The 62,166-nt window shown below is 36.2% G+C and overlaps 3 protein-coding genes and 1 pseudogene across 6 annotated transcripts; all 4 read right to left on the reverse strand.

Moving 5' to 3' along the window:
* Positions 1–4,643: 4,643 nt before the first annotated feature.
* LOC142614304 (putative pentatricopeptide repeat-containing protein At5g08310, mitochondrial) lies at positions 4,644–18,661 on the reverse strand. 4 transcript variants are annotated; one of them, XM_075786895.1, is made up of 8 exons: positions 15,637–18,661; positions 15,060–15,188; positions 14,655–14,801; positions 6,577–6,664; positions 5,930–6,025; positions 5,768–5,844; positions 5,186–5,386; positions 4,644–4,985 (listed from the first exon to the last, which is right to left on the reverse strand). In XM_075786895.1, the coding sequence occupies exon 1, from the start codon at positions 18,348–18,350 to the stop codon at positions 15,813–15,815; it is 2,538 nt and encodes an 845-aa protein (XP_075643010.1). In that variant the 5' UTR covers positions 18,351–18,661; the 3' UTR covers positions 4,644–4,985; positions 5,186–5,386; positions 5,768–5,844; positions 5,930–6,025; positions 6,577–6,664; positions 14,655–14,801; positions 15,060–15,188; positions 15,637–15,812. The 4 variants fall into 4 exon arrangements, with proteins under 4 accessions (XP_075643010.1, XP_075643008.1, XP_075643006.1 ...); XM_075786893.1 differs by having other exon boundaries at positions 4,644–4,703; positions 4,820–5,386; XM_075786891.1 differs by having other exon boundaries at positions 4,644–5,386.
* Positions 4,683–6,670, reverse strand: LOC142612266 (L-arabinokinase-like). Its single transcript, XM_075784380.1, has 6 exons — positions 6,539–6,670; positions 5,930–6,025; positions 5,768–5,844; positions 5,186–5,356; positions 4,820–4,985; positions 4,683–4,703 (listed from the first exon to the last, which is right to left on the reverse strand). Exons 1-6 carry the CDS (start codon positions 6,668–6,670, stop codon positions 4,683–4,685), a joined length of 663 nt encoding a protein of 220 aa, XP_075640495.1.
* An 8,915-nt stretch (positions 18,662–27,576) lies between the features above and the next one.
* On the reverse strand, positions 27,577–33,419 carry LOC142611809 (lysine-specific histone demethylase 1 homolog 2-like; annotated as a pseudogene).
* An 8,609-nt stretch (positions 33,420–42,028) lies between these two features.
* On the reverse strand, positions 42,029–58,261 carry LOC142613248 (L-arabinokinase-like). Its single transcript, XM_075785497.1, has 29 exons — positions 58,045–58,261; positions 57,754–57,861; positions 57,262–57,330; positions 57,077–57,160; positions 56,870–56,946; positions 56,177–56,243; positions 55,389–55,446; positions 55,197–55,264; positions 55,053–55,115; positions 54,347–54,400; positions 54,130–54,229; positions 53,937–54,046; positions 53,734–53,853; positions 53,214–53,270; positions 51,972–52,144; positions 51,720–51,882; positions 51,106–51,189; positions 49,513–49,638; positions 49,116–49,246; positions 48,964–49,045; positions 48,124–48,211; positions 47,720–47,763; positions 47,505–47,600; positions 47,343–47,419; positions 46,700–46,900; positions 46,326–46,491; positions 44,542–44,613; positions 42,766–42,969; positions 42,029–42,359 (listed from the first exon to the last, which is right to left on the reverse strand). The coding sequence occupies exons 1-29, from the start codon at positions 58,150–58,152 to the stop codon at positions 42,240–42,242; spliced, it is 2,970 nt and encodes a 989-aa protein (XP_075641612.1). The 5' UTR covers positions 58,153–58,261; the 3' UTR covers positions 42,029–42,239.
* Between the last annotated feature and the right edge of the window lie 3,905 nt (positions 58,262–62,166).

The following is a 62,166-nucleotide window of genomic DNA, read 5'->3' on the forward strand; positions in this document are numbered from 1 at the left end:
ATTCTAGTGAGTAAAATCTTTGGTATTTGATGAATAAGCAAATGAATAATTGAAGAAATTGAGAGGGAGCCTCTCTTTGCTTTAGCTGGCCAGGAGATATTCGTCATTCGACTCATTCCCTTATCAGTTACCACTTACCACTACTAAGTTGGCTTTGTCATAGATCTGTCCACAGTATGCAGAATGCATGACTTTCGCTTATTATATGCTAGAGGAACAACTTTTTTTTTTCCATTATAGTGTGAGCGTCATAAATACTTTGCACTCATGGCCTACAAGATTTTTATTTTTATAAATAATACTAGAAATAAAAGCCTAGATAGTTAAATTCAAACAATTATCTACTAAAATCATACATACCGAGTGCAATGAATGTGGATTGGAGGGCAGATTAGAGCTAGTTAAAGAGCATGTGAACGCAAAACTAATACACTAAAAAACAAAAACAAAAAAACGGGTACAACCTTCATTTAAAGGATGCCATATACATATTTTATTCTTTTCCAGGATTCAGACGCATTGATGCAGACACAATAGGTGTCTAATGTACCACTTTGTACAACTCTTCAAAGCACTCTAATTTTTCAGACAGTCAATCAATTCATCTCAGAAGCAAAATTGGCGGTAAAAATTAAAAATGATAATTTTATTATTGTTATTATTATGCTGGAATGTGTTTATTGCCATACTCCCCAGATGTCCTGATCAGAGTCAATCATAATAAACCCTTAAAAAAATACTTAAATGTTGCCTAGAGACCTGATCTATTTCTAGTCTAGACCAGAATTGCTTCCCTTAATTATTTTATCCCACAAAGCTGACATTAGTTTGGCTTGTTGGGGACGAGGCGTATTTTCAAAAATCCAAAACTTCCCAAAGCCTGGTGATGAGCATAACCCGTCGCTTTTTTGTATCTTTGCTAAATCTGGAAATCAAACAGCATAGAGCTCATTGTTTCAGCCCAATATGGCTCATCTATAAACAACAATTAAATAACTAAATCACCATATAATCAGCGATATAATGGACTATGAACAACACATAAAAAAGCCACACAAAAGGTTAGAGAAAAGGATCTTTTTTTTCCTATGTAAATAGTGGAGTGGAGTTCAACCACAGATACTGAACCACAAAGGGTGCCAGTGCCACTAAGCTATCACTCGAAACCCCATAAAAGGTTAGAGAGAAGGATAATTCACTCTCAATCAACAAGGCCAGCTATAAAGTAAGAGAAACATGCTAGGGACGAGATCTTTTCAACCAACAAGCAGTATCTTCGTATGTGTGTAGCACCTAAGTGACCTGAAGGGTAACTTTCTCTTTTAAGGAAAAAAAAAAAGAACAAAATTACCTCAAGAATTTGTTCACTGCTTCGTAGACTGTTCCTGCCAACTGCACAAACAGTTCCACCGGAAGTAATTTTCGCTCCATATATTGTCCCCTCTGGATTTAGATAATTTACCATGCTGTATTTCCTGGACTAACTGTACAAGCCTATCTGTCCCATCCGAGCCAAGCCACAAACACTGTAGCTGAAGTGACACTGAACCATTTCATTCCTTTTATTCTATTTCAACACAGAAAAAAAATCAATAAGAAAATCAGAACTCCGCAATTTCACTAAGTTTTCTAAGATTATTATTATTATTTTTTCGTAAGTTCTTTTTTTTTTTTTTTAATTGGTTAGTTACACACACATCATATAAATCTTGAACCCATGACCTCATCTTCTACCTAACACTTATAAGGCAGGAGATGTCAATTGAACTAGAGCTTATTGACAGTAGGTTTTCTAAGATATCCAAACATTTATACAAAAGAAGATCAAGACAAAATTATCAAACTCATAATACCTCCTTTAAAGATATGATAAAACAACATGCTGGTGTTAGAAGCATAATGATAAATAAATCACCAAATATGGATCTGATCCTGAACAGAACAGAGACAGGATGAGACCTTCCAACATCCTACAACTCATTTGATATAACATAGTTCAGGTTTCATTGGGTTAGCAAGGTTAGGCTAATCAACCCTCCAACCCCATTTCAAGCCAAAAGATTTATGAAGTCCTAACATTTCTCTCTCTCTCTCTCTCTCTCTCTCTCTCTCTCTCTCAGAGGCTAGAATAACATTTATTTCTCTTCTCACAGAACTATTGATTTTCTTAATTTTTGAAGGTTGGAAGTCACCATGATGGTCAAATGGGCTGGCTTGACTTTCAAGTTTAAACTCAAACCAAGGCAAACTCAACTTGCCTATGGAATCAGTGAGCATATGCTGCTCCCCCAAACCTTGTGTTGATTGTCATATATCAGACCAGAACATAGATTCTACATATCCAGGCTACAACTTAAACAATTTGTTGTTGTACCATTTTTTCACAAGTAATATTGAAGAGGAGCTGTGCACACATAACGTACTCCCAAGTAATTACAAAGAGTGAAAGTCGTAATCCAAAAGAAAGAGAATTAATGAAATCTACAATGGAGCCAAAATATTGCATCATTCAAACAATGTTTTTATTTAAAAAAAAAAAAAATCAGCTGCATAACCGAGACATGCTCAAATCATCAGTCCTTGGACCTATTTCCAGCATTATTATTATTATTATTATTATTATTTTGATTGGTAAGCTACGCACTCATTCAATGGATATTAACCCCATGACCCAACTCTCTACCTAGCACTTGTAAGGTGGTGCCAATTGAGCTAGAGCTCATTGGGCTATTTCAATAATTTAAATTGCCATCACTTCTAGTAGTCAACCAATTATGTACGATAAAAATGACGTGATTATTTTTATGTGTATAAAGTTTAATTTTTTTAAGGATTACAAAGTTGGACCTCTGAAGTCCACTAGAACAGTTTACCTATTCTAGGTAGTTTTGTTCGTGAATTATTAAAAGCGTACTCACTACTCTCCAAACAATCAATTCCAGGATTCAAGTTTATCTAAGCATTTAATGAGTTACTTTTTTGTTTATTTCACGTAAAATTCCTCAGATCCATTAATAAAACACTCGTTCATACAAGGAATAGAAGGGGCTGAGTTTTATGGGTATAAATGCTCCATTAATTTGATTCCCCGGATGTCACTAGTCTCCCTTGCATTATTTCCGTCAATGAGGCTGCCTTTATATACATGCAGCAGTAGATTTCAAAAACCAAGCTTAACAATTTATCAAAACTAGAAATTTGTATATACCAGATACAATAGCTCACCAAGAGCCGTAAGTTACTCATCTGAAGTTGCCGATGTTAGAAGTGCTTTAAAGGCCTGTGAGTAAAGTAATTAAGCAAAGTAACTCAGCTGACATGTAATAATATAATCAACAGTTAAGTCATACAAGGTATCTGCTCCACATGATCTCTCAAGTCTTTTATGTCTTAAAGCGATTAAGTCCACAAAATGTGCTTAAAAAAGAAACCATAGTACAAATTTAAATGAAGAATATAATCCACGGACAGACACATGTAATATCAGTCAAAGTTATCACTACTTAGATTAAGCACATATGAGGCTGATCAGCACCAATGAGAGCACTGAGCTGTGGCCATCCTGTCTGGCTAAAAAAAACAATTTGATATATTAACCACAATTCAAGCGGAGATTGCTCCTCAGTAAGAATATCTCCTACGAGCTTCAGCTACAGTAATTTTCCAATAAAGTTATGTACAATGATGAGTTTTTTTACCTTAGAAAAACAATTAAGGAAGAGGAAAGCAACAAAAGAGGTAAATAGAAAGGAATGGAAAAATTACAATTTGATGTAGCATTTAGAAACCGAACAAATGATTATATGAGAAATCCAACTTCAAAGAAAAAAAGGATGGTAATATATATATATAAAGCTAAATTCTGGACCATGTAACACTCTCATAGATATACAAGAGCATTCAAATAAATTATTCATATTAAGAAACAAAGGGTGGTAAAAAAACATTTTAAAAAGCCCAAAAAAATTGATAAAGTACCGATTCTCCCCAAAGCTAAAACTTTTAGAAAATGATAAATTTAATTATTCAACATAATTCTCACAAAAATATAGATATTTTTCATTGCAAAGTTCAAATTCAAATATATGCAAAAATTCAAGGGGGTTAAAAATAATTACAACTTACTTTAAAAAGTTTTAAAGGATTGACACATATCAGGAACATTGCAATTATATGTATAACAGCCACACTTTATTGACTGTACTGTCGAGCAGAAGGTCAAACTTAAAAGTTACAATCACAAGACATCAAATCAACAATTGCAACCAAACCAGAAACTACCCATTGCACTTGACACTAGTGGTAACGGAATAAAGTGAGATTAGGGGATGTCAAAATTTTGAACTTTCACATGAGCATGCACACACCTGTGCATATGTGACAAACAGAGTTAAAGTAAAGCACAATTAACCTCAAATAATTGGAAAAAAAATAAAAATGAATTATACCACAATAGGTATTATTATTAAATCCTCTTTTGGATTGACAACACCATGAATCTCTAAATTAAAGTTCCTTTTCCATGAAGTAACATCTATATCAATCCGGTACTGATATTCTCCCTTTTGGATAAGTTTTGGCCTCAAGGAGAGGGGAACAGGGAGATTCAAACTAATGACCCCTGCTTCATGAGACATGATCTCTAACCAACTGTGCTAACCCTTGGGGTTCAATATTGACATTCATGATGCAACTTCAATTCTCTAAATATCAAACAAACAGTTAAAAACAATTACTAACCTTGACATGGAAATTTTCATATATAGGATGTTTAGCAGGTGCTCTACTATCAAACAAACAGTTAAAAACAATTACTAACGTTGACACGGAAATTTTCATATACAGGATGTTTAGCAGGTGCTCTAACTCCATAAGTACGCTTGGGATCAATAACTGTGACAGGATCGTGGTGATCAGCATATTGCTTCAAAAATGTCTCACCAAGCATGGACTCTGGAAGCACCTTTGCATAAAGAGCCTCATATCTGTGATTGATGTTTAAAAATCAAGAACCATGATTATCCCTGATTACCGGAGAACTGAAGGTGCCAATAAAAACTTGTGCAGAAAGAGGGGGGGAGACAGGCCACTAAACCTCAGAAATTAAATAATTCATTTAATCTCTTCACTAAGATTTGATAAAGAATTAGAGTCACAAGAAGGAAAGCTTTCTAAAGGACAATACCCGTGAGGTGAAAGGTTACATAAGTAATCTAATGAAGCTTCATCTTCCAATAGTTCAACACCAACATCATCCAAATCGTCAAGGTTTAGCCCATCACCATTAGGTAATGACCAAGACAAGATCGAAGATGCAGTAGACTTTATCATCTTTCGACCCACATAGGTACCAACTCTGATGGATCAGTAGTCTGCACCACCCATGCTGCCACCAAAATACCCTCAAACTTTGCATTCAAAAACTTTCAAAAAAAAAAAAGGAGAATGAAAGAGCATAAATAAATTATGATTATACAGGATAGCAACTGCTGCACCAAGATAAAGGGATTAAGATATTAAATTCATTTGATAATGTTTACATGAAAGCACAATTAATCATCATGATAATGAATATATGGATACAGGATGGAAGGTGAAGAAGAATGATCTAGGATAGTATGAAAGAAAAGGAAGATTACAACCATAGGATTATATTTGCAATCTCAACTCAGCAAACTCATCCGTAAAAATTAAAAAAACACGCATGATAAACTTATGTCAACACAAATCAGGAGAATGGAGATAAACATATTAAAGGACCATTTACCTGTGTCTTATTCCTGAATCAATTCCCCAAAATTGGATGTGGGAGGGAATTTGTACAAGCCCAACTATCTCAGCAGGCTGCATAGATTCAATTTTAGACATCAATTTTTTATCTGTAAAACAACCATAGTAGAGTAGCTTTCTACAGAACTAATATGCGTACCTGGCACACCATTGCAAGAAGTTTGTTGGCTTCACCACATGCTGAAGTCATCTGGTCCATCACACCACATGGAGCTCCAACAAAGTGATTCTCAACCTAATAAACAAAATTAAATAACAAATGAAGTAGCATAACATGCTCAAGGTACATAAAAATTAAATAATCTATGATTAAGGGAAGAATATCAATCTGAAGGTTCTGCTAAAGAGTCAGACCTTTTGGCAGAGCAAAGCAAGATCTCGTGGCAAAGCGTAGAAGAAGAATTAAGGTTTTTTTTTTTTTTTTGTTAATAGCAAAGAAGAAGAATTAAGTTGATTAAGCATTTCCCTAAAATTTCTGGGTACTTCAAATTAAATTTCAAAGACTTGAATGTTCAAGATATTAATTGTTGTCTATTTGATGTGGGCTTTTGAGACCTCTTAATTACAGACGAGTACAATTTTATTTGTCTTTATAAGTAGATTTAGTGTTTGATGTTTTACTCAACTACAACTAAACCCATTCTTATTATCTAAGGCATATGTAGGGATGTACCACATACAAGATATATATAGAATTTTTTTTTATAAGTAAATAAAAAGATGTCAAAAGATTGAGTCCTAAAAAGACAGTTCTCAAAGTTTGGAATATTTGATATATAAAATTACCATGAGCAGCAGCTATGGCAGCCATGCTAGCAACCTCCACAGAAGCAGAAGATGATACACCTTTGCCTTCTGGGACAGCAGAAGAAACCTGCATGTTCATAGTATTGAGACAATAGTAATGGACTTCATAGGTACTTAACTTCAAAGCTGATGAAATACATTGAACACTAATAAATTCACAACGTCAACCTCATATAAAAGAACATATTCATAAGCATAAAAGACTAGGAAAAGTTTCGTACCAAAAAAAAAAAAAAACTAGGAAAAGAAACTGCATTGGTTTTTGGAATAACTAAGTATTAGTAGCAGCCACATAATTAAAATATCATGAGAAACAAAGAAGTGATCCACAGTAGAGAGAATATTGAAGTATATATTAGAAAAGCAAGATCGTGCAGAATGGCTTTATACCAAAGTAAGCATGATACAAACTCAACTGAATCTTATCAAGATAATAAAGCAAAGTAAGTGGATTGGTAGCCTAAAATATATAATGGTCAAATTTTTGGAATGTAACATCAAAAGCCAAGTTTAAAGCCTAAGAATAAAATAATTCTACACAAAGCAAGGTACCAGAAAAGGTGTATCATAATCAAAGCAGCAAGCCAGAAATGAGCTAACTCAAAATTTAATGAAGGCAAGGAAACAACTAAGAAAGGCCAACATGACAAATGGAATATATATATATATATATATATATATATATATATATATATATATATATATATAAGTCTTCATGGTCTTTGAAAACAGCTTTCAAAACAGACTACCATGTTAAGACCATAGAACAAGTCTATGGAATCAACAAAGAGTACGAAACGTGCTACTTGTTATCCCCTTCAGCTATCCAGAAGCACAAAGACAAAGGACATAACTTCCTACACATAGGATTAGTCCAAGTTGGAGTGAAACCACTCACCAGAAGAGGTTTGAACAGCTCAATCCTCATGGCCCTTAGAGATGCTCGTCACATTAGATTCGACGACAGCCTCCTAGGAACCATAGAAACCAATCTTAGTAACGGACCCATACATTTTAACTGTTTCCCAGATTTTAGCATCTTTCTCCATGACAGCACAGTTATCAAAGCCCTCACACTCAATATCAAGACCCATGGAACCCTCATGACACAGGGAACCAGTCAGATCGCCTTGATATACAGAGTTTACTACAAGTGCATGAGAACGAACATGAATGTTGGAGCACTTGATAGGAGACAAAAGGGTGAGACAACCCTCATCCAGACCACTGACCCTAGCGCCAAGATTAGGATTCCTAGAACCCTCAAATGGTCTGAAATCACTTTCCCAGCCAATTGGACTTTAGAGAATGAGAACCATACTCTACAGATCCAAAACCCAGCCCAGAATCCAGATCTAGAATTTGTCCAACAACTAGCCGACGGCAAGGTTAGGTTAAGTTTCGACAGATCTAGGCTTAGCACTCCTCTAGATTATGAGTGTAGGCAACCTCTGGACACATCCCGGTTTAGATCTCCAACCGATCTACATCAGCCCCATAGGCAATCACCTATCTACCTTAGAGATAGACCTGCATCCCAGTGTAGCTCAACCAGACCTTTAGGATCACCTTTCCCAAGGTCTAGAAGAGACTTAGGTGTCCAACTTCAGGGAGTTAGAACCAATTCCCAACTCACCACACCTTGCTACACAGCCAAACAGGATTCGATTGTCAATGAGGAAGACGATCGTGAGCAATCCCCCCCATCCCCATCTGGAACTGATATGGAACAGCCTCCAGATCAGCAAGAAGAATCTCTGAATATCTTGGTGTTAAACAGAGAATTCGTTCCTGATCTAGAAGAATTAGGTAAGGAGTTTAGTTCTGAGGAAAACAGGACTAAAAGAGAAGCCTACAAAGCCAATTATACCAGGGATAAAAAAGAAAAAGTATTTGAAGCATGGACGGCATTCATGAGGGAAATATCCCGTAATGTCCCCTTTTTCATATACTTCGAAAGGTATTTTGGCCAGCACAAGTAGTTTTGTGTCCTCACTAGAACCTGGACCATAGAAGGACCCAATGCAACCAAGGATGTTGTTAGGTCTAGCCATCCACCCCTAGAAGCCATAACCTTCAACCATCGCAAGACGGAGATAATAGCCTCTCCCTTCAAAGCCACCACCGATAGACACCAACCAGTTGACAAGGTTATTGAGCAGAACAACTATACCAACCAGTGTCTAAATGTCATAGGAAAACAACTTGACAGAATAGAAGATAGGATCGATAACAAGGTCATCCTCCAGCCAGGAAGCTCTAGTAAGCCGACCCAAGCCCTTGAAAAGCCTTTAGTCAAGTTACCCACAGCTAGACACACCAGCCTTAGTTATCCTAAGGATAAGACAGCCTTAGAAATAGTCACCCAGAAGCTGGATGAACTTGTGAAGAAGGAACCTTCATCAGTTAACGTTCTAGACATCCAATCAACCTCTAGCAGTTCTAGCTAAGCCTCTGACCAGGAGTTTGAACAATTAGAAAACCAGTTTCAGGATTTGGAAGTAAAACGGCTTTACCATCCCGATCCAACCAGCTCAACCAAAAATTGGTATCCTAGACCTTCACCCCCTGACCTCCGGTATGAGGAAAGGAATGTTAGTAATCAATTCTCAGTATCTTCTGGTAGACTCTGTGAATGGAACATAAATGGTTTATCAGAATAGGAAATCCTAAACAAAATCCAGCATATGACTATGGTAGCCAACAACTACCTGGACGAAGGCCGTCCCCATAAAGAAGTCATTGAAATGATGGCATTAGGATTTACAGGCAAACTCCAGCAATGGTGGAACAATTGCCTTACTGAAGTGTCTAAAGAAGACATCAAGTACGCCATCCAGAAAGATGAGGAAGGAAACCCCATCATCAATGAAATTGAACAAGGAATTCCTGATGGAGTCAATACCCTGATTTATACAATCATGAAACACTTCATAGGAAAACCCAGCAATATCACAACTAGGATTTATGAGCAGCTGAGTAACCTTAGGTGTAAAACCCTAGGAGATTACAAGTGGTATGAAGACGTCTTTACCACTAGGGTCATGCACAGGAGAGATTGTAATTCTCCATTTTGGAAGGAGAAATTTATTAATGGTTTACCAACCCTCTTCAGCCAGAAGGTTAAGGAAACCCTTTGCAGCCCCTTAGGTGTCATTGACTATGATAACCTAACCTATGGAGACATCTCTAGCACCATTCGAAGTGAAGGAATGAAGATGTGCAGGGATCTCAAAATCCAAAGCCATATCAACAAGAACAAAGCCAAGTACGAAATAGGACATTTCTGTACACAGTATGGCTTACCCTCAGTCAAACCTTCCAAAAGGAAATCCAAGCACAAAGGAAAGGAATCCTTTGAAAAATCCTATAAGAAGAAAGCAACCAAGTATTATAGAAAACAGAAGTACAGGACTAATGATTTCTATAAGAAAGGAAAATCCAAGGAACCCATTCCACAAGCATCAGGCAAATGCTACAACTGTGGAAAGAAAGGTCATTTCAAGAATGAGTGTAGAGCTAAAGCCAAATCCCTTATAAATACCCTCATTAGTGACTAACCCAGCAAAAATGAGATCTTCAAGTTACTAGAACTTGACCGCTCAGACAGCGAGTCATTCAACAGTGCTAGTGACAGTGAGCTTAGGCAGATTTACAAGTCATCCTCTGATTCCTCTAGTACCAGTACCTCTAGTGGCCCGGATGAACCCACACCATGCAAAGATGGTTGTTGTAGGAACAAAACCATCAATGTGTTGAACAGGCAAGAAGAGCTTCTTTTAGACCTCATAGAGGCTATAGAAGATCCTGTCATCAAAGCTCAAAAGCTTACCCTTTTCCACCAAACCTTAGTCAAGGAAACCAGCAAGCCTGCCCTTAAAATCCAGCAACCTAAGGTAGACTTAGAGCAAATCTACAATAGGTTTACCCTGTCCAAGAAGGAAGTTACGGTCAACGACCTTCAAAGAGAAATTAAGGAAACCAAATCAGAAGTTAAAACCCTAAAGCAAGAATTAACCATTCTTAGGGTCGATTATGATCTCCTTAATCGAAGAATCCAACTTTTGGAAAACACTTCTAATCAAAGCAATGAGGAAGGTCCCTCAGATGATGAAGTTGACCAAACAGTTAACCCTACAGCTGACCTTATCCAGGAACCTAGCAAAGAGTTGTTCTTAGATACCATCAGTAGGATTAACTTCCATAAATGGCATTCCAAAGTCAGGATTGTCATCAGCAAAGATTTTGAATTTGAGGTCATTGCCTTAATTGATTCAGGTGCTGATCTTAATTGCATTCAAGAATGAATCATTCCCTCAAGATACTTCAAAAAGTCTAAGGAGAGATTAACATCCGCAAGTGGCGGAAGAATGCAAATTGATTTCAATATCCCACAGGCTGAGGTTTGCCAAGGCGGCATATCCTATATGACAAAATTTGTCCTTGTCAAGAACATGACAGATAGAGTCATCCTAGGAAACCCTTTCTTGTGTTTATTGTACCCTTTCATCACAGACACTGAAGGAATCACAGCCCATCCTTTTGATCAGTCTGTCAAATTTGAGTTTATGAGAAGCCCAGAACCTTGGGAGGTTTGCTCCCTCCAGAAAGCTTCCATATCAAAAACTCTCAGTACTATCACCATTCTCCCATCTCATAATCAAGCCCAGCATCTTGATTCAGCCAAAACAATTGATCACCCCTTTGACTCCAATCAATTGTCATCATGCATTCATCATGAAAATATTTGCATCTCTGCATCCATCAGTTTTAAAAGCAAAAGGGTTTTTAACAATTATTTGAAAATCTCAAATGATCCAAACCTTTCTTCGCAGGATAAAGAAAAAGCAATATTTAATACCACTAGTGAGTGGAAAATGACTTCTTCAGCAAAGAAGAAGGGCAAGGGGAAAGTACCCGCAAGGGACTATCCTCAAGACAAAAGACTACCAGCGGGACAGTCTTTTGTAAAGCATGAAGGCGCATCCTCTACCAGCCATAGAGGAGCAATATCCCTTCAGGAAATTGTCCCTACAAAGGTGACATATTCCAGTGGTAATATGGCTATTATCCTACAGGAAGTTTTATTCAGGAAATACCATTTCAAAAATGGAGCCTATACAAATTTGCCAGCCTCCATTAAATTTATCCTTGATAACCTACAGATGGCCTTTACCCAAAGCAGCAATAAACTTTTCCAAAAAACCCTCAAAGCACTAGAAATCCACCTAGTAAACCTTGAGGCAGGAAACCTATCATTCCCTAGTCAACTCTTTGGCAAAGAGGATATCCATTCCATGGATAAAAAGACTATCATGGGCACCAACTATGCTAGACTCAGTCTTAAGACTCAGTCTACCTTAAGAAGTGTTGTTGCCAACTTACTTCCTGAGATACAAACCAGTATTTTAGGATCCAAGGCAATGTTCGAATCTTCTGATGAATGGTTTGAGCATTTCAAGGTGTTGATCACCACTCCTTATCCATATGCAAATTTAGGAGATACAGGTGATAACCCAGTGCAGAATGAGTGGGAGAAGCATTTTGGGAACAGTCTCAGAGTATATGAGCAACATCTTCCTTTTCTAGGACTCCTCATAAACTTTGAAGTAGAACCTGACAAGGACCCCAGCTGGTTATCAAAAATGTTCGAATATGGCTTCATAAAAATGATCAAACTATCAAGCCATAACCAGATCAGCCAGTTTCCCCAAATCATCCAACAGGTTGTGAAACAAGTCAAAAGTCCTTTTGTTTCTATCAGATGCTGGAGCACAATCCCACAATGGGAAAGAAACAACTGGATGACAGTCCAACCATCCACTCATCTAGTCCTCATTAATGGCCATACCCATCAAGGGCCCTGGTATGAAGGAGATTCTCACTTATCATATAGTTTTCCCTACACTCTTGCAGAATGCTGGAAAAAACATTCCACCAATGAAATCCTTGATACTGTGCAAGATTTATGGAGAGACTACCATCATGTTGGTAACACAGGAAGAATTTCCGTTTTCACCAACAAACCATACTCCACTGCTATTCCAAATCTCCACAGGGTTGACTACATGAATCTCAACCGGTTCATCACAAAGGAACCAGTTTATGAGCCATTGATATATTGTGGACTTTGCAACCATTATGCCAGTTATCACGAGCACAATTTTGATGACAATTCCCCATGGGATCCTTATGATGGGTATCCATCAGATGCTCCTGATACTAACTAAAGCATCCTGACCCAGCAGTTCAGGATAAGATAGCAATCCGGTTACTATTCAAAATCAGCACCAGCCACTGATATGAACAGTACCCGCATCATGAACAGTACCAGCACCCAGCAGATTCCCCGACAGGTTACTATTTCAACAGTGACCGAATCCAGAAAAGCAAGGGGACAAATCACTGTAGCATGAACAGTGAAAGTTTTACTGTTCACCGACATAATCATCCGGAGTTCCTGTTGCTTTCGGTGGAAACAACTTTCACCTCAGTAAAAGCAATTTACTCTCCGTAATTTCAGCAGTCTTCAGCCAGCATCCAAGGCTCCATCCAGCCTATATAAAGAAGCCAAGACTCCAGTCTTCAGCAGGTCCAATTGTATCAGCAACAATTGATTAGCAACCTCAGAGGTCCAATTTTGTGAGAAAACAAGGTCCAGCCTTGAGAGCACCAGCAACTCCAAAATTCCCTCCTCTTCCAGCAAAGAGTATCAACAACCCAGTTTTATAATCCAGTGACTCAGTCAAATACCTCATTCGGTATTAGTCATTTGTAACCATATAGCCTCAGTCGGCTTTCATTTGTATTACTTTCCGCACACTGGCCTCAGTCGGCCTTATCTTGTAACTTACCCCCCTTTTGGTATCAGAGCCAAGTTTGGCCCGGTCGAGTTGTAAGTTACTGTTTATCATTTAATCAAGTTGGTCGGCACTGCCGCCATAGTTATCAGATTATTTTGGCATTATAATTATTTTGAATTATTTTATGGATATATCTCCCATACCCCATATTTTGTTTTACATCTATTTCATGATAACTCTACCATTCCCTTTTATTTATTTCTTCGTCTGCTATTACTTCATCATTTTCTATTACATCTGCAAATGGTAGGCTGAGCCTCCTTCTAACCATTCTATTTGTTATTCTGTGATTATTTGTTCAGATTAACCTTTGCTTCTCTGTTATCCCGATTCTTCCTATTTTTGTGTTTAGCCCTAAAAGTTTGTTGCAAATTTATATACCTGTGAGATTTGTTACCAAAATCTGTGGTGTTCTCTGTTCTTTAAAGAGGCCGAAAATCTTCCTAGGTTTGGTTTGGTCAGCCCGTTGTAGCCGAGAGAAGGCGTGTTAGGGTGGTCCCCATTTTTGGAGGAGAGTCCGGCGGAAAGGAGTTCACAGATCAGGTGTCTATCCCATAGTTGTATACTTGTGCTTCAGATCTAAATGTTAGATCCAGAAGTTTGAGGATAAAAGTGACTAGGTTGTAATCGTTGGTTTAAACTTGTAACCCCAGAATCATGAATAGGTTGTTTAGAAGTTACTCTTCTACCAACAGTAGATGTTCCCAACCCACATCCATTCCTGATATCCCAGCAGATGTAGAAGCAATTAATTCGGAGTCTTATGAGCTATCCGATCTAGATCTAGACATAGGAGATTGGAATATCCCTAAAGTTTCCACCAGCCAATTACCGGAAGTTCTCCGTGGCCAGAGTTCTCACGCTCCGGACGAGGAGTAAGGAACGGCTCTTGTATGGCCGGCGCTCGATGGCGTGTAATTGTGCGGTACCAGGTTTGATCCTCACCTCGGCATGTCATGCCCTAAAGGCGGTGCTGAGGGCGGCCCAGGCGGGGTTCGTTTACGCCCATAACGGTATTGCGATTAAATGCGGCGCCCTTAAGTGGGTATGCTGTCCTGCGTAAGTCGCGTTGAGCCTTTTGGTATCAGAGCCAATATATTGGCGTTGAGCCAATATATATTAATATATTAATATATATATTAATATATATATATATATATATATATTAATATCAAGTATCCTATATCCACTCACATATTGGGCACTTTTAAGGACACAAAAAAAATTAGCAAAGTATTCCTTTGCTTTTTCATATGATATTGGCTGGTCTCCGTCCATAAAATCAGAGAAATCCATATCAAAGGTTAGTCCACGATTGCTCAGTTCTGAACCATATGATACCTGATTTGGCCAAAATGTGGAGATAACACATATTTTAATAGAATCAGATACATATAATAAACCCATGTAAACATATTTTTTCTGTGACAAAAAACACACTTTAAGTCATAAGCTCCACGCCTATTGTGACTAAATTTCAATCACTCAAAAAAGAAAAAATTAAATCCCTCCTCACTATCCCAAGGAAGAAGAAAAGTCAACCAACTTCTATAAATGAAAAAACTGGAAAAAAGATAATGTCTATTTAAAGACTCATACTACAATTTCCAGAACAGGTGTCAATCCTTGTCCTTTGGCTTGCTGCCAAGCCAGGGCATGCTTCCAAAGCCTATGTTTACTTGGATGATTCATTTGCATAGCAACATGGCAGGCTTCTCTTATTGGCATCTACAAGAGAGCAGACAAAAAGAAAAAGTTAGGGGCAGAGGAAGAGGGAAGGGGAACATGTCATGAAGGAACTTCAAAAAAAATAATAGAAAACAATAGCACCAGTTCTTTGACATTAGACAAACTTATTAACGGAATTGTATTTGATTCTATAAATTTTTCATAAAAAGATTCATAAATGACTTTTGCATCCAACTAATGGATTGAATTTGATTGAAAACATCTTCAGTTTACATTGAACAATAAATGATCCATGTCCTATATTTACATCCACATGTAGAACTGTTTTCATTTAAATTCTATCCGACTAAAGGATTAATAAATTAAGGATACTAAATCATTTCATATTCAGTGTTCTTTATATAATTCAAATCAATAATAATGAAAAAGAATGACAGGATTTTCCCAAGACAAACATGAGTCACTTGGTGATGTGAGAGTCACAAACCCCAAAGGTAGGTCGATTATACAGAGCCTTCCCTGCCGAAAATAATTCACCATCCAAATTTAAGCTGAGAAGGACATATTGCTTTCTTTAACCTGAGCACCCCAGTTCTATACTAAAAATTTCCTTGAGCATATCTGTGCTATCTTAGTGACTCCTAATCAATCAATAAGTTCATGTCAACCTTCATCTTTGACGTCTGAACAGCATATTTTAGGAATTCTACCCTCTGCAATAAGATTTCTAACTCTTGAAGAAGTCCTGGCATCTTCCGACAACTTAAGTACTGCATCTCTAACAATAAGGCAGTTCTTATCCAGTGGATCTGGAAAGTTTCCTTTCCCAGCCATCTCCTTTAAAATTTCAAAAGCCAAGGGTAGGTTAAGATTACATAGAAAACTACTCATTAGTGCTACATAGACAAAGGTGTCAGGTTCCATTTCCTTCTCTTGCATCTGGTGAAGATATACAAGTGCCGTGTCAGGCCTACCACACTTACAAAGACCATGAATGAGGGCCATAAAAGCGATATTGTTTGGAGAACACCCTTCTCTTCCCATTTCATTCCAAAGCACCAGTGCGTCATCAGGTCTTCCAGCATTGCATAACCCATTCATCAAAGTAGTGTAAGTAATCACATTAGGCTTTCTATCTTCCACAAACATCCGGGAAAGGAACAGCATGGCCTGATCAACATCACCATTTTTGCACCATCCATCTACAAGCAGATTGTAGGTAATGACTGAGGGGACAAGCCCCTTGACCTCCATCTCATGCAGAATATCTTCGGCTTCGGAAACTCTCTTTGCCTTACAGAGCCCACTTATCAATATGTTGTATGCAACCACATCAGGACAATAGCCACGAGAACAAATGTCCTGGAATAACTCCAAAGCTCGATCCACTTCTTGAGTTTTGATTAAACCATCTATGGCTGCAGAATAGGGAATTATATCAAGGAGGAAACCTTCTTGAACCATGCTAGCAAGAAATTTGCAAGCTTCTACTGCTCTCCCATGTTTGCATAGCCCTTTTACAAGCAAGGTAGAATGTTTTGTATATGGTTCATATCCACAAACACGCATCTCTTTCACCAGATCAAGAGCTGCGACAACATCTTCCCTTCTACATAGGCACCCAAATATAGAGTTGTAGGTAAAACGGGTTGGTTCAAATCTTGACAGCTTCATCTCTCTGAAAAGCTCATAACTTTCTTCCAATCTATTTGAATTGCACAGACCATCAATTAAATTTTTATAAATCATTATATTTGGTGCACAACCAATTTGCTTCATATGCTGGAAAATGTTAAGTGCTGAGTCCAACTTACCAGTCCTGAGTAGACCATCAATAACAATACTAAAAGAAGTGGTGTCAGGGCAAATGGCTTTCTTAACCCTTGGGAGTTTATGTTCCACAACATCAGCATCATATTGATCCCCCATCATTGCCCTGAGCAAGAGAAAAGCTATATCGATTGAGTTGTTATTAACAAGAGCATTCAGAACAGAATTGTAAAGCAAACTCATAGCTTCCTCGTCAATATCTTCTTGCATTTCCTCAAGTAATTGGAACATTTTGTTCTCTTCAGAGAAAGATGTCATAAGCTTTGTAAGTACTTGAACATCGGGATGAATTCCCAACTGCTTCATTTCTGAAAACAAATGTAAGGCTTTCTCCAGCTCCTTAATTTTACAGAGTCCTCCTATGAGCACATCATATAGTGAAACATCAGGATAGTAACCTGATTGCTGCATTTTATCAAACAATTGAAGGGCCTTATCCACTCTGGATTCCTTTACAAACCCATGAATCAGAACGCGAAAAGTCTTCTCATTCAGCATAATATTATGGTCTTCCATTCTCTCAATCAATTCAAAGGCCTTATCTACCTCACCCCACTTGCTAAAAGACAAAACTAAGATAGAGAATACGTGCATGTCGACCCACTCCCGCTCATTCATATCATTGAAAATGCTCAGAGCTTCTTCAAACTTGCCAGCATTGCAATAGACTTGTAACACCGGGGTCAACGTGTATTTACTGAATTTCCAACCATAATCGTGCATCTCTTTCATTCGCATTTCAATTAAATCAACTGAATTAGACTTAGATAAAGCCTCTAACAAACAATTATAGCTATAGTCATTGGGAACGCAAAGACCCATCATTCTAGCTTGATCAAACAATACGTTAGCTTCATCAAACAGTCCTACACTGCCCAAACACCTTACTAGATATCCCAGAGCTCCTGGAGACATGGAACAACGCAAATTTACAATATCCATGGCTATGGCTCTCAGTGGGGCAATTTGTCGAGCACGTGATAGGATTGAGGCCATGGCATTATAAGTATAACAATTGTGCTTATAACCACGTTGATTTGAGGCCCAAGTAAAGAACATGTGAGCTATTTTCCAACTCTTGAGGCAATTTAGCACACTTTCAACGACTTGGGTGGTGAGTCTTGGTGAAAGGCTATCGAGTTCTGGGTTGTGTGGGGAAAATGGTTTCTTGGTGAAGATGGAAATGAAGCCATTTGTAATGCTGGTGAGGTCAGAATGAAAAGATGAGTCATAAATATTAGCATGAGTTTTGGTGCAAATGGGTCTGTGAGTGTGAGAGAGGTTCTTGGTGAAGAGAAGTGAAAGCAGAGCACAAGGTCTAATGGATTTACGAAGATTATTACGTGCTTCTGTGATTTTTGGTAGTGCCATAGCTTTTCATACAAATGGAAAAAACCCAAAGGCTCGGGAATCCGATTTTCTTTCTTAAGACCCAAAACCCCAAAGGATCGGATTTCTGAAAATCTGATTGAGAGAGAGAGAGTGAGAACCCGAAGTGGAGAAGTACAGTCCGGGCCGATTTCCCTCGCCTGTGACCTTCGCCGCCGCCGCCTGAAGCCTTCGCCGATGGGTTCCCGTTGCTTCACCGCCTGGGTTGCTTCGTTGTGGGTCTCTCGGTTTGCTTGGTTTTGTTGATTCGTTGTTTCTCTCTGGTGGTTGTGTTTGATTGTTGGAGATGAAGAGTTTTTGTAAATGGGTTTGGAAGAATTTTTTTTTTGCATTTAACATTATTTTTGCAATATTTTAGTTAGTTGTCATGTTTGCAAAATTAGGCAAAAATAGCAAAATAACTCTCAGTTTCTAATTATATAGTTAGCAGGCCCGGTTTCCAAACTATATCATTTACTAACATCTCGATTCTCAGAGGCTTGATTTTAGGCCTAAAATTCGAGTCTTTGAGACTCGGTTTTTGAGTGTGATGTGGCGTTTTCTCCAGGTGGCATCCACCTGGAAATCGAGTCTTAGACACTCGATTTTTAAACCGAGTATTAGAGACTTGATTCTTGCCACGTAAACGCCACTTAGATCTCGAGTTTTAAAGACTCGATTTCCATTTTAGGAAACCGAGTCTCATAAACTCGATTTTTAAGTGGGGTCTTTCCCCAGCCTTGGGTCCCATCTGTCACTTTCATGTCCATCTGGTTGTCTGGTTTGGTCTGAAATGTTCAGTCTGGTCTGGAATCTTCAGTAGTGTAATGGTGGAGTCTTCAGTAATGTAATGGTTTCTGAGAGTAGGTAAGTATCACGTGAATTTTCAGAAAAAGAAAGCACGCGTATGTCTTCAGAAAATAGGTCTCCAGTAGGTCTCTCAGGAATCTTTAAAAAAAAAAACTGTACAGGAAAGCAAACATTGCTCCTCTCTCACACATTCAGCAAAACCATCTCATCATACACATTCAGCAAACATTGCTCCTCTCTCAACTCTCACACAAACATTGCTCCTCTCTTCACTCTCATACAATCCTAGTAGCATATTTGCACATCCTCATGTCAGGTAATGTTCTCCTCACTCTTACCTATATATATATATATATATATATATATATATTTACATATTTACATACATACATACATACATATATATATATTTACATACATACATATATATTTATATAAATATATATATATATTTACATACATACATATATATATTTATATTTATATTTATATATATATATATATATATCTATTTTAGAAAGTGAGGAGAAAGATATATATATATATATATATATATTTTTTATTCATGACCTAGGAAGTCTTTTTGCTAGCTTTCGGTGAATTTATCTCCATAATTTGTATTAAATTTGAGTTTGTATATCACATATGGTATATTTAACTGTATATTAATGCCTTGATTTTGAAATTAGATGATATGTCTAATTTTGATTACTCATGATCAAATTGCACTCATTCATTTGCACATCCTCATAACTTTTGTTGTTTGGTTTGATATTTTTATTTATATTTTTGTTAGAACTGAGTCGAAATTTTGTAATGGGGGTGAGTTTTGTCTTTAATTTTTTTATTTGTTTGAGTACGAAATGATAATGATTGAGTGTGTTTGTATGTGATGTGGGGTGAGTATATGCAATTGTGGGGTGAGAAGTTGTAATTTTTGTACTTTGAGTATATATTCAAGGTTTTGTAATTGATGTTAAATAAAAGAGATAAAATATGTCACTAACATATTATACTTTACTCTTTAATAGGTTCACAATCTCTGAAGAATATTGATATAAATGTATACTATGGTGGACCCCTTGACAATCCTGGAGAGATTGACGGATTCTCATTTAGAGGGTTGGGTATTGAATGCTACTACATGATGATACGTCGTAAGTTGAAGACGTTGGATGATTTGAAGAGGAAAATAATGCACTCATTGAGTTTGAACCCTGCTTGGTATGACATCAAGATTATTTATCATTACCCACAAGAAGTCCTTCATGAACGGATAAATTACGGGTATATGGCGATCAAAGAAGACAAACATGTAAAGATGATGTTTAATAGGATCCAAAAAATGCCCCAAGTAAATGCTGCTGAGTTGTACGTAAGTTCGGAGCCGCTTGTAGAAGTTGATACTGAGGTGGTGCAACAAACAACTACGGCTTTACAATTTACAACCCTAGATGATGGATGTACTACAATGGGAGGGTATACAATGGGAGGTTATACGCTCCTATCTCAAGATCATGTTGCCAATACTAGTGAACCCCTCCATCCTCAAGAGACACATTTAGAGGAGGAAGACGAAGACAAAGATCATGCCGCGAATGATGGTGAAAATATTGATGACGTGGATGAATACGAAGAGAGGATTGAGCGAGGCGACTTTGAGAACGATATTGATGACCATGAAGTCGTTCCCAATTTTGAAGAGGAAAATATGGAGTACCATGATGAAGGTGATGCAGACGATGATATTGGCATCCAGCATGATACAAATACGACCACTGCCTACAGAGCTCCTGCCGACTCATTTTATGCAAATACTTGGGAAAATATGGTTGATCCTTCGCGTCTTCAGATACCATTTGTTTCTACTTGGGAAGATGGGATGCATTTTCATAAAGGGTTGACTTTTGCAAATAAAGAGGCGGTAAAGCGTGCATTGGTAATATACGCAGCAAATGATAATAGAAATTTTATAATCCGGAGGTCGACCAAAAATAAATTGTGCGCTGCATGCGTTGATGACAATTGCAAGTGGTACGTTGGGGCATTCATGAAGGTTAAACTTAATGGTCTATGGATGGTCACGTCTTATGTGGGTCCACACACTTGTATACCCTTTGGCCTGCGAAGAGACGGTAAAATGATGGATTCTAATTTTGTTGCATCAGAAATTGTGGAAAAATTACGACAAAATCACACTGCTCGTATACAAGATCTCTGGGACATCATACATACTAAGTATAAACATGAGCTTTCTTACTATAAAGTATGGGACGCAAAACAAAAGGCAATTGCTAAGATATTTGGGGATTGGGAGGAGTCTTACCAAAGGTTGCGAAAGTTGTTGTTGGCATACTTGGATCAGGATTCGGGTACCCAGTACAACTATCACACCATACCTAGGTCATACGAGAATTCTGCGTTACTGCGCTATGTATATTGGGCATTTGCTCCATGCATTGCTTCATTCCAATATTGCAGGCCAGTGATCAGTATTGATGGGACTCATTTGTATGGTAAATACAAAGGGGTTTTGATGATTGCAATGGCAACCGATGCCAACCAAAAGGTTTTGCCTCTTGCCTTTGCTGTTGTGGACAAAGAGTCAGAGGCTAGTTGGGGGTGGTTTTTAGAGTGTCTTAGGGCTTCGATTGAGCATGTTATACCTGCCAACGGCATTTGCATTATTTCTGACTGACATAAAGGTATCAAAAATGTCATTCGACAGTGGCCTAGACGGAGAGACGGAACAAAACAGGTATATCACCGATATTGCCTTCGACATGTTGCTAGCAACTTCAACAGACGCTTTGATGACCTGATTCTGAAGGCATTGGCCTTGAAAGCTGGATATGCATCCCATGAAGCTAAATTTGAATCCATAATGCAAATCATTAAGGAGACCGAGATTAATTTACTGAGGGGTGTAGACCCTACTGATCGCCATGTTGCACGCTGTATGCCATACACATATTTAATCAGTGAGGATTTGGACAAATGGACCCAGTCACATGATGGTGGAAGACGTTATAGGGCAATGAAAACCAATATCTCTGAGTGCTTTAATGGGGTACTTAAAGGTGCCCGCAGTTTGCCCATTGCGACAATGGTTAAGTTCACTTGGTCCAAACTTGTTGCATATTTCCACGATCGACGTAAAAAAATTACGAAAGATATCTCTCGAGATAAGGTGTGGAGTGATTATGCAATGGAGATCTATAACAAAAATGCGTAGAAAACCGCAGGTCACACTGTGAGGAATTTTAATCATGAAACTGGTGTATATCAAGTGCTTACCCCGTACAACGACCATAGAGGTGGAGGGGGAAACCACAGTCATGAAGTGCACGTATTTGATAGAATATGTGGTTGCAGAAAGTGGCAAAACTTGAAGATCCCTTGTTCACACGCAATTAAAGTTCTTCAAGCTCTGCACCTCGACGCGATTAGCTATATTGACCCATGTTACAGTTTAAACAACGCCATTCACACATATTCACATAATTTTGTGGTGCCAAAGTCAGAGTCATTGTGGAGGGACGTTCGCGGACCACGATGGGTGCCTGACCCACAGCTGTTGCGGGCCAAAGGTCCTGTGGCCTCAAGAATAAGGAATGAAATGGATGGGGTACGGCGAGAACGGGGAAGCCGGAGGGAAGATCCGAACTTGAGGGAGATTCAACCGAGGCAGCGATGTGGAGTGTGTCATCAAGAGGGGCATAACCGTAGAAGCTGTCCCAATTCCCATGGGGCTTCGACAAGTGGTAGTGCTACAAACTAGGCAAGTGCCCTCACTGTTTTTATATAATATGCTATGATTGTCATTTGGTTTTTGTTCTTCGCATTTGGAAACTAATGATTGTATTTTCATGTTTGTCAGGCGAGCGGAGACTCTATTGAAGTTTTGGCAATGTACGTGGAACTTGTGGTTATCTTCTGTATGGAGAAGTGCTGAATGTTGTGGTTATCTACAAGTGTTATTTTTTTTATTGTTCAATGTTGTTGTCGAATGTAGACTATGTTCATTTTTAGTTAGTTGTTATTTTCTGTTTTTTGTTTATTGCTGAATGTTGTTGTAATTGAACTATTTGCTATCCATTGTACTCGTTACATTAGTTGCGTTGTACAGCTTTTGCCTAGCTAGCTTTTGCGTTGTAGGGGAAGGGATAATTCTGGTTTACTGTTGTACTGTTGCAGGAGTAGCTGCAAAAAAAATGAAAACAAAATCCCAGTGTAAATCGAGTCTTTGAAACTCGATTTACATTGGGTTGCCTAAATTCCCTCAACGGACCGTTTCCACAGCAAATTTACAAAGCCACTTAAAATCGAGTCTTTGAAACTCGATTTTGAATGGAAATAAAGTTTCAAACGCTCAATTTTGACGGGGTAAAAAACCACTAAAAATCGAGCCTTTGAAACTCGATTTTCATTGAAAATAAAGTTTCAAAGGCTCGATTTTGATGGGATATTTTTTGTACTAAAAATCGAGCCTTTGAAACTCGATTTTTAATGGAAATAAGTTTCAAAGGCTTGATTTTCACGTTTTTTTTTAGTTGGGTAAAATCGAGTCTCAAGGGCTCGATTTTGACAGGATATTATTTTTAAAAAAACCACTTAAAATCGAGTCTTTGAAACTTGATTTTCAATGGAAATAAAATTTCAAAGGCTCGATTTTGACGGAATTTTTTTAAAAAAAGGCCACTAAAAATCAAGCCGTTGGAACTCGATTTAAAATTGGAAATAAACTTTTCAACGATCTCATATTTTAAAAAAATCACTGAAAATTGAGCCTTTAAAACCTGAATTCTTTTGGAAATATTCACAAGGAAGCGAGCCTTTGAAACTGGACTTCCACTCCAAAAATCAAGTTTCAACTGTTCGATTTCTAAGATTTTTCACTAATTTCAGATAAATAACAAAACTATCAAAAAAAACTAAAATACAAGGTGTGCAATTGAGCAACTTCTGGAATTAAATAGTTTAGTTTGAAAGACATAAAGAAATTTCCTCTTATACATGGCTTATCAACATAAGAAATTAGATTTTTGTATAAATAAAAGCATGCATTGGACAACAGCAGAAGTTAAGTACTTGAATTGGATTGAAGATTGATGTAACTGAAGAAGTTACAACATAAAATCTAAAATATCTGACCATTAATATAATTCCAGACTTTACATTTGCAATTAGAATACCTATACATACAATGTGATCCATTAGGGACTATTGCACCAATACAACAACAAGATCACATTTATTTTATACGTACACCAATACATTTTATGATAGCAAAAAAAAACTATTAATCAATAACTCTTTGCAGATGCCTCAAGCCAGTTAACCACAAAATCAACTCCATATATTGAAAGTGGTTCAAGTCTCCAACGACTATATGTCCATAAACTCACATCATAACCCACACCGCCAGATAAAATCAATCATTGGGTAGAAATGTTGTTGATTTCGTCCTCTTTTGGATATTTATATGGTGGCCGGTTTTCAAGTTCTGCTTCAGCAACAGCGACATTCTCTTTAGCTTAATGATTCTTTCTTGACGAGATTCTTCTTGCTCCTTAAGTCTTCCATGTCGTTAAATTTTTCCCTCGTACCTACACCCCCTATACAACATGCTTAAATGAAACTCCAAACCTGAGAATAAATACAATTGTGTGACAAGAAACGTACAACTACAAAGTGCACCACAGAAGCTTCTTATTTGACAAAAAGTATAGCTGACTGTTCAAAAGTTATAAGATAGAAAACTTACTTTAACATACATTGTCCTCAATTTCGCCAGTGAAGGTAAAACCAGGCCAACGCAAGCATGGAACAGGCAAAAAATATAAGATGTGTAATCCAATTTCCTGCAGATTAGAATTGAATAGTGAAAATGTTCCAGCATCTAACACCAGAGTCACAATAGAGTAGCCATTTCTCATAATTCCATAAATATAAGATGTGTACCTAATAATCATAAGCTACTATGTCAGACACTTGGCTGTGAAATTCAAGAGAAAGATAGTCTCTAGCTTCTTTCAATGACAGTATCACTCTTGAAATCCTAAATCCTTAGGTTTACATTCATTTACATTTTCTATAGGGGGTGCAAGTACGAGGGAAAAATATAAAGAAATGGAAGACCTAAGGAAGCAAGAAGAATCTCGTCAAGAAAGAATCATTAAAGCTAAAGAGAATCCCGCTGCTACTAAAGCAGAACTTGAAAACCGGCCACCATATGAACCTCCAAAAATTGACAAAATCAGCAACATTTCTACCCAATCATTGATTTTATTTGGCGGTGTGGGTTATGATGTGAGTTTATGGACATATAGTCGTTGGAGACTTGAACCACTTTCAACATATGGAGTTGATTTTGTGGTTAACTGTCTGGAGGCATCTTCAAAGAGTTATGGTCTCTTGGCTGCGGGTGGTTTTCAAAGTTCATTAGGGATGGAGGGACAACTCCAGCTTCAAATCTGCATTTGCTATTGTCCTACAAAAATGAAGAGTGCCGACTCATTTTTAAATCTAACATGAAGCACTAAACAAGGCAATTAATCATATTCCATTGGCTATATTAGTTAGGTAAAATTGATAGCAATAAGGCAATCACTTTCAGATTTTTTTTATGTAATCCAATTTCTAGTGACGTAAACTCCTTTTTAAGCCACTAAGATGCATATATCATCTCCAATGGTAATGTGAGGATAATTTTTTTTTTTTTTTTTAACAATGTTTCTTGGTATTGTAACTCCCTCCAAAATCACAGTTTACATTTTTCAGGCACTTTCTACCCCGCATGCATTTACCCACAAACAAACCCGCCATACATCTTAATTCAAACATGTGAAGACGCATGTACATCCCAATAAGAAAATGAACTTCGCTAATTCAATCATGAAGCTAACCTCCACTGACTAGCCTATTGACGGTAGAAGTCCAACCCCAAAGTTTTGGCACTTGCCATGGGAAACCACGCCAGAGCTCTACCTGAGTTTTTTCTTAATATATAGAAAAGAACTTCATAATGAATAATTGGCATGTTTTATTTAATCATAAGTTACCGTCAAAATCCCTATAATTCATGTGAGGAAAAATTCAATCTATAAACATTAAAAAAAAATGGCCAGCTTTCAATAAAAAGTGATAGCAATAAACAAAGATTTCACCGAAGACACAATTTGTACAAGGTGCAATTAACATAACACAATATTTTACTAATCAGTGGTTTTACAGTGCAAAAGATGGAAAAGATCAACTTTAATTGCTTCTATAATCTATTTGTTTTTATTTTTATTTTATTACTTTCTTGTGCATACTTTCAGCAAAATAATAATAGATAAGTTGTTTTCAAACAAATAGTTAGAGCGTTTGAATATAGCTTTTTGCAAAATTTTCTATTTGCTTGTTCTACGTAAGTTGGTTGAAATATAGTTATACCAAAAGAGTGTTCAATTTTCCTCCCTAAAACAAAACAAAATGTAAAAAAATTTCAGGCACAACAACAATTAATATATCAAAAACTTTTTTTGTTTCCCATAAAAATAGTGTCAAACCTTTCCTAACCATATTGGATTATTAACAATTGCCCTAATGGTACTCGTTACCATGACCCTTAAAAAATTATGGAGCACAATGATTGGCATGTGAATTAAAAATAGCTAGTGAAACAAATTTGTCCCTCACCCCATGCCGCTTCAATCTCAAACATCCCCAAACCCCCAACACTGAAAGAAAACCTCATCGCCATAGTTGGGAAGATTGTCTCAACCGACAACCCCAACCTAGCAATACAGTGATAAACAACAACCTCCGTCCTTGTGTATTTTTATATAATCACTGAGTTAGGGTCGTCGTTTGAGGCAATCGACTATAGCGTAGCAGTTTCCATTTCAGCTTTAGAGACTATGATAATTTGAATCCACAGAAGCAAGTTATTTTTTGCCACGTGTTTTTAATTTTAAAAACATATTAATTTTGTCAAAGTCATATACCACATCAAGACTGTGTTACGCCATATAAGACAAACAATTTGACTTCAGCACAAAAAGTGAACTTCCGAAAATTTTAGAGACAAAAAAAAAATATGAAAGATTAGGGACAAAAATGGTATTTTATAATTATTTATTTATTAAAAAATTATTATATTATATTATTGCCATATTATGGACAGTAAAACAAACTTAATTAATCAATAAATCTCACTTACTTTATAAAATAGCTAGTTTGGGTGCAACATGTTGCCCCTTAGTGTTAAATCCAAATAGACCTCTAATTTAACATGTACTTAAACGTAGAGTAGCTATTTAATAAGCGAATATTTATGTACTATAGTTTCAAAGAACTTCTGTACTAAAGGCAATATCCAGTCTCAAAAAATTGGCCAAATATTTGTTATGAACAGAATAATCGAAATTCATACTTCAGAAAACTAGTATTAATCTGCATACCAAGGAACCAAATACAAACATAGTCCCTCATCATCATGTTTTCTTTGGTTACCAAATTAGTACCAAGTAACCAACATAGGTGAAAATAGTAAAAATTGAAAAAACACCATACCACTACTTGAGAGAACTTATTAATACTTGAAATAAAAAATATTTCCAATGGTCACCGGAAAGCGGCTGCGAGGAGTTAATGATATGATGAAGATCCGTATCCATAAGTTCGTGAACCAAATACACGTCCTTCAAGCTCGTCCTGTGAATTGGCATCATAACATGAATCTCGCAATTTCATTTTCATGGTGAATATGTGTAAGAAGCTTCAACTCCCTTAGTGTCCTCAACGCATCAATGCGATTCTCAAACTCTTCCACCATCTTCTTGATTGCAACTTTCTCATTGGTTTCCCTATTGATGGAAGAGCGTGCAACATGCTGCCCCTCTACCTATGGACTACCAAAAAAAATTTATAAAAATTTAGACTAAACTACACTTTTGGCTTTATAGTGTGCACATCACCACTTAACACATCAATAACACAAAATTGGTCCCCCCCCCCCCCCCCCAACTTAATATATTGGGTTACGGATCAATATATTGGAAAAATACAAAAATCTATGAGAAAAATCGAAGTATTAAATAAATAATTAATAATCAAATATCAATCAATCCTCACGAAAAAAAATTAAAATAGTGGTTGACATCTCAAATATTCACGAGATATTATTTTTGTCATACTGATTATCACTTATCCAACACTATATCAAGGATATTTTTAAAAATAGAAATGTTCATAATAATGATTAACTAATAACAATAATATTTGCAGATAATAATAATAATAGTACTTGACAAATGAGTACTACCAACAACCAACAACTCTGTTTCTAAAACAAATGAATAAAAAAAAGTAGATTGTCATGAACCAGTGACCTACAATATAATTCCAGACTTAAGTGCTTCATCTTTTGCCAAGTTTACAAGTGCTATGACCAAAACTAAAAATTAATAATAATAAATAAATAAATAAGATTTTTCAGAGTATAGAGAGGTATCTCAAATTGCGGGAGCACACCAAAAATGGATTTAAAAAGCTGAAATGCTGTTTCATTAATGGAGAAACTTGGGTCAGCTTTGGGTTTGTTTTTTTGATTATCTGGGTCTTGGGGTCTGGGGCACAGGAAATGAAAGAAAGGAAAAGACCACTTAAAAGATCAGCCACAGGACTAGTTGTGCAAGCCTCTTTGCTAGTTGTAACAATGATGAGAATCAAAGCCTATGTTAATCCATGGTCTCAAGACAGAAACTTCGTAGGAAAGAACTAAAAAGCATCACAAGACTACAAGTCAATGTCTATGATTTCGTTTTCATATTGGTCCTCCTATCCATTTTTGTTAATAATTTTACCATGTATAATATGTTTTTGCCTACAACAATGAAATTCCTGCATTCCACGTCATTTTAAAGCTAGTAACAAGAAAGGGCACAATAATTATAACCACCAAGAGAAGTCCTTTAAATATGCAGTACAATTAGGTCATAGTAGCATATACTCATGTAACTTGTTTGGCATGTGAATTATTAAGCATGTCTGCAAGGTCATCTGATCACCATGTAACAGGTTGAAGGAGGTTCCTCAAAACCTATTTGGAGAAAAACATTGTGCCAAAAACACATACAGCAGAACTTCTTTTTATGCCTAGAAACAGAACTGTGCTCTCTAATGGAACAGATTATAACCAACAGTTTCCATAAATTTTTTAAAAAACTACACTCTGGATTTGACTTCAGATGCTACCCAAGTTTGTTAAGACTCTAGTATTCAGGTGACTGAAAACTCTGTTTCAGCAAGACTGATGATGACCATGTCTAAATTATTGTTGCTCAATAAGCAGCACACTATAAATAAATAGATCATAAATGTATGATAACTATGATGAATTTTTTTTTTTTATAAGTGTATTCCTAAGATGATGTATCAGGAGAAATAATTATTTGGGACAATCGCTTTGTGATGATAGATATGTCAGGCAATCAATCAATGTATTTAAGCTTACATCTTTTGGCTTCAAGCTCGTTCATGACAACCTTCATGCCCATCCTTGAATTAACTGCTTCAACGATCTCATTGACAGGAACTGTGAAATTGAGTACATATTGCAAAAGTTCAGGTTCAGCAGTCTAAAGGAAATCATCGTCATACAGTGGCAAAGGAGATACATACCTCAAGGACAAGTGCTTTTCCAATGACCTGTTCCAAGGGAAGTACACTAAGTCAAAGCTGACTTGGGACTCAAACCTTCAGATTTTCACAAAGATCAAAATAGAATTAAGCTACTCCTGAGGTAAGAAAACATGAAACATTACATTAACAAGACACAGGCCCAGCAGGAACCCCACCCTCTTCTTCCAACAAATGCTTGCCGCTCAGCTGAGCAACTTCTTTATTTCAACCAGGGGGCAAATCCTTATGCCTACTTCAACAGGCTCCCCACACCATACATCCTCCCAAAATTTCACATAGCACTATCACCCATGTCGGCACATCATACCATAGAATTTTACAAAAAGCCAAACAACCACTTCTAACACATACTAACAACATTTTTTCCTTATAGAAAATGCAGAAACATTGTATGAGAAAAAACAATATCATATATAATAAATAAAATTTATAATTTCTCAACTATTTACTCGTTTTCATTTCTAATATGTTATATCATTTTATAGAATTTATATATATGTAATTTTGTATAAACTATTAAAGAGTGTTCAGGAATAGCTATTCCCATCTCTTAAGGAATAATTATTTTTTAGGAATAGCTTTTAAGAAAATTTTATAGAATTTATGGAATATGAAAATTAGTTGTAAATGGTTTACATAAGTTGTTTAAGAAACCCTACTTAAAGCTTAAGAGGTTGCTTACCCAATTGCTAAGGCACCTGACCACTGTAGCAAGAAGCCTAGAACTGCTGATGTGAGAATAGCCAATGTATTGTTAAAATTCCAATCAAAGGAGAGGGCACCAGGGGAATCTAACAGCAAATCACTACTAGGTCCAACAGTCCTCTGCGTGAGTTTCCTCAGATTATTTTGGCGGCCCCTGGTGGCTCGATAAATGCGTGAAGCTTCTCTTAAGCCACTTAAGAAGGCACCATGCATGCTGGCTGGATATTGCCTATTTGTGGCCTCACCAGCAAAGAACAGCTGATTACCCAAGCTTTCTGCAAGTATATCATAATCACTTCCAGATGACTGTACTCTAACATGAGAGTACGAACCATAGGAAAGGGGATCACTGCCCCACCTTTTACATATTGTTTGTATTGGATTAGGTACATCAATACCTTTAGGACTAAATATACCTGTAAAGAGAAATGTAAATGCTAATAAGAAGCTAGACTCAATCAAGCTTTGGAAAGGAAGACAGTGAAAAACAAGAAATCTTACAATATTTGTCAATTTAAGAAAAATCATACCTCTTAGGATTCTTAGAACACGATGGAGCAAAATGGATGGATCTGTGGACTCAAATATTTGTGCAGCTTATCCAGCCACCAGTGCAACAAGTACTGGACCCCCAGAAACAGTATGATAACTGTAAAACAAAAAAAACTCTCCACGTGGATCACTGTGTTCACTTAGACATCCAAATGTGTCTATGTCTTCTCCCCAGAAAACATGTGGAAATACCATTGCAACTTTATTCAGCAGCCCAAAGCCTAAATTCCCTCAATGGCTGCCAGCTTTCTTTGTGCCATTTCTGGTTCAAATCTGATAGTTCTTTTCTTTAGAACTCCAAGAGGTACAGTGCACAGGACCATATCTGCCTGAAACTTTTGGTCCCCGGCTATCACCTTAATGCCTTCATTTCCATATCTAATAGTATTGACAGTCTTTCCATAGAGTATAGGAACTCCTTCACATAATGCTTTTATCAGTCTCCAATTACCTCCAACAAGAAAGCAGTGGTCCCCACCCATTTCGTAAGGATCATCTTGATCCCAATAGGCAACTGACAGTTCTGATAGACATCGAGCATTAGCATATTCCAAATTTGCAAGATGCCAATCAAGAAGTTGCCTCTCCTCTGTACTTTTAGCCACAGCATACAATTGCCTAAGTGTTTCCAAAACTGAACCCAGGGAAATATCATTTGCAAATCACTCTTACAATTTGTCTCAGTTCAGTAACTTTATCGAGCAACTTATTAAAAATGATTTCAACATTGGAATCAATTACCTTATCAACAGGGGCTCCATCAGGCTTGAACAAAGGGCAGAAAACCTCTCTGACCTTATGAAGTGGTATAGAAAGTTGCCTGGCCAAAACTCCTACTGGATTAGCATGGATACCAGTAATAACACTACCACCAAGGTCCACAGCAGCAAATAACTCGTTACCTGATCCATCTTTTGAGTATAAACTCTTCCACCAGAATGATTTCTACCTTCTAGAACAATCACTTTGAACCCAAATGACAACAACTGCCTTGCTGCTGCTAATCCAACAAGTCCTGTACCAACAATTATCACAGACCCTTCTGTTGCCTCCCCTGGCATACGAGAGATAAATGTAGGAGAAACCCCAAAATTAATATACCCACTGAACAAAAGAAAATCATAAGCTGAACATATCAAATGTTCATACTCACTACTCACAGTTTCTTTAACATGTCCTTTCGAAAGCCACACCCGCACATTATCCCTCCACCTTGCTAGTATATGATTCCTCACAACAATATAATCATTCTGCTCCTTCCCACCCAATTCACTCACCACCTAGCTTGAATCTCCTCCTCAAGCAGCGCATCAATTGGGAACCCAAGAGACAGCGCAATCATTGCCTCAGTTTCCGTCTCTTTCTCCAAATCCGCCTTCGTTCTATTCCTCTTCTTGAAAGCACCACCCAAATGCTTCTCAATGAGCTCATCCATCAAATTCTCATCATAATTCCGCAAACCCGCTTTCTTTCTCAATGACCGCTTCGAAACCACACTACCTGAATCTGGGGTATCCATTATCCTGCCCAGATTCACTAACCAACCTACTTTCTAACCCAATTCAAAAAGTTGACCTTACAAACCCAACAGGAACACAGCCACACATATCTCTTCAATACTGCCCATATATATCCTAAGCCAAAAATTATCAAATGGGTATTCCATTTTCAGACATTTCACCAAAAACCCACATCATAGAATTTACCAACTTTGCCAAAAACATACAAACTAAATAGCAAATGGAAAGAGAGTAAGTATTTTCTTAAAAAACCCATTTTTGTATTTAACCAAAGCAATGGGTCAATTTCATTTTTGACGTACGACGAATTGGGGAATTTGTCCACGTGTGTTTGTGGTGGGTTAAGGTTTAGGAGGATTTCTGGAAATACGATTTTTGAGTTGTTAATGAAAGGGTTATGGAAATACTTGAATTTGACATTATTAAGCACCTGAAAAAACAAGGACAGAAAAGTTAGCAGCAGGGAACACTGACTACATAAATCAAATGCTGCATTATACAGTTAGATTAGATATGTAAAAAGGAGGCTATACAAACCAATTTATTCATGAAAATAATACCAACAGCAACCACAAAATTGAAGGTAAGAGCAGCAATGGGGCCACAAAAAGCATTGCCGTTGACGCTTTACACCTTCAGATGAGCGAAATTTATTAAAAAGAGAAGCTCGTAGCTCCTCTAGTGCTCTACCTGAGTTGATGGAAAAAAAGAGACAAAGATTAATAAACCACATCAAGGAGACAAAGATTTTACAATTGCAACAACAACAATAACAACAACCAAGCCTTAATTCCCAAATTTTGGAGTCAACTATAGATTCTCAATAGACTAGTTAGTATCAACCACATGTATTTTTTTCCGTCATTCTATTCTAACAAAGTCATACTCTTTGTTGGGAATTTTAATTGACATGTCATTTTTTACTACCTCTACTAATTTTATTTTAAGTCGTCATCTACCTCTTTTTGTTCCTCGACTTGAATTAAGCAACTCTCCGACATCTTTTCATTAGTAAAGGGCTACCACTATGTTAGTGAATTTCCTCATTTTCAACTCTATCTTTACTTGTATTTCCACTTATTCATCTTAACCACAGTCATTTCAATTACATCCCCAAATTGACTTGTTCAATGTAAACTACTTACACTGACATTTGCAAATTGACTAAAAAAATGTGTTATAAAATGTGTTGATTCACATTAAGCTTTGAGTTACCTTTTTTGAATCTTATGTCGTCTCGTATAATGAGGAGGAGGTCTTGCATGTCCTTCGTCAGATGCCTCAGGCCCAGCATTGTGTCCATGTTTGTGCCCCCCTGTCCCACAAAGAGGTGCCTTTGATATGCGTTTCGGCCGACCTTCTGCCACTGTAGGTAACCCAACAGTCTGATCAGCCTGAACAGGGGGTAGGTCGATGGCTAAAGAAGGGGCAGTAGATGTACTGTGGGAGGGTGGCTCCTGCTGCATGTTAGGTGGAGTTGCATCAATACCCAAGTCAAAGGATGAAATGGGTAACAGCTGAGGAAATGACCGTGGACTGTGTGGACGAATGTCAGACCCAAGACAAGGATGTGGGGTGGGTGTCAGGATGGTGGGGCGAGGAGATGGATGTGGGGTGGGTGAAGGGATAGTGGGGGTAGGGGATGGATGTGGGGTGGATGAAGGGATGGTAAGGCTAGGGGATGGATGTGGGGTGGATGGAGAAGGATCGGGGGTAGGGACAACCCGAGGGCTAGCAACAGGCGGACGAGGGCGACATTCGGCCGGGGTTGTGCTCATGCTTGGGCCCTCAATAGTGCTTGGGCCTGCAGGAGTAGGTGCCTCCTCATTCGGGGCCTCAGGGATAGGAGGTTGTACACGTTCAATTGCATGCACTGCCGTCAGGACCTCAGTAATGTCCGTGTGGTCCTCCGTGCCCACTGGGTGACGCCTCAACAACCGGACGTATCCTTCAATCTGCACATGGAAAAACCACACATATTAGTAACGCAATACAAAATCAACAATGCCAATCGATAATAAAACAAATGTTGGTTCAGAATTGGTTCTGCTAGTAATAATTGCATATTATAGGGAGACCAAGTGCTAAGCAGAAAATGTAGTAACATATATCATGTTATCTAAACAGTGGTTTCATGCTATTTGAGTACGGTACGATGTAGAAGACATTAAGAAGTTACCAGCAGAGTCACTATAGCACCGGGCCTATCTATGAACCTCCGAGTTATCCTTTTGAACCAGTCATGGTACTCGTGCTGTTGAGGCATATCGCCAAGCACTGCTTCACAACGCCGTTGAAGGCGATTACCCCACTCATCGATATGCACAGCATGTTTTCGCGTCCAATCAACACCAACCTTACCCCTCAAATCAATGCCATGAAGCACTGTGTCAGTGTCAACATTGCGGGGAATTTCTTGGATCATCCCAAATTGACGAACGACACGATCTGGTGTATGTTTTTCTACTAGGTGGAAACATACAAGCGGCACCGTTGCCGTCCACACGGCCCTCCCTGCAACGCACCACGGCGGAAGGTCCTCTAACTCAGCTTCATATGGCTGCCACACCACCTACAACAGCCAAAAAACAAGTACACAACACATTAGGCGACAATGTTTATATTTCAAAGCTCACCAAACCTATATCTTATTCCTAAACATGTAAAACAATGCATTTTCATACCTGGTCTGGCAACATTGAAGCTATTTGCTCGCGATATCTGTCCCTGAAGATGTGGGCGGGCCTATTTTTCTTGTTTGGGACCCACAACCACCTACAATCAAGAACAATAGATCAATATCTACAACTTTTGTACTGAGATAATTTCAATGTTAAAACTATAATGTAATCACATATAACTATTGAGATAATCTTATAGATATTTACTTAATTAATAATATCACTAGAACAAGAAATAGTCCTTATAAAACACAAAGCACATACAAGCCACATGACAATCACAAAATTAAAGTATATTAACGTAATAATATATATTGAACCTCTATTTGAAATTTACGCAATGTTGACATAAAAATTTGCTAGAAGCCTTTAAAATAAATAAATAAAATCAAGTTACATGATTGTGGGCTTAGGTAATGATCACATAATGTATATAACGTGCATGAGGTAAAGACTTACTTCAAGGACAGTGGACCACGCACTGGAGGACCATAAGCACCCACTGGCGGGCCATGCTCAACTGCGGGGCACAAATAGGGGAACCTGGCCCATGCCCAATACTGGAGTAACAGTAAGCACCCACCAATCTGACTAGTGTCCTCGCTTGCCCTGCATAGCTCTCGATACAACCATGCAAGGCAAGCACTTCCCCAACTGCACCTTCGTGGGTTACGAAGGTCTTCCAACTGCTGCACCCACATTAGATGCACCCTATCGCCGGATTTGTCCATGAATATTGTGTCCCCCAGTAGCGCTAGGATGTAGCATCGTACATACTTATGCAGCTGGTCCTCTTCAGCATTAGGCGACAATGGATTAGCAACTTGCTCCAAAAGCCGGTTGATGAGAATCCTCTGACCAGTAAGTTGCTTATGATTGTCTTGATTTATAGGTTCAAAGCCAAGGAACTCTCGGCACACATCCACCCAAGTTTTCTGCGTGCTCCCTGTTATAGCGTCCCCATCAACAGGAAGCCCGAGAAGAACCTCCACATCTTGCAATGTGATGGTGATCTCACCATGTGGCATGTGGAAGGTGTGAGTCTCGGGCCGCCATCGCTCCACTAAGGCCGTTATCAGACCATGGTCGATCTCTCTACCCGGGACCCAAAGGAGTCCCTCCAAACCAACTGCCTTGATGATGTTCCTGACTCGATCGTCCACCATTGGCTCCCGATTGGAGAACTCTGAACTACGGCTACGGCAGGTAACGGATCCTGGATCCTACACAGAATAGAACCCTGGATTAATATATGACAACAAATGCATGTACATTGTATGAATTAAATGCATGTACTCGATTTAAATTTAGTGTTGTGTTTTACCTGCCCATTCCAAATAGCTTCGGACCGATGCTTGAGCTGCTTTGACAACACTGACCTGTCAATGGGTCCAGGCTCTGTATAGTCAATCCGCCCAGTATTTGCAGCAGCCATACTGCAGAAGAATCATAAGCACTTAGTTTGAGACATGAACACACAATATGCTTATGGAACTAGGTATGAGTTAGAGCAACTAAAGCCAATTTGTACAACGAGAATTCAGTAAAAGATGAAAGACTGAACCAAAAGCAAGAAAAAGAGTAGAAGTAGCAATCAACTGTAGCCGAACCAGATTAGAATTAAGCCACTAAGATGCAAGCAGAAAACAACCCAGATTGTTAAAACTCAACCCCTTAAAAAAAAACACACAATAATTCCCACACAAATCCAGGAAAATCATAGAAGAAAAATTCAAATGGTCCCATCCATGTACATCAAGGTAGCCAGAGAAACATCAGTTGGTTCAAATTGAGCATGCATTTGAACATCCTATGGAAATTAAAAAGAACTATTATTTTATATAACTTCATAGAGAAATCTATCACAATGTATTGGAGGAGATCTCTTGGAGAAAAAAAAAAAAGGGCATATTATTCTTATTGTGGCTAAAAGGAGGTGTTAGGGAAAGAATTTCCCAATTATATAATGCAATTGTGCAGGAGAGGCAAATTCTGGGTTCAGTTCTTATTGCAAAAAAATGCATAGACCACAGAGTTGTCAGGCAGCCCCAGAATTTTAATTAACTTTTTTTTTAAGATACACTTAAGACTAACCTGAATTTTTTTGTATATGATCCATGAATACACTTACACTAACCAGAATTTTTTTAGAGTGTAAGTGTATTCATGATTATTGTGTAAGTGTAAGTGTATTCATGATTATTGTGTAAGTGTACTAACACTAACCAGAACTTTTAGGAACACTTACACTTACACTAACCTGAATACACTTTTTCATGATTATTTTTCATAGAATCAAACTCCCTTACTCGTTCAAAAAAAAAGTTAGGAACACAATTTTCATGAAAAATAATGCTTTTATTGTGTCCTTGCACTAATTACACACTAGCCTACATCAATTCAGCATACCAACACGGCCAAAGCAAACCCAAAACCCCAAAATCCCAAACCAAACACACATAGAATCATACCCATTCTGAATAAAGAAAGATTCAACGCAAAATACATGAACAAACAAAAAAGGAAAAGACCATTCACTTAAAAAACAACAAATTTAGCCCCACTACTCAACATCTTAATACAACATTATAGAACACCCATTTTCCCCCCTCAGAAAATAGGGATATTGAATTTATGGTAAAACCTTAGGCTTTACAGCATCAGGAACCAAAGAGAACTAAAACCCCCAAATTGAATTTTTGACCCTTGAACACAAACTACTTTTAAGTAATGGGAATTGGGTTTTTCTTATTTTGGTGAGTAAAATGGATGAGATAGTGAAATTGAAGACATGGGTATTGTTTTTCTCTAGTTCAATTTCTCGGTAACCAAACAGAATAATTTTATTTTGCACAAAAAAAAAAAAAAAAAACCTGATGGAAAATGGTGTGGAGGCAGTGGAGGCGCAGAGCAAGGGTTATCAGTTTTGAGAGACCGCGTAGCCTGATGGAAAATGCTGTGGAGGTAGTGGAGGAGCAGAGCAAGGGTTATCAGTTTTGAGAGACCGCGTAGCCTGATGGAAAATGGTGGAGACTGAGTGACAGAACAGTGGTGAGTACGAAGAGGGTGAGTGAGTGAGAGTGGAGAGGGTGAGCAAGTGAGAGAGGCTGAGGTTCGGTGTGTGAGAGTGAGGGAGAGTGAGAGAGAGGGAGAGTGAGAGAGAGTCTGCTGTGTTAGAGAGAGAGGAGAGCTATGTGAGAGGCGTTAAATTTGGAAAAAAAAACCCAAACTGAAATCGAGTCTTACAAACTCGGTTTCCTATTTTCCACGTGGCCCAACCACGTCAGATCCAGATGGCCACGTCACATAAATCGAGTCTCTAAGACTCGATTTCCAGGTGGAGGCCACCTGGCAAAAACGCCACATCAAACAGAAAAAACCGAGCCTTAAAGACTCGATTTGTAGCCCAAACTCAAGCCTCTTAGACTCGAGATGTTAGTTCATGATATAGTTTGGAAACCGGGCCTGCTAACTATATAGTTACAAACTGAGGGTTAATTTGCTATTTTCGCCGCAAAATTATGCAGCAAACTAGCATCTCAAGACTCTAAAACTCAAGTTTAGAGATAGAATTCGAGTTTCTAAAACTCGACTTGTATGTGATGGCAAGCTAATACGGAAAAAAATCCACATGAAAGTCAAGTATTTAAAACTCGATTTTCTATGCTCGCCTGGTCCTTCCTTCTTCTTTGTTCTTCTTGGTCCTTCCATGGAATCCTTTCTTCTTCATGTTCTTCTGTGGGTTCCTTTCTTCATCGTGTTCTTTCTTCAATTTCTTCAGATCTTCATCGTGTTCTTTCTATTCCCGTGCGAACTGTTCTTCTTCTTCCTCTGTGGGTTCTTCTCTGTCTTCTTTTCTTCTTTAAATCTTCATCGTGTTCTTTAGATTCATCTTCTTCTTGTACAGTACTCGAGTTCCATGTAGCAAATATATCTCTATGGCAGCAATCAAAACTCGAGGCTTTGAAACTCGATTTCTTCACTAAACTCAAACCTCAAAGGCTCGAGATGTGATTCTCCAAAATTCTTTCTAGTTCCTGCTAACTAATGACATAGCATGACAAATTCATGCTACTCTGCAAATTACCTCAAGTTTGGAAATGGGTTTGTTGTAGCAACTCATTTGTTGTTATTTTTGGGTTAGCATTCCAAAATCAAGTTTATTACACTCGAGATGTTATTTCCTAAATAGTTTTGAAAACATACTAATTAACGAAATTGTTTGAAAATCAATGTTATTTTGGCAAAAAAAAAAATTCAAAATAACACCATTTTGCTAACAATCTTGTTAGTTAACAATGTTTTCAAACTATTTAGTAAACTAACATCTTAAGTTTGTTAAACTCGATTTTGCAGAAGCAAATCGCTTCTTCAAGACTTGAGTTCTATGTGCTAGCAATGCTGATGTGGAAAATTATCCACATGGAAATCGAGTCTTAAAGACTCGAGTTGCCTAATCCACAACACTCTTCAACATACCCACAGAGACAAACTCAAAGACAAACTCAACCCATTTCAGCTTCAACAACAAAGCAAATACACACAGAGAGATAAAGAACTTCGATGCACCTAATCAATGCCATGATTGTGGCTCAGATGCTAATCAGAACCAACGGCGTGGTGGTTCATCTACGCTGAGATCTCTTGATTCCTTGTCTTCTTCATCGGAGTGTATTTTTTTTATTTTTGGGTTAAGGTTTCCAATTCAATTAGTTTTTGTTTTGGGTTTTGTTCTTGGGTTTTTTTAGGGCTTTGGAAGTTTGATAAAGGTGAGTGGGAGAAGAAGAGGACAAGAGGGAGATGGGAAAAAAAATTACTTTTGTTTGTTTTGTCGAAGAATAAGGACAAGGACATTCTGGGTTTGGGTACCACTCCGACCAAAAAAGAAGGGAAATGGGGAAAGAAAATAAAGAATGAAGACATGGAACTCGAGTCTTTAAAACTCAAGTTCCACGTGAATTAAACTCCAGCTCAACCTTGCCAGCACATGGAACTTGAGTCTTTAAGACTCGATTTGCTACTGTGAACTTAAGTCTAAGAGACTCGAGATGTTAATTTGCTAAATAATTTGAAAATGTTGCTAACTAACAAAATTGTTTTCAAAATGGTTTTATTTTGAAGAAAAAAAATCCCCCAAGGTCAGCCCAACCTAATTTGGGGCCCAAGGCGAAAGATTTATGTGGGATTCTTTCATATATAAATATTAATTAAATAAAATTATTTAATATTAATCAAAATGAGGTTAATTAGATGTATTAAATACAAATAATACTAACTAAAACTAAGATTAATTTCATATAGAGAATTGAATATCATAGTTGAAAAATAAATTTAACAAAAAAAAAAAATTTATTTTGGATATATAACAATACATAGTTAGTTAATTACATTTATAATCTATGATATTAATTGATGTGTGGCTTTGTAGTAGATTAGTTTACAAATATTAAAGTTTCAAACTATTAGGGGAGATTAAGCATCATTGATGATCTAATACATTTGTAAAAAAAAAAAAAAATTAGGGCAAGACTTAGGTATAGTACTTAGGTGCTATTTCATAGGTTCCCTTCTTAAGATAATATACCTAAGTTGTGTCCTTTTGTAAAAAGCCTGGTTAGAATTAAAAAAGGAAAAATGCTAAAAGTACTACAAAATGTTCACAATATAATATAACAATAACAGTGATTGATGAGTTTCAATAATGTAATTAATGAATATTTAAAATACTTTTTTGTGACTGGTAACATGTTAGTTTGTAAATCTATAGTAAAATTTGTGACGTTCCTATCCTCATTAATAATAAAAAGTGCACAACCATTTGAAAAAATTCACATTTACTATAAAATTTTGGGCCGTTTACAATTGGATGGAAACATTTTTGTAAAGGGTAAATATTTTTGTGGTGGGGGCCTTAGGCCTAGGAGCAGGCCCAGCTCAGGCCTTAGGTTTTTATGTTTGGACAGCCTCCTCCTAATCCTGTAGAGGAGAAACTTATAAGGTGCAATCACACGACCCACACTGTCACTTTTTTCTTTTTTCCTTACATTGTCTTGTATACAATGAGAAGTTTTTCATGTATGGTAATAATTTTTGTTTTTTATTTTAAAAAACTTGTTTGTGAGAGTATAAAGAAAAAACAATTTTCTTGTATTTTTGAAATAAAAAACATGTATAGTTTGCTGAAATTTATAAATAAAAAAAAAAAAAACTAAAATATGTTGTTACAAGATTTAAACTCTAGTACTAACTCATTAAAAAAAATTCATTAAATCAGTTGCGTGATTTCATTAACTTTTAAAAACTAAATACTATAAAAACAACATTTTACATGTTTTTAGTTTATTTCACAAATTAAATTTTGAGAATAGTTTTTGTTTTTTTGTTCATTTTGGGTTGCCAAATAAGTTTTTTAAGTCTCAAAAATAAAAAAATTATTTTTGAAAATAAAAAATAAGGGAAAAAAACAATTATCAAACATACACTAAACAAACAAAAACAAAAACAAGAAAAAAAAAAAAAAAAAAAAAAAAAAAAAAAAAACTGGTACAACCTTCATTTAAAGGATGCCACATACATATTTCATTCTTTTCCTTGTAATTTTTTTTTTTCCAGGATTCAGACGCATTGATGCACACAATAGGTGTCTAATGTACCACTTTGTACAACTCTTCAAAGCACTCTAATTTTTCATACAGTCAATCAGTTCATCTTAGAAGTAAAATTGGAGGTAAAAATTAAAAATTATAATTTTATTATTATTATTATTATTATTATGATGGAATGTTTTTATTGATACTCCCCAGATGTTCTGATCGGAGTCAATCATAATAAACCCTTACAAAAATACTTTAAATGTCGCCTAGAGACCTGATCTGTTTCTAGTCTAGACCAGAATCGCTTGCCTTTAATTATTTAATCCCACAAAGCTGCCATTAGTTTAGCTTGTTGGGGATGCGGCGTATTTTCAGATATCCAAACTTCCCAGAGCCTGGTGATGAGCCTTCAAAAAGAAATGGCAAATAGCCCGTCGCTTTTTTGTATCTCTGCTGAATCTGGAAATCAAACAGCATAAAGCTCATTGTATCAACTCAATATGGCTCATTTATAAACGAAAACTAAATCACTAATTCACCATATAATGGGCTATGAGCAACAAATGAAAAAGCCATACAAAAGAATAGAGAAAAGGATTTTTTTTTTTCTACTTTTTTTTCTATGTAAATAGTGGGAGTAGAGTTTAACCACAAATGGTGCCAGTACCACTAAGCCATCACTCGAACCCCATTAAAGGTTAGAGAGAAGGATAATTCACTCTCAATCAACAAGGCCAGCTATAAAGTAAAAGAAACATGCTAGGGACAAGAGCTTTTCAACCAACAAGCAGTATCTTGGTATATGGGTAGAACCCAAGTGATCAGAAGGGTAACTTTCTCTTTCAAGGAAAAAAAAAAAAATTACCTCGAGAATTTGTTCACTGCTTCGTAGACTGTTCCTGCCAACTACACAAACAGTTCCACCGGAACCTCCACCAGTAATTTTCGCTCCGTATATTGTCCCCTCTTTGGATTTAGATAATTTACCATGCTGTATTTCCTGGACTAACTGTACAAGTCTATCTGTCCCATCCGAGCCAAGCCCACAAACACCGTAGCTGAAGTGACACTGAAAAAGAAGGTTATATGTGAGAACCATTTCATTCCTTTTATTCTATTTCAACACAGAAAACAAATCGATAAGAAAATCATAACTCCACAATTTCACTAGGTTTTCTAAGGTTATTATTATTATTTATTTTTTTTTGTAAGTTCTAATTTTTTATTGGTTAGTTACACATGCGTCAAATAGATCTTGAATCCACAACCTCATCCTCTATCTAGCACTTACTAGGCAAAGAGGTGCCAATTAAGCTAGAGTTTGTTAGCAGTAGGTTTTCTAAGATATTCAAAACATGTTTACAAAAGAAGATCGAGACACAATTATCAAACTCATGATACCTCCTTTAAAGATATGATAAAACAACATGCTGGTGTTAGAAGCATAATGATAAATAAATCACCAAATATGGACCTGGTTCTGAACAGAACAAAGACAGGATAGGACCTTCCAACATCCTACAACTCACCTGATATAACATAGTTCAGGTTTCATTGGGTTAGCAAGGTTAGGCTAATCAACCCTCCAACCCTAACTCAGGCCAAAAGATATATGAAGTCCTAACATCTCTCTCTCTCTCTCTCAGGCCAGAATAACATTTATTTCTCTTCTCACAGAACTATTGATTTTCTTAATTTTTGAAGGCTGGGAGTCACCATGATGGTCGAATGGGCTGGCTTGACTTTCAAGTTTAAACTCAACCCAAGGCAAACTCAATTTACAACAAGGCCTATGGAATCAGTGAACATATGCAGCTCCCCCAAACCTTGTATTGATTGTCATATATCAGACCAGAACATAGATTCTATATATGATTGCAAAATGATTACAAATTTTACTGATAATAGAAAAAACCTCTTACAAACAGGGTGTCAAAGATTCTACATATGAAGGCTACAACTTAAATAATTTGTTGTTGTACCATTTTTTTACAAGTAATATTGAAGAGGAGCTGTGCACACATAACGTACTCCCAAGTAATTACAAAGAGTGAGAGTTGTAATCCAAAAGAAAGAGAATTAATGAAATCTACAATGGAGCCAAAATATTGCATCATTCAAACAATGTTTTTATAAATGGAGATTTCAGCTGCATAACCGATACTACCACATGCTCAAATCATCAGTCCTTGGACCTATTTCCAGCATTATTATTATTATTATTATTATTATTGGTAAGCTACGCACTCACTCAATGGGTAGAAATCCCATGACCCAACCCTCCACCTAGCACTTGTAAGGGGGTGCCAATTGAGCTAGAGCTCATTGGCCTATTTCAATAATTTAAATTGCCATCACTTCCAGTAGTCAACCTATTATGTACGATAAAAATTTCGTGATTATTTTTATGTATATAAAGTTTAATTTTTTTAAGGATTACAAAGTTGGACCTCTGAAATTTGAAAGAACAGTTTACCTATACTAGGTACTTTTGTTCATGAATTATTGAAAGCGTACTCACTACTCTCCAAACAATCAATTCTAGGATTCAAATTTACCTAAGCATTTAATGAGTTACTTTTTTGTTTATTTCACATAAAATTCCTTAGATCCATTAATAAAACTAGAAATTTGTATATACCTGATACAATAGTTCACCAAGAGCCGTAAGTTGCTCATCCGAAGTTGCCGATGTTAGAAGTGCTTTAAAGGCCTGCGAGTAAAGTAATTAAGCAAAGTAACTCAGCTGACATGTAATAATATAATCAACAGTTAAGTAATACAACGTATCCGCTGTACATGATCTCTCAAGTCTTTAATGTCTTAAAGTGATTAAGTTTGCAAAATGTGCTTAAAAAAGAAACCATAAGTATCTATGGAATGACAGTAACATAAACATGTAATATCAGTCAAAGTTTTTTTTTTGATAAGTAATAAGTTTATTGATATCAAAAAAGGGGGAGCACCCTAGTACACAGGGAGTGTACAAGGGGTCAAACAATCAAGAACAAAAATTACAAGAATCTAGGAAATCAAAAAAAGATAAAAATGATTGGTTCCACCATGCAGCCAACCAAAGTTATCACTACTTAGATTAAGCACATATGAGGCTGATCAGCACCAATGAGAGCACTGAGCTGTGGCCATCCTGCCTAGCTAAAAAAAAAAGAACAATTTGATATATTAACCACTATTCAAGCGGAGATTGCTCCTCAGTAAGAACATCTCCTACGAGCTTCAGCTACAGTAATTTTCCTATAAAGTTATGTACAATGATGAATTTTTTTTTACCTTAGAAAAACAATTAAGGAAGTGGAAAGCAACAAAAGTGGTAAATAGAAAGAATGGAAAAATTACAATTTGATGTAGCATTTAGAAACCTAACAGATGATTATATGAGAAATCCAACTTCAAAGAAACAAAGGATGGTAATATATATTAAGCTCCATTCTGGACCATTTAACAATCTCAGAGATATACAAGAGAATTCAAATAAATGATTCATATTAAGAAACAAAGGATGGTAAAAAAAAAACATTTAAAAAAGCCCAAAAAATTTGATAAAGTACCGATTCTCCCAAAAGCTTAAACTTTTACGAAATGATGAATTTAATCATTTAACATAATTCTAACAAAAATATAGATATTTTTCATTGCAAAGTTCAGGTTCAAATATATGCAAAAATTCAAGGGGATTAATAATAATTACAGCTTATTTTAAAAAGTTTTAAAGGATAGACATATATCAGGAATATTGCAAGTATATGTATAACAGCCACACTATTGACTGTACTGTAGAGCAGAAGGTCAAAATTACAAATTACAATCACAAGACATCAAATCAACAATTGCAACCAAACCAGAAACTACCCATTGCACTTGAAACCAGTGGTAACGGAGTGAAGAGGGATTCGGGGACGTCAAAATTTTGAACTTTCACATGAGCATGCACACACATGAGTATGTGACAAACAGAGTTAAAGTAAAGAACAATTAACCTCAAATAATTGGAAAAACAAATAACAATTATTTATACCACAATAGGTATTATTATTAAATCCTCTTTTGGATTGACAACACCATGAATCTCAAAATTAAAGTTCCTTTTTCCATGAAGTAACATCTATATCATTCCACTACTGATTTTCTCCCTTTTGGATAAGTTTTGGCCTCAAGGAGAGGGGAACAGGGAGATTCAAACTAATGACCCCTGCTTCATGAGACATGATCTCTAACCAACTGTGCTACCCCTTGGGGTTCACTATTGACAATTGACATTCATGATGCAAATTCAATTCTCTAAATATCAAACAAACAGTTAAAAAAAAATTACTAACCTTGACATGGAAATTTTCATATATAGGATGTTTAGCAGGTGCTCTAACTCTCTAACTATCAAACAAACAGTTAAAAACAATTCCTAACCTTGACACGGAAATTTTCATATATAGGATGTTTAGCAGGTGCTCTAACTCCATAAGTACGCTTGGGATCAATAACTGTGACAGGATCGTGGTGATCAGCATATTTCTCCAAAAATGTCTCACCAAGTATGGACTCTGGAAGCACCTTTGCATAAAGTGCCTCATATCTGTGATTGAAGTTTAAAAATCAAGAACCCTGATTATGGAAGAACCAAGGTGCCAATAAAAACAGGTGCAGAAATTGGGGGGGGGGGGGGGGGGGGTTAAAGAAACAGGCCACTAAACCTCAGAAATTAAATAATTCATTTAATCTCTTCACTAAGATTTGATAAAGAATTAGAGTATCAAGGTGGAAAGCTTTCTAAAGGACAATACCTGTGAGGTGAAAGGTTACATAAGTAATCTAATGAAGCTTCATCTTCCAATAGTTCAACACCAACATCCTCCAAATCGTCAAGGTTTAGCCCATCACCATTAGGTAATGACCGAGACAAGATCGAAGATGCAGTAGACTTTATCATCTTTCGACCCATATAGGTACCAACTCTGACGGATCCGTAGTCTGCACCACCAATGCTGCCACCAAAATACCCTTAAACTTTGCATTCAAAAACTTTCCAAAAAAAAAAACAAGAGAGAAAGAAAGAGCATAAATAAATTATGATTATACAGGATAGCGACTGCTGCACCAAGATAAAGGTAATAAGACGTTAAATTCATTTGATAATGTCACATGAAAGCACCAATTAATCATCATGATAATGAATATATGGATACAGGATGGAAGGTGAAGAAGAATGATCTAGGATTATATGAAAGAAAAGGAAGATTACAACCATAGGATTATATGTAAATCCTATAATCAAATGTTCATAATGTTCCAACACAATATGAACAACAGGAAATTTGCAATCTCAACTCAGCAAACTCATCCGTAAATTTTAAAAAAACAAGCATGATAAACCTATGTCAACACAAATCAGGAGAATGGAGATAAACATATTAAAGGACCATTTACCTGTGTCTTATTCCTGAATCAATTCCCCAAAATCGGATATGAGAGGGAATTTCTACAAGCCCAATTATCTCAGCAGGCTGCATAGATTCAATTTTAGACATCAATTTTTTATATATAAAACAACCATAGTAGAGTAGCTTTCTACAGAACTAATATGCGTACCTGGCACACCATTGCAAGAAGTTTGTTGGCTTCACCACATGCTGAAGTCATCTGGTCCATCACACCACATGGAGCTCCAACAATGTGATTCTCAACCTAATAAACAAAATGAAATAACAAATGAAGTAGCATAACATGCTCAAGGTACATAAAAATTGAATAATCTATGATTAAGGGAAGAATATCAATCTGATGGTTCTGCTAAAGAGCCAGACCTTTTGGCAGAGCAAAGCAAGATCTCGAGGACTGATGTTTAATCCTGCAAAGTGTAGAAGAAGAAATTAAGGTTCTTTTTTTTTTGTTAATAGCAAAGAAGAAGAATTAAGTTGATTAAGCATTTCCCTAAAATTTCTGGGTACTTTAAATTGAATTTCAAATACTTGAATGCTCAAGATAATAGTTGTTGTCTATTTAATGTGGGCTTTTGAGACATCTTAATTACAGATGAGTACAATTTTATTTGTCTTTATAACTAGATTTAGTCTTTGATGTTTTACTCAACTACAACTAAACCCATTCTTATTATCTAAGGCATATGTGGGGATGTACCATATACAAGATATATAGATGAATGAAAAGACAGTTCTCAAAGTTTGGAATATTAAATGAATAAAATTACCACGAGCAGCAGCTATGGCAGCCATGCTAGCAACCTCCACAGAAGCAGAAGATGATACACCTTTGCCTTCTGGGACCGCAGAAGAAACCTGCATGTTCATAATATTGAGACAATAGTAATGGACTTTATAGGTACTTAACTTCAAAGCTGATGAAATACATTGAACACTAATAAATTCACAACGTCAACCTCATATAAAAGAACATATTCATAAGCATAAAAAACTAGGAAAAGTTTCATACAAAAAGAAAAAACTAGGAAAAGAAACTGCATTGGTTTTTGGAATAACTAAGTATTAGTAGCAGCCACATAATTAAAATATCATGAGAAACAAAGAAGTGACCCACAGTAGAGAGAATATTGAAGTATATATTAAAAAAGCAAGATCATGCAGAGAGTGGCTCTATACCAAAGTAAGCATGATACAAACTCAACAGAATCTTATCAAGATAATAAAGAAAAGTAAGTGGATTGGTAGCCTAAAATATATAATGGTCAAATTTTTGGGATGTAACATCAAAAGCCAAGTATAAAGCCTAAGAAAAAAATATTCTACACAAAGCAAGGTACCAGAAAAGGTGTAGCATAATAAAAGCCACAAGCCAGAAATGAGCTAACTCAATTTAATTAAGGCAGGGAAACTACTAAGAAAGGCCAACATGACAAGATGGAATATATATATACATATTAATATCAAGTATCCTATATCCACTCACATATTGGGCACTTTTAAGGACATAAAAAAATGAGGATATATGTTTTATTAGCTTGTATTAAGAATGTATGCAGTGGCTATGAATGAATCAAAACATTCCAAACAAAATAGGGAGAAAGTTATACCAGCATACTGATACTATCCTCAAAGCGTACGCCTAATTCTGTCATTAAAACCAGAATCCCCCCCGCAACAAAAGCTGCCCACCTACAACAAGAATCATATCAGTGGCATATTATTTTACAAAATTATAGATAATCAAACAAAAGTGACCTACGATTGGGATGGATCTTTAGCAAAGTATTCCTTTGCTTTTTCATATGATATGGGCTGGTCTCCATCCATAAAATCAGATAAATCCATATCAAAGGTTGGTCCACGATTGCTCAATTCTGAACCATATGATACCTGATTTGTCCAAAACGTGGAGATAACACAGATTTTAATAAAATCAGATACATATAATAAACACACATAAACATATCTTTTTCTGTGACAAAAAACACACTTTAAGTCATAAGCTGCACGCTTATTGTGACTAAATTTCAATCACTCAAAAGAGAAAAAGTACATCCCTCTTCACTATCCCAAAGAAGAAGAAAAGTCAACCAACTTCTATAAATGAAAAAACTTTGGAAAAAAAAGATACTGTCTATTTAAAGACTCATACATACAATTTCCAGAACAGGTGTCGATCCTTGTCCTTTGGCTTGCTGCCGAGCCTGGGCATGCTTCCAAAGCCTATGTTTACTTGGATGATTCATTTGCACAGCAACATGGCAGGCTTCTCTTATTGGCAACTGCAAGAGAGCAGATAAAAAGAAAAAGTGAGAGGGGCAGAGGAAGAGGGAAAGGGGAACATGTCATGTAGGAACTTCAAAAAAAATAAAATAAAACAATAGCACCAGTTCTATGACATTAGACAAACTTATTAACAGAATTGTATTGATTCTGTAAATTTTTCTACATCTATATCAGGTGCTAATGTGATGACATTTATGACTCAAAAATGACTCCTTGTAAACAAAGTCAAAATTTCAGAGAAGATATTGTTCACTTTTAAATAGAAATCATGTAAATAAATAAGTTGACAAAAAAGCCACACAAAGATCAAAAGTTACTGATTTTGTGGTGAGGATATTGCACATCCACCACCCTGTGGAAAGTAGAATACAGCTTTAACCAACCATTAAGAGAAGAAATGCATGACTTGAAAGATATTACTACTACCCAAAGAAAATACCAATGTCTTTATAGTTATCCAACAGAACTTTCCCTTCAATCTTGATAGTAAGTAAACAATACTTTAAATGTAATATGCCACATCATTCATGTTATTCTATGGTCAACATCCTCTTTGGTCTCCCTAATGGAAATTTTAACTAAGATAGCAAACAGGTCACTGTGATTGTACTAGTCATTACCATCATTAAGAGATCTTCTTTTTTTGATAAGTTACCATCATTAAGAAATATTTATTAATATACCAATCACTAAGTTCAGGGAGTCTTTCCTTAATCCAAACTTCATGTCTTCACATATTTTTATACAGTCAAATTATCTTAAAATATGAAACAGTTGCTAACATCACAGATCATGTCCCTATCTCCTATTGTCAGTCTTCTCATTCTCCTCTTCCTTCTAGAATTTCTAATGTGCTTCCAGCGTAGACCTTGGTTGAGTTGAATCTATTATGCCAGCGTAGTCTCTTAGAGTGGTCTCGTTGTTGGGGGTTTTCTAATTGCTCTTCTCTCGCTGAGTTTTTGCCCTCCCTTAACTTTGTTTCCTAGTAGATTTTTCTTATTGTTCATCATCATGAACTCCTTGTATGACTTTCTTTCCTTTTTTTTTATATAAAAGCTTCCGCATTACTTATCAAAAAAAAAAAAAAAAAAGTGCTTCCACCGACAAAGAATGTCAAAGTTCAGTATGATTTAATTTGATATGCATCATTGGCAACTCCGTCAGCCTGAATTCAGAACAACAAGCATCATACAGGGTCTAAATACGTGGCTACTAATGCCCTTTCCTTCATTCTTCTTAAACAACCTAATGGTCTGAATCTGTTTATAGCAGTATTATTTGGTGTAACACAATTAAACTTAAGCAAGAAACAGTTAGTTAAAATGCAACCAAAAATAGTTCAAGGAAAATAGAGCAGAATCTTAATTTATAGAAAGATGAACTTTGAGGGAAAAGAAGGCATTGGATGGAAACAGTGTACCTATAAAGACAAAATAAAACAACTAGCAAACTGAAAATGTAACCTGCAAGACAAGGCTTCCAGAATAGTCAGCAATCCCTCCCATCACATCCAACCTTCCAGGTGCTCTTGACACAAAGATTTCATCCTGTAAACAAATTTAGAAAGAAAAAAAAATCATTTAAGAAATTATCAAGATGCCAAAAATCAAAACAGAAGCCAATAATATATTATTATGTTTTTGCTTTACATGATCAAACATTATAAACTGTCTCACAGCTACAGTTCACTAGATAAGGTTTGAACTAAAAATGAAAGTGCTTCCTAAAGCATATCCGAATTTTCATAAAATCCAAATAACTCAGCCATTAATCAGATCATTGAACCTCAAATAGGTTATTTAAAGACCAATGCGTTATTATATAGTAAAACAAAGAAGCACCCATTTATATAAATTACTAACGTCTATGTCTATTCAAACAAATAAGCGCCCATTTATTTAAAGACCAATGTGTGATTTTATAGGGAAAATGACAGCAACTGATAATGTATTGATTGCATCAAATTCAACTACAATCTTATGCATTATCATCCATGTAGATGGATGCTACCAAGACAAATCATCTAGGAAGGAGATGTGGAAACATATAAACGGTTATTAGCAGAAATAAGCAAGACCTCCCAATTGAAGAGTCCAGCAGCAGCCTTACGCTCTCGGCGAGTCTCACCACTCTTTTCAGAGTCATTTACAGCATCGAGCTCTGCCAAGCTCTTTAAGAAACCAATTGTATCTGGATAATCTCGAGGATCTCCATGAAGAATCTCAAAGTCCTCAGTGCATCTAGTTAAAAATAATGTAATGATTTCAATGAAGTAGTCAAAGTAATTCCACAAACACACTAAAATCTATTAAAAGAAAGAGAAACTCACGATCTCATTATGGAACCACTCTCTGAACTTTGGTAAGTCGGTGATCCACCAGAAATTCCCATTTCATTTTCAGCACTCGCATACCATTCTGGAATGAATGCATCTCGTCCAGGGGCTCTTTGTAGTTGATAACCAAGAATTATAGCATCACGCAATCTTCTTGCCCCACTAAGCTGCATCTCAATAAGGTAAAAATGGAATTAGAACCTGAGTCTTCCTAAAACTAATAATATGGATTGTTAAAAAGAAATGTACCTAAGTTCCAATATTTCTTGAGAATCTGTTCATCCTTTTGATCTTTATCCTATTGGCACTCTTTCACTAACTATTTCTTTTGTTGACAGATGAGAAAGTGGAAAATGCAGTGTCATGAACTTTTCCTTAAAACTTAAAAGGCATCCTCTGTTAACGAACCCATCCTAAGCCTAAAACTCTCCTAAGAATGGATATCCCATTTATACAAAAAAGGATGTAAAACAGGATTCCAAATCAGGCTTTCCTCACTTAAGTAGAAAGCTTACTTCTCATCACATGAAGGACCAGACTTCCCCACAGTGAGTCGGATCCAATGCAAAACTTTTTAAATTTAAATGTTAGGCATAGAATGGAGAGAGTTTGAACTTAGCATCTGCTTTAATCCCATGAAAAATTACCAATTTTCCAAATGCCTAAGCTAATGAGAAATTGTGAATTAGGGTTTAACGCTATTTTTAAAACTAAATTTGCATTAGATAGCTCGACATTTTAAGATAATAATGGGTTGAACTACTCTCGTTTTAAACCTATGTTAAATTTGAAATGGTGCAAGGTTTAATCATGGGTATTGAAAATTTTATCAAGAGAATTCTAACACATAAACAGACAACACATGCAAATTTGTGATATATATGTTGGCATAAAAATCATCCAACTCTAGATTTGGTTAAAATTCCCCTACTCCATATTGTCCACTAAAAATATCTGTGTTTTTTCTGTGTGGATTATACCATTAAAAAAAAAACTTTACAGACTTTGGAAGGCAAATTCTCCTGAAGTTCACCTCTAAATATTTTTTTTAAAGTGTACTGGAGCAGACCATATACATGACAGTAACAGAATTTGTTTCGGGTTGCGTTTCTTGATATCTGAATTAAACAACTATCACAACCAATCAAAATGATGAAAAGAAACACTGCACCAACAAAATCAATGAAAGCCAACACCCAAATAAACATATAAATACGAAAACAAACATTTAATTACCTTATCTGATGCATAGTTTTTCCCAATAGCCGTCTCCTGCAGAATTTGAGCTGCTATCTAAAATTACAAAATGCACCAGGAAATAATTGTGAGAACAATACATATCAATTTAAATATGCAGGGAAAGTATTTGACATACAACACACCTAGTGAGCTTTGAACCTACAACCTCAACCTCCACCCACTCTTATAGTAGGAGGATTTAGGAAGTACCATTTGAGCCCAAGCTCATTGGCAAGGTCCAAGAAGAATTACAGATCATGGTACTAAAGTTTCTAGACAAGGAAATACTAAATAGCACCCTGTCCTGGAAGAATTACAAAACCAGGTACTATTTCCTTGTCTAGAACCTTAAGTTCTAGCAGATGAAATTGGATTATTCGACGTCTTTTGTAATCCATAACTGATGGTAATTATTTAAGATATACTCAATAAGAAGCTTAATAGAATTGCACTAGTCCTTTACTGTGAACTCCTTTCCTAAAATTGAATCATAAAAGTCCAGCAAAGAAGAGGTTACCTCACCACCATTGATGCCTCCTTCATAGCATGGTTTCAAACTAATTGCACGTTCAAGGTATGGTTTCCAATGACCAGTGAGTAAGTCCCTCCTAATCATCTCAACGCCACTTTGGTAATACTGTTCAAAATAATTTATAACATCTCAATCAGTAGATGATAAGAGGACCAAAACAGAAGAAGAAAAAAAGTAGGCAACTATACCTCAAGCATATTTCTCAAAAATGGCTCTTCATTGAAATAATCTCTGCGTACAAAGACAAATGGCAACTTGAATGCAAGGGCTTCACTGCAAGTGCCATACCCAATTTTTCCTGAAATAATGCAGGTTCTATTAAACTTATTTTATATCAATTTGTTTGAGATCAGATATCAGGAAAAAAAAATTTGCACTGACCAAGCATACAGTCAGATGCTGCTATAAGATCAGGAGTATATGCATCTTTTGCAAGCTTTATGAAATTTGGTGGAAGCTCCTGGTTAGAAGCACCACAAACCTGAATAAAAGAAAAATAGTGCCATCACCAAAGCAAGCAAAATGAGACAACTATGTCAATTATCAAAGAAAATTTAAAACAGAACAAGAATGTAGAGTATATGCTACAAAAAGATACCAGGCACAACCAGCCAGAAGGTAAGTACTCCTCCTTTAGATTCCAGCCAGCTGGCTGCAAATGACAGCAAATAAAGGTGCAATTAGAATTACACAAAGGAAGTGAAATTGTTCAAAACTTGAAATTCAAAAATAAGAGTTGACGTATATCTAAAGTGTGAGGCAAATATCATCTTGTCCATAACACATTCACATAAAGGCAAAACATAATTAACGTTGTTATTGCATCTCTGCGAACGCATCAGATACAGCACATGCTCCAGGATACAACCTCGGTCTAACAAGTATTCAAACTACCACTCAGTAAAAAAAATTTCAAACCACCAGCATTTTGTCATAAGCTTTCTCAATCAATGAGAACTCTATGCAGCCAAACATTTGCCTAAATCATACAATGTGCATGCAACTAGAATTCAATGCTAATATAACATGTGACACAGTCAGAAGTCTTGGCCATACGTTATGCTACAACAATAACTGGTTTAGCAATTTACTTGTATAACAAAAGAAAACTTTATGGAGGGTGACTGATTATGCAACCAATGCACATCCCTCAACTAGTTGATAGGCAGTTACAAAGAGAGGGAGAGAGTACATGAATTATGCATCACGAAAAAAATTTAATGAAATATTTCTATATATATATAAAAATAAAAATAAAGACACCCTAGTAACTAACCATCACAACTGGTCAATCAGTTTCTCACCTGTCCACCAAAGTTTAGAATAACTAGCTTCACATCATCCCCAATTCCAAGCTCCTTTCTCACCTACAAAGGAAATGGTTAAAAAGAAAAGTGCATTTTAAATCAAATAACACTGAGGGATTTAGCAGCTTTTTTGAGCCAAACCTCCTTTCGGGATTTATGCAACCTCCTCACAACCAGAGGTACATCAATAACATCACGGAAAGCTGGCACTGCAAAGTTAATGATAAATTTTTAGACAAATTCCTTAAAAGTCTGAGCACAGGTTTATCTAGTTTGGGAAGGTTAAAATGGACACAATGAGAAACATTGTCTTGGAGTTATGCAACCACCTACTTGGGCAATATCCAGGGAGACGGATCAGGAACTCACAATGGGAATAATCCTCTGCTATCTGTATCGATTTTCAACAGACTGAACAGGTTTAGCATAATAAATATTATTAACCACAGCAAAAACCATCAGGCAGAATTGAAATCTCCAAGAAAGTGAAGACCAGTATCATCACCTCGCATTTCATGTATATTTAAAATTTTCCTGAATAATGAAAATGGTAATGATTTCAAGAAACTAGTAAACTATAAATTTTTACAGAAATTGCCGTGATGAGAAAAGAAAAAGGTGTACCTTACATCCATGAAACCTCTCGTTCTTGGTTACAAGGAAAAATTTTGAATCCAGAAAAAATTAATAATTCGGACATATTAATTATTACAGATAGACATCCAGTTAATAATCTCACTTGTCTCACTTCATTCTACATTTTCTGATTTTGGATAGGGAACAGGAACATTTAAATCATGAGTATGCATGAAACTAGAGTGATAAGAACCATGATTTTTCTCAAATTTTCCAATTGATTTTCATGGAAATTTGCCAATATCAGCCACCACTCCATATATGTCTTTACTCAATACATCCAAAGCACATCATCACTGGAGATGGCTGATTAATATTTTGAGAATGATTTCTTCTTCTTTTTTATAAATACTCATTTTGAAAATAAACCAAATTAAATCATCAATTTTGGCCAAATAAAATTAATTTAAAGAAGATGCAATTAACAATTGACGAGACTTCTTTCCATTAGAAGGAGAAACCTGATTTTAAGAAAATTAGGTCACCTGCCAAACTATTGAACGATGATGATTTCCAGCTGCCATCACATACTCCGCATAGATAAAGTCCCAACTGCAAATAGTAGGAAAGATAAAGGCATAAGGAGTGCAGAAAACTGATGTGCCCGATGATAATTCATCTTAAGTCATTACTTGAAACATATATACCAAATTCCACTATATTGCTCTCTCTAGTTTAGTATCCACGGACAGGTCTGTATCTTAAGATGATGGTTTAAGTGAAAGGGGAGGCCAATTAAAGAAAATTAAACATAGAAAGAAAAGGACAAAATAGGTTAGATGAAATGGTGCAAAAGAAGTAGGGTAAAATAACAGACGAGTAAAGAGAAGGAGGTGAGGGGTTGGGTTTAGCCAATGCAATAAGGGAATGGGGAAGTAAAAGACTGATGTATGCAACTAAATAAACTTAAAAATTATGACTGAAAAGAGAAAGTAAGTTTAGATGAACATGATTGAAAAGAGAGAGATTGGCAAGTATCCAGCATCAGATTCCCCAAAGACTCTTCTTCACTTATGTTTTGCTTTCACCATATTGACAGTTCAATGAAAGAGTAAAAGACATTGATCAATAGGACTAATGCGAGTCCATTATTCAAAGAAAAAATAAACTATTTTGTAAAAGCTATATCTAGGTCATGCAAAATAACCTAAAGAATGGTAGTGGTATAACACAGATACCTGAAGTTCGTGACACAAACAGAGCGTATTCCAGCATCAGCTGCGGCACGACAAGCAACCGGAACAACATCCGAGACCTGATTTTGTATAAACACACACACACACACACAAAAAGGGGTCTTAGCACTTGAAATGGCCAATGCAATGTAATTAAAAAGACTAAAACTGATAAAATTTCAGTAACAATTCATAGAAGCATGTAAATACCACTAAGTCAGCTTTGATGGAGTTCAGCCACTCTATTTCCGTTTCCAAAATAGAAGCCCGAGGCACCACGGCTGTCTCATGGTACTAAAAATAACCAAAACGAACCAAAACATGAATCAATAAATTGAAAAATTAAGAAGCCATAAAAATTACCAACATTAACAGTACAAGTGACACTTGCATACCTTCTCCAAAGATGCAAGACGATCCACTGTCAAGGCATCTGCCTGAACTGCTCCACAATCTAACAGCACCTGAATTTCCAAACACCAACATGTAACTATTATAAAGTGTGGCCACTCCTCTCATATATAATCTATAATCAATAAATATAAAACCAAAGACATTTGACTTTTAGTCGATCTCAAAAAAATCTACCACATAAGCATTTGAATCTTCACAATTTTTACACGTAATTGTTCTTATATATATTTTTAACAGATTTTAAATCATATTTTTTTTCTTAAATGATATAAGAGGCAATTCCATATACAAACATAATCAGAATAATTATCAAATTCCATAATCAAACCACAAAAATAAAAAATAGAGAAAATCATTTTTCGTTAAAACTTCACGTGCATTACACAGGTTAATGCCTAGTAAGAAATCTAGAACAGAAACTTCATATATATAGAGAATTTTCTAGGGAAACAAACAGAAAGTGGTTAAGTGACCTTGCGAATGAAGAGGCGAGGGGACTGAATCTCAGAGGTGAAAACAAAATCAGGAGCACCGGTCACCACGTGCACATCATGCCCCGCCAGAATCAGCTGCCGAGCCACCTACACTCATATCACCATCGCATCCCATTCAAATTTTATCAATGTATTCTTCATATATATATATATACAAGAAAATTTCGCAACATTTCAATAATAAAAACAAAACAGTGTGATCAAGCATCAAATCGATTTAATAAATCCATGGCCAAATTGATCAGAGAACTTTGGATAGAGAATTTGAACCTCGACAACACGAGTGGCATGGCCGAAGCCATGGCCAGTAACGTAGTAAGCGAAAACCAAGTGATCTCTGGACGCCGATACTCCATCATTCTCTTCGTTAATCCTCATTTTTTTTTTTGGTTTCAGATTCTTTGTGCCTCAGATGATCGAATTTTTCAAAGATAATAATAGAGGGAGAGAGTAGAGACAAATATAGAAAGGAGAGAGGGAGATCCTCCAAATATAGACAAAGTTTTTGGGTAGAGACTAAATAGAGAGTATTATAACAGGTGGATAACGCCTGTTGGTTGACGCCTCTGAGAAACTGGCGGGGCTTTTCTTTTCTATTTTTTTGCATATGAATCATTATCCTATTTTTTTTTCTTAGAGAAATTTTGTCGTCAACAATAATCTATCTAAAAATTATAAGTAATACGATATTAGTGATCCTAAATTATTAAAAAAAAGAAGTTATTATTAGTTCTAATTTAAATTTACAACAAATTATAATTGTGCCATTTGTCACAACACCCCTTAATAAAAATGAAACTTTCACTTAAGCCTATAATTCTTGAACTGACAAAAATAATGGATCATAAAAGCTTTCTAATTCTATCAGTAGGTCACAAGTGGTAATTATAGTTCCACTTTTTTTTGAAGTGAAAAGTTATAATTCTAGTGTTCTACTTGTTACACAAGTAATTTAAGCTAATGTGATATTGCGTGTCACGTAATATTATGCATATCAGTCTTTTTTTTAGAAATAGTTTCAATCTATAAAGTATGTTTTTGATAATTGATTTTATCATTAAATTAATACATTAACTGATTTTTTGGTATAAATAGGAATTGGATGTTGAATCTTTTACTCCAAAATAAGACTTTAACATTATCATATATTAAGTGATTTTTTGATATAAGTAGGAATTCAACACCGAATCTTTTATTCCATAATAAGAGGCTTCACCGTTACCACTAGTAGATTCTTTGTGCCGGATATATTTGCCACTGGCTCGAATAATTGTCTTCCGTTTTTTGATTCCCGATTTGCCCTTTACCTTTTCATTAATTCTAGTTTTTTGACATAACCTTCATTAATTCGGTGCTTGATTTTGCATTTGATTAGATTACTTTATGTATTTTAATTGATTACGGAAAATCTCAAAAACGTCAGTGCCACGTCAGCCTCAACTCTGGATAAGGTTGGTGACAAGGGAACTGGTCAATGTGACAAAGCAGCAAAAAACTCGCCTTTTCCCATTAAAAGACAACAGAACCAGCTTTTGGAAAATAATCAAATATACCTTTTTTATATTATTACTTATTTTAAAATAAAGTCGAGATAGAAAATAGGTTGGAACCTACAAATAATGAATGATTTAGCCCAAAAAAAAAAAAAACTAGTTTATAGTTGGTTGACGAAAGCAAATTAATTTTTTTAAATAATTATTTTACAAAAAATTTTACAAACTGCTAATGTGATGAGTGATTATTGATAAATAAAAAAGTGATATTAATGGTGGGCCTAGATACCAATAAGAGACTGGTCACATCAATATTTTGTAAAAATATTATAAAATAATTTGTAATTGTAACATTACTCTAATTTTTTTATTTTTCTCCATCTAATTAGCTATCAAAAATTATGGAATACCGCTCTTTTAGTTTTGAGGAGTAATTATTCATGAGTGGCATTTTTTCTTTCACATAAAAATAGCTTTGGCTAATTAAATTAACAGCTAGGATTTATCATTCACGTGAGATGCCATACTATATCACTATATTTGGAAGGCTTAGGTTATTTTTTGTAACAATTTTTGTTTTTTATTTTAAAAAACTCTTTTGGGAATATAAAGAAAAACAATTTTCTTGTATTTTAGAAATAAAGAACATGTTACCACCGCACACCCTTGGTGCGATGGTCACTCCACAGGTATAAATGCTTGTGGAGTGTGGGGGGCAAGGGTCGGGGTTCAAGTCTCTAGGAGGGAGCTTCACACACATATACACTTAGATTAGGCTAGAGTAGAAATTTTATCTTGTACAAAATAAAAATAATAAAATAAAAAACATGTTTGGTTAATTGAAATTTAAAAAAAAAAAATAGTTTTTTGAAGAAAAAAATAGAAAATACTAAAATATTTTGTTACTAAGATTTGAACTCTGTGAGAGTCTGTTTTTTTTTACGGTGTCCAGGCCCAAGTTTAAGCAAGGACACCGAGCCCTCTTGTTGTAGTTTGAAGGGACTGGGCTTGGTTCACCGCAACTAAATGGGCTGTTTACAAAACCAAGTGGTGCACAGGGCAAGACTCCTGCAATACGTACACACTAACAAGCGAGAATATGTGTTGAGCAACAAGAAAACAGCAAAGGAAGATAAGATTATTACAATAAAACGCAGAGTAATTGTTCGGGATCCTTAAATCAATAAGAACTAATCCATTAATTTTTCTTAGTTATGGATTACAAATGCGACCACTAAGACATAATACAATGCCCAAACAAGCTAAAAAACTACAGACTTAGATGACTATCTAAGCCTCTAAGACTTGCAAAGTTTGAATCCTTTTGAATTCAAGTATGTACTGTAATGGCTGTTTCTGGGATACGGGAGATATTCCCCTGTTTTCCTTGAGTTTTATAGAGTTTTCTCTCAATAATTCTATATGATTTCTTTACTACTGAATGCCTCTTAACGTTGGCTGCTCTCCCCCTTTTATAATGTCACATTAAGGTTTCAGGGTACCATTGATTTTTCCCCCTTAGCCCCCTGGGTACTAGAGCCCTTTGTTCATCTCAGCTCTTCTGACGACTGCTCCATTCCTTATTTTTCATAGCTTCCTTCTTTTGATATTTTTTTCTTTGAAAGTGTCTTGCTGACTTTCTATTCTGAGACAATTTTGCCTTCCAAGTCCCCTTTTTATCTGTCTTCTCTTTTCAGGCTCAACCCCTTTTAGCCGCCCCTTCCTTTTGTCATTTTTCCCAGTAAGTGAAGTCTTCTTCTGGGAAAACCGAAGGTTTCCCTGGCCATTTCCTTTCGTGGGTTTCTTATTCTCGGTTCTCGAGACACCAACTTCCTACCCCTGAGCTGTTACTTTCCAGATCTTCGGGCCTTGCGTTGTATTACTGGTCGCTTCGAGAAAAAGGCCCATCTGTTTCTTGTTTCTGGGACATTCTGAACTGTCTTAATCCTCTTTTAGCCGTGCTGTACATCCAAGGGTCCCAGGCAATCCCCCCCGGTGTCCTTCCTCAGCTCCTTTTCTTTCTCTGGTCTTGGCGAGCTGAATTATTTTATTTCCCCTTTCTGTTTTCCTATGGGCTCCCTGCTCCCTTTTGGGCCTCAAGTCCATCATCCCTCTTTCCTTTGTAACCCCAATCTTTCTCTTCCTTTCCAATTTTTTTAATTTCCCACAGATTGGCCCAATGTACCACCTCCTTGGGCCTTTTACCATGCTTTCTATATACATTTTAGACCTCAACAAACTCTAATACTAACTTATTAAACGAGACAGATTCATTAAATTAAATGCATATTTTCATTGACTTTTGAAAATTAGAAACTGAAAATAGTCTTTTGCATGTTTTCAGTTTCCTTCACAAATTGAGTTTTGAGAACAATTTTTGTTTTCTATCCATTATGGGTTGCCAAACAAGTTTTTTAGTCTCAAAAATAGAAATTTATTTTGAAAACAGAAAATAAAGAGAAAAAACAATTACCAAACATACCCTTAGTATCCGTTTGAAAACAATTTATTTAGTTAAAACTGAAAACTTTTTTATGAGATTTATCATTCATGTGAGAAGTAGTATTATATCACTATATTTGGAAGATTTAGTGTCCATTTGGAAACAGCTCATTTAGCTAAAACTGAAATTTTTTTGCTAAAAGTACTGTAAAAGTTAGTTGAATAGTACAGTGGAACCTATGAATAGTACCAAAAAGTACAGTAGAACCCATAAATAATAGCAAAAATAAACTGAAAATGCACATAAGCTGAAATTTTCAGCTTGTCCCAAATCCACACTTAATAATAAATCAACCAAAGAGTACTCTCTTATAAAAAATGACTCAGAGTCACAAAGTAGAGTTTCATTGTTATCTTTCTTCTCATATAAATGGTGGATCTCGTCAAGAATTTAGTT

Source organism: Castanea sativa, chromosome 10 (assembly GCF_040712315.1).
Source record: "Castanea sativa cultivar Marrone di Chiusa Pesio chromosome 10, ASM4071231v1".
Lineage (NCBI taxonomy): Eukaryota > Viridiplantae > Streptophyta > Magnoliopsida > Fagales > Fagaceae > Castanea > Castanea sativa.

Bases quoted from the DNA above. Each gene is read 5' to 3' on its own strand.
- LOC142614304 (XM_075786892.1), bottom strand. From the start codon at position 18,350: ATGGCACTACCAAAAATCACAGAAGCACGTAATAATCTTCGTAAATCC.
- LOC142613248 (XM_075785497.1), bottom strand. From the start codon at position 58,152: ATGAGGATTAACGAAGAGAATGATGGAGTATCGGCGTCCAGAGATCAC. The intron at 54,230-54,346 runs GTATCTTTTTGT...TCTTTTATTCAG, and splicing joins CTTCTGGCTGGTTGTGCCTG to GTTTGTGGTGCTTCTAACCA. The intron at 51,883-51,971 runs GTGAGTTTCTCT...ATTTTTAACTAG, and splicing joins AGTGGTTCCATAATGAGATC to ATGCACTGAGGACTTTGAGA.
- LOC142612266 (XM_075784380.1), bottom strand. From the start codon at position 6,670: ATGCAGGTTTCTTCTGCTGTCCCAGAAGGCAAAGGTGTATCATCTTCT. The intron at 6,026-6,538 runs GTCTTTTTAGGA...TTTGTTTATTAG, and splicing joins TATTCCAAACTTTGAGAACT to GTTGAGAATCACTTTGTTGG. The intron at 5,357-5,767 runs GTAAATGGTCCT...CTGATCCATCAG, and splicing joins GATTCAGGAATAAGACACAG to AGTTGGTACCTATGTGGGTC.